This window comes from Juglans microcarpa x Juglans regia, chromosome 3D (genome assembly GCF_004785595.1).
Source record: "Juglans microcarpa x Juglans regia isolate MS1-56 chromosome 3D, Jm3101_v1.0, whole genome shotgun sequence".
NCBI classification, from domain to species: Eukaryota; Viridiplantae; Streptophyta; class Magnoliopsida; order Fagales; family Juglandaceae; genus Juglans; species Juglans microcarpa x Juglans regia.
This window is the reverse complement of record NC_054598.1, coordinates 2352773-2408572: the sequence shown is the minus strand read 5'-3', so window position 1 is coordinate 2408572 and position 55800 is coordinate 2352773. Positions and strand designations below refer to the sequence as shown.

Genomic DNA, 55800 nt, shown 5'->3' with positions numbered 1-55800 from the left:
AAAATATGATGATAAAAAAGATAATGAATAGTTTTACACAAAAGCAAAAGCATTTTACAGTTCTAAATTGTGTAAATGTGAGTATTATTTGTGACTATAATTTCTAAAAACAAATCCTCCATCTTACATAGCCTTATGCCCTGCAACGGTTACCGTATTCCGTCAAGTATTTATTATGTTTGTAGCTCCATTTTCAAAAAAGATAGCGTCGAAAGTGATACCATTTAAAGTAACATATTACTGTATGTGATGTTTATTGCATTGATAAATAAAGTAAAATATTAATAATTTTTTATATAAATTCATGGGGGAGATTTCAATATGAACGATATCAATGATGCATTTGATATTTACCTTATTAATAAAGAGATTTATAAATATATTTATTAGATTGTTCCTACTGATTCCTAAAACTAAAAATCTTCTGTAACTCTAATTTCAATAATAATAATAATATTATTAAATCTAAAGAAACTGAATATATGATCGTTTGGGACGCAATTGGGTATTGTAGATGATTTGAGTTGAGATAAAAATTAAAAATTTAAATAAAATATTATTATAAAATATTTTTTTAATATTATTATTATTTTAGAATTTAAAAAAATTAAAAAATTAATTTTATTTTGTATAAAAATTTAGATAAGATGAGATGTATTATGAAAAAAAAGACTTGTGTAGACTCTACTGTTTCAAAAAAAAAAACAGAAGAGTTGTCTACGGTTTCAACACTCAAAAAAAAAAAAAATAATGATAATAGTTGTATAAGGACGATTATAACTAGAGGTGAGTTTTTTATTTTTTTTATTTTTTTACTCTCTCTCTTAAGTGCAGCCGTTTGGCATATGAAGTTTGGGATGTTGATATACCAAACTTCTGTTCCCTATTTTCCAGCCTTTTGGTTATTAGCCCATTTCCATTCTTCCCTCAACCCCTAAATGCGTCTGAAAACACATTAGAATAATTGTTTGTAATTAAGTTTGTTTGAGAAAATAATTGTTTCCAGTTATTTTTAAACTACTTTATTACTATTTATAAACAATTTACTATTATTTATAATTATTTTATCATTATTCATAAATATCTAAAATACTGTTAACATTCAAACTAAATCCAGAACTTATTATATAACAAATGCGTTGTTAAGTTGACTGAAATTCCGGGAAAAAAAAATAAATAAAGTGTTAAAAGCAGTGAAACAACTGTCATTTTGTCCATATCCCAAAATAAAATAATGGCAACGATGCCTATTGCCTTCTCGTGTCCCTGAAATCACGCGAGATATAATTAGAACGCAACTTTTGTAAAAAGTTCAACACATCAACTCCAAAAGGTTTAAAAATAAATAAAATTATCGCATAAGCTTAAACAGTATGGGATTTAAATTTGACAAAAATAATCATAAAAAGAACAAAACTAACCGTTTATGTACAGAAGAGATAAGGGGCACCTCTTTTCCCGTTTTATTACTGGCGAACTAGCGCCAGTCAGAGTGACTCAGAGATAATTTTTTTTATTAATCATTATTTATTATGCTATAATCTATATTTTATAAAAAAATTATAAATATATAATATAAAAATAAATAATGATTGATGTATAAAATTATTCTGACTGAAAAAATCCCTAATAAGCCACGAGCTAGCGCCCACAAGAGATGGCTCTGAAAATCCCTAACGGGGTGGCTTATTTTTCAATTTATTTTAATTTATTATTATAATTTCTTAAATTTTAATATAAAATATAATAAATAATTTAATTTTTTTAAATTTTAAAATAATAATAATATTAAAAAATAATATTTTAATAATATTTTATTATCTCAACTTAATTCACTTTAACATTCAAATATAAGACGGAGACTCTTCCTCCCTTCCGTAATATTTTTCACGAAAATGATCGGAGTGACCAATTTTATAAATTCAGAATTAAAAAAAAAAATGAAAATCTAACAACTTGAGTACTGGCGAAAGCGAAAAAAAAAGAAAAAAAATCACTTTGAATGGGGTAACACGTGATTTCCTAGTGGGCGACAGTTTTTGGCAGTCTCGCTTTTCAAGAAATCGCTAAACGGATAGCAGCAGCCAGTTTCGGCCACCTGGAATTAGAAAAACAACTTTGAGAAGGACGGACCTGCCAGCTTCACCCCAACTGGCAGCAGCGTACAACGTTTCTGTATGATTCCTTCGATGTTTGTGTAAATTTCACCTAGAGATGGATGATGCCACTTCTATTTAGGATACAAGAAAGTTAATATTATAAATTGTATTCAATTCAAAGTATCGTTATTTATTATTTTTATTTTTATTATTCCCTCATAATTTTATGATATGATATAATTATTTATTATATTTTATTTATAAAACCATCATCTAATTATAAGATGATAAAAAATAGATAATCTAATACAACACCCGGAAGAAGACAGACACGGTCACTTTTCCTCAACTACTCCACTATTTAATAGCAGTTGACTATAACTACCGATGAAATATATGAAAATAAATATTAATTAGAACCCGTAACCCGTTTGTAGTGGTGAAAGACATGCTCTCCAGCTGCCATTAGTAACCGAAGAACATGATGACCGTTTGACCAAACCCAACTGCCGACAATTTACTTATTTTTATGGCCCAATCTTGAGTTGGGACGGGAGTTGGGGAGCGTTTGGATTCCCAATTGACAGGTAGGTTTGAATTACACCAACCTCGGCGCCTTTTACTCACCCCCAACATGCTCGGTCCATCTCTCTCTCCATGTTCTACGTCCCAACTTTTCTAATTTTTAAATTTTCTGGTTCTTGGTCCTTTCTCTGTTTAGCCCAGAATTAAACAATCTACTTTTTTTTTTTTTTTAAGCGTAATGTTATATATAGTTATAAAATATATAAAATTCATTCAGTTGTTTTGAAAAAGAATAAAATTTATAATTCAAAAATTATTATTTTTTAATATAGATCTTATATTTATCTATTTTTTTTAAATGATTGTGTGACGTTTACATATTCATGACTACAACTATTATTTATCTTTTTATAATCATGTATGTCCATTAATTTTGGACCTAAATGGTTGGGCCTATATTTCCCTGTTAGTTTGTCCATCTGTATTTAATGACTTTAACCCCGACCCGCCCACCACCGGAAGGGCTCTTCTTCTTCTTCAGACTTCATTCATGCCCAAAAGATTTTAAGGCTTTTTAGCTATAAGAGCCGTTGAGATAATATGAATTATAATGTAAAATATCGGCCCATGTAATATATTGGAAGTGCTCTTCAAGTATGAAAACATGGAGTACTTTACGTGGAAAATAGTTCCCTTTTTTATATCAAATGCTAATAGCGATGCAAAATTTGGGATTCAAATCATATTTACATATCGATTATATCAAAGATGTGATTTTCAATACGACAAATATAAATAACCATAATTTAGGAGCGGAGATGTTCAACATAGTCTTAACATAATTAATAAGGATTGAATTCTTTTACTTGTAAGATGGAGGGGTGGATGCAGCCCGTCCACCCTCCCCCACCGTTAGGCCTCTATTTGGAAATACCTCCTCATCCGACTTGTTTATATATGTATTATAAAAATTAAATTTATTTAATAAAACAACGTCGTTCTATTATAGGATTTGATATAATAAAAAGGAATTCAATGATTGTTTCTTCCCGAACACTATGAGGAAACAAAAGGCCTGAAAGTTTAACAATCTAGTGCAAGGGAAGATGACGGTAGAGCAGTATGCTCGGAAGTTTATAGAACCCGAGAAGTTTGCAATGCATTTAATTGCTACAGAAGAAATGTAGATCGAGCGATTTCAAGAGGGTCTACGATGAGAGATCAGTAGACAGGTCGCTTGTTTGTAAATTCTAACATTTTAGCAGCTAGTAGAGGTCGCTACGATTGCAGAGCGGGAGTTTATTGACCTTATTGCCGCTCCAATTGGCCAAAAGAGAAGAGGTTTTGGAGAAGGAAGTAGTTCCAGGTCTGCACCTAAGTTTATTACCAGGACTGGGGCCCGACCGCAAATGGCCACCGGGGTACGTATGGGAGGACGAGCTCCAGTATGTGGCAAATGCAATAGGTCACATGAAGGCGAGTGCCGTCTGTCTGGGATTCAATAGTTCAGATGCAGACAAATGGGACATCTTGCTCGCAATTGCCCTACCATGATCCAGGTGAATCAAGGCGGTTATCGCAGTGGTAGGACTACCCTAAGACCAATTGCCAGGTTAGGGTGTACATTGTGACCCCTGGTGAGGTTGATGATGAAGCTCCGAAAACCCAGGATGCTGGAGTAATCACATGTATAGATTTCTAATCCAATTATTTGAAATTACTATACCGTGTGATTTGATGTACAGATTTCATTAGTAGTTTAATCTCTTTAGGTAGAGTTCGACTGTATGAATTTTATGCTTGCACTTTATTTGATTCGGGAGCATCTTAGTCATTCATATCTACCATTTTTGCACGAATGTGTAACCTGGTCTTTAAACCTTTATCACAGTCTTTGGTAGTGAAATTACTAAATGGAGAGACTGTGTGGTATTCAAAGGTTACCCTAGGATGTCCTTTGATTATTAGTGGAATGACTCTTAAGGCAGATTTGATAATGTTTAAATTACTTGAGTTTGACATTATTTTAGGAATGGATTGGTTATATCAGCATTTTGCCAACATTAATTGTCGTAGTCGGATAGTTAGTTTCCAACTATCTGGAGAAGATTATTTAGAGTTTGCAGGAAGTAAGATAGAGGTGAAACCTGTAGTTGTATTTGCCATTCAAGCAAGCAGAAACTTAGCAAATGGAGCGAATGCCTTTTTAGTTCAAATGGTGTCTGCACTTTCAGAGAAGAAATCTATAGCAGATATTTCGATTGTGAAAGAGTTCTCTGATGTGTTTATGGATGATTTGCTCGGCTTGCCACCTGTTCGTGATCTAGAGTTCGCAATCGATCTAGAATCTGGTGCAGCACTTAGGGGTGGCAATATGTGACACGACTCGTTAACCCAACACGAACATGACACGATAAAAGCGGGTTAGAGTTTAGCTTTAACGGGTTAACCCGTTAAGACACGATAACTCAACGGGTTAATAACGGGTCAACCTGTTAAGAAAGTTAAAGTAACAATTATACACTTATACCTAAAAAATAAAATTTTTGGGATTTTAATTTCAATAGTTATATTGTTTGAATTGTACTTTTGAACTTTATATTTTTTATAGATATTGTGATTTTAACATTTATATAAAATTATGCTAAACTTAACTAGATCAATGGGTTAATTTTAGGTCTGTTCAATCCATTTACATAAACGAGTCAAAACAGGTTGACACGACACGACCCGTTATGTTAATGGATCGTATTAGCGTTTGAGATCTTGACACGATAAACTTAACAGGTCGGGTTAGGGTTGACCTATATAGTATAATATACATGTCTTGACATGACACGAACGCGACCCATTAATACGATTTGACACCCCTAGCGGCACTAGTTCATAAGGCTCCGTACCGAATGGCGCCAGCGGAGTTAAAAGAGCTGAAAAGTCAATTGCAGGAACTGGTAGATAAGGGATGTATTCAGCCTAGTTATTCACCCTGAGGAGCACCAATGCTATTTGTTAAAAAGAAGGATGGTACCCTTAGAATGTGTATAGATTACCGAGAGCTCAATAAGGTAACCATAAAAAATAAGTACCTCTACCTCGAATTGATGCTTTATTTGATCAACTCTAGGGCGCAACTACTTTTTCAAAGATTGACTTGAGGACGGGATATTATCAGTTGAGGATAAAGGATCATGATATACCCAAGACTACCTTTAGGTCTAGGTATGGTCATTATGAGTTTAAAGTGATGCCTTTTGGACTAGCCCATGCCCCTGCAACATTTATGGATATGATGAATAGAGTATTTATGGATTCTTTTGTGATAGTTTTTATTGATGACATATTGGTTTATTCTCGAGAACCGGAAGAGCACGCCAGTCACCTTCGATTGGTTATGGGAAAGTTGAGAGAACATCAACTTTATGCAAATTTGAATAAGTGTGAATTTGGTTGGAGGAAATTAAATTTCTTGGTCATGTCATGTCCTGAGATGGCGTAGCAGTTGATCCAAGTAAAGTCGAAGCTGTCTTGGCATGGTCATGTCCTTCAACGATGCACAAAATTTAGAATTTCTTGGGACTGACCGATTACTATCGCAGGTTTGTGGAAGGCTTTGCTCGATTATCTGGACCTCTCACTACTCTTACTAGGAAGAATGTTGAGTTTGTTTCATCTGAAAAATGCGAGAAAAGTTTTCAAGAGTTGAAAAAGAGGTTAACTACAAAACCTATTCTGGCGCTTCCTGAACCACACAAGCCATTTGTGGTCTTTAGTGATGCTTCCAAATTTGGTCTGGGATGTGTTCTTATGCAAGAGGGAAGAGTTGTGGCGTATGCATCTCACCAATTGAAAGATCATGAGAAGAATTATCTTACGCATGACTTAGAGTTAGCAGCTATGTTTTTCGCTCTTAAGATTTGGCGGTACTATTTATATGGGGAGACTTGTGAAATCTACACTGATCATAAGAGTTTTAAACATCTATTCTCGCAGAAAAATCTTAATATGAGACAGATGAGATAGTTAGAGTTAATCAGTGATTATCAATGTGCGATTAAGTATCATCCAGGAAAAACAAATCAGGTTGTGGATGCGCTAAGTCGGAAGTCTTATTCGGTTGATGAGGATGAGTCATCATCGTTAGACTCTCTCCTTTGTGGTATGAGGAGACTTCTTGCTAAGAGTTCGTAGCAGAAAGAGATGTTGACTTCAATACATGATATCCGAGTTCTTGATTTTGAGGAATTAAAGAATCTACAGGAAAATGACTATAAGTTGTTAAATATTAAATAAAGAGTCAAGAAGTCACAAGGACCCGCGCATTTCAATCTAAGCAAAGATGACATTCTTTTATTCCGAAATCATAGTGTGATTCCTACAGATTCAGAATTTAAAGAAATAATTTTGGCTGAGGCCCATGCAGCCCCTTATTCAGTTCATCCTGGAAGTATAAAGATGTACTGAGACTTGAAGAAAATTTTTTTGTGGGAAGGAATGAAGAGAGACATTGCCTTGTTTATTGCAAAATGTACAACTTGTCGGCAGGTTAAAGCTGAGCGTCAGAGGCCTGCTGGCTATCTTCAACCCCTCCCTATTCCCAAGTGGAAATGGGATGACATTGCAATGGATTTTGTAATAGGACTACCAAGGACGCCTAGTGGGAAGAATTCAATCTGGGTAATTATTGATCAGTTGACCAAGAGTGCCCATTTCTTACCTATTTCTAACACTGATGCATAGGAAATTTTGACTCGATTGTATGTCAAAGAAATTGTACGTCTTCATGGAATACCCTAGAGTATAGTGTCAGATAGGGACCCACGATTCATGTCTCATTTTTGGAAGAGTTTGCAGACAGCTTTGGGCATGAAGTTCAAATTTAGCAGTGCTTATCATCCTCAAACCGACGGCCAATTAGAACGCACTATTTAGACTCTTGAGGATATGTTGCAAGCTTGTGTTTTGGATTTTAAGGGAAGTTGGAAAAATCATCTGCCGCTTATAAAGTTTGCTTGTAATAGCAGCTTTCAAGCGTCTATTCAAATGGCCCCTTATGAAGCTCTTTATGGGAGGAAGTGCAGATCTACTTTGTTTTGGGATGAAGTTGGTGAAGGGAACATACTTAGATCAAAAATTGTTCAGGAGATGAGGAATTAGGTTCAAGTTATAAGAGACAGGATGGCAGCAGAGCAGAGTCGTCAGAAAAGCTATTCGGACATGAGGAGAAGAGATCTATTATTTGAGAAATGTGATTGGGTATACCTCAAAGTCTCTCCAATAGAAGGTGTTAAACGTTTTGGTAAGAAATGGAAACTTAGCCCGAGATATGTTGGCCCTTTTTAGATTCTAGAGAATGTTGGACCTGTTGCTTACCGTATTGCCTTGCCATAATATTTTGGAGAATTTCATTATTTTTTCCACGTGTCGTCACTAAAGAAGAGCTTTGGGCAACAAGAGCCACGTTTCATTGACCCAGAAAGCATTCAACTCCGGCCTGACCTCACTTATGAAGTTGTGCCGACTCAGATCATGGACAGAAAGGAGCAACAATTAAGATCCAAGACGATACATTTAGTTATGGTATCATGGAGAGATCTTTTGGCTCAGGATTTTTTGTAGGAGAGAGAGGCATACATGAGGAAGTTTTACTCTTACTTGTTTGGACAGTTTTGAATGTTGTTTTCTTTCTCAAGTTTGTGTTGAGTTTTGTAATGTGTCTTGTTTTGGAATCAATGAAGAAACTTGGCAATTTCGAGGACGAAATTTCTTTTAAGGGGGGAGGATGTGAGATCCATAATTTTCATGTGTTTTAATTCCCTATTATTGTGTTATTTTATTTATGATATTTTTAATTTATGTTGGTGTGTTTTTGTTTTGGACTTTTTAACTTGTAATGTTTTTTATGGGCTGTGTGTGAGTTGTGTGTGTGTTTTTAAATGGGTCGTGTGTTTTAAAATGGATTCAACCCGTGTGTGTTCTGATTTAACCCAGCCCGTGTTTTGATCCAACCCTTTTGCAAAAAGGGCCCAGCCCGTGCGTTTTACAAGTTGAACCTAGCCCCCTCTCTTATTTGAACGGTGTCGTTTTGATGGAAAGCTAGGGCTCCATCACTTTCTCTCTGGCGCCACACTGGACTTCTTCTTCCTTCTTCTTATTTTCTTCTCATTTCTTTTACTTTCTTCTTCTTCCTTCGAGTTTCTTCTTCTACGCAGCTGCTGCCGACACCATTCGGATCCTTAGTCACGCTTTTCACCCGCAAGCTTCCACCTCCTCATTTCCCTTTCTTCTTCGTGTCGTTAGGCATGAACACCGAAGCCTTGTTGTTGAGCTGCCACTCCTCACGGCCACCACCACCTTCCACCTCCTTCTTCCATGAGCAGCTCTGTGTCGACCGGTAGTGAGCTCTATGTTGTGCTGTCAGCCGTCCGTGCCACATTCTTCTTCTCCTCCACGACTTGCTTTGCCGTTTTTGTCTTCTCTACCCGAGTGACACACGGCCACCTTCACTTCCACCTCGAGCTTCATTGGGTGCCCCCTTGTCATTTGGCAACGCCATCCCTCTACTGCTGTCAACCCGCCACTTCACCACGCCTTCATGCTCCATCACACGTCTTTTCCATGGCTTGTGAACCGTCTTAGTTATCTGCTGCTGGAATCGCCATACTTGGCCTATAAATAGGGCATGGATTCTTCAAATAAAGTCTTCCGAGTTCTTCATCTTCCCTCTCTCGTATAAGCTTGTTGCATCTCTAATGGTTTAATGTTTTCTTCTGTGAATTTTGTTGGTGAATTCGTGAGTTTGTGTAGTATTTGCCGTGTCCTGTTTTGTCCATAGAAGTTGAGTTTCACTCGGTTTCTTGGAAAATTTTAGGCTTGTCATGAGTTGCCTGTTTCTTTTCACCTAGCCGAAAATTCTCTTGAGAGAAAACTCACCAAAACTGTTGTTGTTTTGCCCTTGAATTACTATTGCCGTCACTATGCCACCACCTTTGGCAACATCTCCTTTCGCACGATCTTTCAAAAAATTATCATCTTTTTGTATGTAATTTTTCAATGCAACCCATGAGTTTTAAATAGTATTGTTATAATTGTCATTTATGTGTAAATTGTTGATTTGTTAGAATTGGGCTTGGGCCGTTGAAGTCTTGGTAATAATTGCAGTTGATGTTGATGTTGAGCCTTGAGCCGGATTTGGAGGATGGGATTACGCGTGTTTCACTATATAATTGTAAATTGTTGAGGTTTTAAGTAAATGAGATATTTAATATGTCATCCAATAATTGTTGTCATACACATTTATCGTCTTAAATAAATTGTGCTATAAAATCACGTTGTCTGTTTTGAAAATTGAGACTAATTATGTGGGTGCGTGTGTATCACGACCCTAAACCGAGATGAGACATTATCTCGATGGAGCTCCTCTGGTCACTCGGGAGCGTAACAGACTGATGTGACATCCTCTGAGTTGTGGCAGGGCTACGATGGGAATGGACGATACGGTAATGCTCTCGTACCGATTCTGTAACCTTTTGGCTGGCGAGGTTAAATGATGTTTAGCTATGTATGCGCTAGGCGCAGAATTAGGCATCGCTCGTTACAAAATCTCATGCACGAACATTAAACATGATGTGACAATGAGAGCCAGGGCGTGCAGACGGTCCATAGGGGAGACCGTGGTGCATGCATAATAAAATAATGTTTATGATTGGGCCAAATGGGATTTTGGCATGAGTGATTAAAAGTGCATTTTTAGAAAAAATAATGTGGTTTTGTTTTCTGCATATTTGTCTGTATGGGGACGTGTGATTATATTAATGTGTTTTAAATCTCTTAGATGTTGTTTTAGTTAATTACTTGCTGAGATGTCATAATCTTATTGTGGTATTTTACCCTACAATTCCATCTTATGGTGCCGTAGAGTCTGATGCAGAGCCCGAGTATGAACCTGAGGGATTGGCTCCGCTAGAGGCTTGAGTTGCTGACATGTTGATCAGCGTTATGAGATTTGTTTCTCTTATGTTATTTATTGTTTTAAATTTATCTGTCAAATGACTGTATAAATCTTGTAATAATATTTTACTGTTTTTGAACAATTCTAGTACTTAATAAATAAAGACCTTTTATTTCTTTGCAGCAAATATTATTTTGTACATTTATTGCATATTGTACACATTCTGAGCACTGATCGTTGGGGTGCGTGATCCGTGTGGTCATTATCCCAGTGTCACGAACTCCACAAAAATAACACGTGGAGGTTGAGGGCGCTACAAATACAGTCATGGATCATGTAGCACTTCTTTTAAAAAATAGTGAAGTTTACTATTAAAAAAATTATATTTTTCATATGGATCTCATATTTATTCACTTTTCTCAAAATGAGTGCACAACACTTGTGCACTTCATGACTAAAAATATCATTTTTCATAAATACGTTAAAAAAATTATTTTTTTAATGATAGATCCTACTTTTTCCAAATGGAGAGTGAGTGACTTGCACTCACTAGGATTGTATCTAGCAATATTCGTTATGTATTTAACCTCAATTGTCGACATTTTTTTACCTCATAAAGAATATATTTTATGCACAACTATAAATATAATACAAAATACTCATCCATCTTCTAATTTTTTTCTTTAACCGAAAAAATAAAGAATTACGTGTTTTATTTTTCAAATTTTCTGTGATTATTATTGAATATAATAATAAATAAGTTAATATATGTTTAATTCTATTATATTTTTGTGCAATAAATTAAAAAAAAAAACTTAATTGTTACACAACTTAAAAATAAATACAGTTTTGAATTGGTTGGAATCGGTTTGAATTGATTTAAAATCAGCTAAAATCGATCTACTAAAGTGATTTGATTAAAAGAAATTATTAAAATCGATTTAGTGATCAATTGAATTTGAATCGCTTGAGTCGAATCAAACTATTTGTCAGAGGGTTGGGTAAGATGGTACACCAAACAGATTGTTTCAGCGACCAAATTTAGCACTGGTCCATATCTTTCTAAGAGCATTTCCATCCGGATGTGTAAAGCACTGTTATCCTTAAAATTTAGAGATCAAATTTAGGGAAAGTTGAAAATGAGCCTCCCAACCCATTCCCTAAAATAAGGATTTGTTTTAGGGGATCCACAGTCGTTCCCCATATTTGGGGAACCACTGTACATCCCAATCGACCGAATCCCAAATTTGTTGATGTTGGTCCCGCGTGTTCCTCTCTTCCTCTCGATTCACAGCAAAGACCAAAATCGCTCGCGCCTACCTTTGTTCACAGGTAAGGATTCCGTCTGTTCAGCTTTCAATTTGTTATCGCAAGCAACAGAGCGGCTCCCTCTCTGTCTCTGTCTCTCTTCATTGCATATTGATGTAGTTTTTCTTGTTTGGGTGAGAATTTTTAACAGGTTGATGAAACATTTTCTGAAACCCATTTCCCCATCTGGGTTTCGGTTTTTACACTCGTTTATGTTTGGGTCAACTGATTTCTGTTTTTACTCGTTGTTTCCATGGGATTTATTTTTTCTTATGATAATTTTTTGAAGTGTTCCTTTTGCGATTCTCTCCAGATCTGTCACTTCTAAACCCTCGATAGAGACGAGTCTTGCTCACTTGGTTGTGTTGGGTTTTAGTATTTTTTTCATGTGGAATACTCTGTGTGCAGCGTTCTCGTATAGTTGGACGAAGCTGAAATTTTTGGGTCAAAACATATTTTCTGTGCAACTGAGTGTTGATATCAAGATATGAGGTATTCATTTGTTGGTGTTTGGAACATTATTGATGTTGCGTCTTGAGAATTTTTCTTCTGAATGAAAAGTATTTTGATTCGGACTAAGAGGAAAATATGCAAAGCTTGATAAAGTACTTGAATGAAGAGTAACGTATGAAGAGCTTAACTTTTCTGCATTGGTAGATCTATATGTTGAGTTCATGATATAAAGCTTATTATGAGGACTTTTTGGATTTGAATGTGAAAAATAATAACGTGAGAACTTATTATCTTTTTCACAAGTGATTCAAGTCAACCAGTTTGGACTTGTTTGTACCCTGTGCTTGCTGGTTTGAGCTAATGTGGTCTCTTTAATTATTGTTCCCATTGACTGAGCTTTGTTGGTTTGACAAAGTTAATTTATGTTTTTATGCATTTTGCTTACTGCTTAGTATTGTTGCTTTTTCTTCTCTAACCCATCGGCTGTGAATTGGTCTGTGCTATTGGGACCTTTGCAGTATTTCGTACTGATGAATAATTATTACTTGTGGGGGAGGGAGGAGGCTGCATGTCTACTGTTAGGCTATGATAATGGTGTTTAGTGGGGTAATTCATAAGTGTTAGTGGGCCCCATTGACATGGCGGGGTAATCCCCACCCAAATGACCATTTTGCAGTTTGTAATATTTTTCACAAAAGGCACGTGGGGTTTGGGTTAGGTTTTGCAGCCATTTGATGTTGGGCTCCTATCTCACATATGATGTAAATTTTGTAAATCATTTTGAGCCACATTTAAAACACACAAGTGTTTAGGGAAGTAGATGAGAATGCTCTTATTTTCACATTTGCAAACTAATTTTGTTATTGGATTTGAGTTGTCTTAACCCCTCGATTGTGATGATGAGACAATCCGAACATGGTGATGGAACACTTTGGCACACACCTCCATGGCATGGTAACCCGGATGACCAATAAATAGTAGCAACCAGTTGTTGCAGACATGCATGGGAGGGTGCCAAGTGTGTCGTCATATGTTACCATAGGATTCCTGAGTCGGCTACAAAAATCACTTGCAAATGTAGTTCTTAATTTTCTAACATGTGTATCACATGTTTTATGTTTACAAATTTTTAGAAATAGACTCAGGAGAGCTTGGAAATATGTTCTTTACCAACCTCCTGACTCAGGAGCCTGAACTTGACCACATTTATATTGGTCAAGGTGAACAACATCCCGTGACTTTAGATGACTCTCCACCTCGCCCCAATTAGAGCCCCCCTCTCAAAGAAAATCAGCCAGGGGTGCAAACTTCATCCTCGAAGAAGACAAGTTACTTGTCTCCGCATGGCTGAATAGTATCATTGATGCCATCCAAGGAACGAACTAAAAATACGCTCAACTTTGGGAAAAAATTAGTCAATACTTCAATGATTATAAAGAAAGTACAAATGAGCGGAATGTTGGGTCCTTAATACATCGGTGGTCTGCCATTCAAAATGCGATGAATAAATTTTGTGCTAAACTCGCCCAAGTTGAAGGGCTAAATCAAAGTGGTATGACTGAGCAAGTCAAGGTATAAGCATCCACTTTATTATTATTTATATGCGTTATGTTTCCTTTATCTTTAATGGGTTGGTTAATTATTTGATTTTCATTTTGAATTAGAAGTTTGACAAAGCGAAGGTCATGTACCAATCGCTTGATAAAACGGCATTTCAATTCAAGCATTGTTGGCAGCTATTGAAAGACCAGCCGAAATGGAATTAGCGTTGCACAAAGGACGGGACAAAGCGAAAGTCAACGATGTCCCCTACATATTCGCGTACATCAGCAGTGGCAACTAATTCACCCATTGATTCAGTGGGTGGTATAGAGGGTGAGAATCTGGAAACTAATGATGTCATCAAATTGGATAGACCAATAGGGAGAAAAGCTGAGAAAGGAAAATGTAAGGCCCAAGGCAGGGTCTCAGAAGAGCTTGTGGAGCTCAGCAAGAAAAGGTATACTCTCTTAGAGTTGTCACATGCTTAGGAGAAAGAATTTTTCCGACTCAAGGCCGAGAAGATGGCATATGAACGAGAAATGGAGGAAAATAAAAGTAGACAAGAGGACGAGAGACTGAGGTTGGAGGCGGAGAAACTGGAAATCGCCCGGTTGGAAAAAAATGAGCGCATAATGTTGCTTGATGTGAGTACGTTAAATGAAGTTTAACAGATATATTTCCAGCAACTCCAATGAGAGATATTGGCGCGACGCAATGCATCCTCATATTGAAGCATTTATTTTTTTTGTATCTAAACATTTATTCAGTATTAAAGGTGATGTATATTATGAACCACTCGATTGTGGCACTTTTATGCGTTAATTGTATTATATAATTTGTACGTTTGCAAAGTTTTATTAAGAAGATAGAAAACGTGATCGTCGAATTTAAGTCATCCATGGATAGATGTTGCTTGATTATAACTAGACATTACAAATTCTTAAACTATTATAGATAATGAAAATATTACAATAACTTAAACTGCATTTTCTTGAACCAAACATGTTTTTTGGAATGGAAATTCTAGAAACTTGAAATACACCGTCGCTACTAATGATAAAATAGAGACTCCAACACAACATTCTCTTCTATTGTTAGGAATGGAATTGCCAGTGATGTTCAATTAAATATGCTTGTAGTTGATGATGTGCCGAGCTGTCTCTTATTTCATGATGGCGCTGAATGAAGTTCATAAACTCATTTGTTGGACTGCGTGACAATTCTGGAATATCATTATCAAGTTGATCGTACTCCATGATTAGACCCTGACTATCATCACGCTCATCCTCAATGATCATGTTATGTAGAATAACACATGTTTTCATTATATTTGTTAGGTCATTGACTTTGAATAATCGGGAAGGTCCACGAACGATTGCAAATCGTTGTTGAAGTACCCCGAATGCATGCTCGACATCTTTTCTTGCAGATTCTTGTGTTGTGGCGAAGTTTTTCTTCTTATTCCCTTAGGGTGATGGAATCGTCTTCACAAACGTTGGCCACTTGGGATAAATACTATTAGCAAGGTAGTACCCCATAGTGTAGTCGTTGCCATTGATTGTGTAATTGACTGGTGGAGCACGCCCTTGGGCAAGTTCCGTGAAAATAAAAGATCTCTCTAGCACATTAATATCGTTGTGTGTACTAGGCATACCAAAAAATGCATGCCATATCCAGAGATCATATGAAGCAACTGCTTCTAAAATAATAGTTGGTTCACCGATGTGGCCAGAGTACATACATTTCCAAGCGGCGGGACAATTTTTCCACTTTCAATGCATGCAATCAATGCTTCCCTGCATTCCTGGGAATCTCCATTGTTCACCAACCACAAGCAATCGAGCAATATCATTGGCATTTGGAGACTGCAAATATTCATCTGAAAAACAGTTACGATTGTCTTGCAAAATGTTTTAAGGCTCTCCATTGCTGTGCTTTCTCCGATACGTATGTATTCATTCATAAAATCTCCAGTAACCCCATAGGCCAGCATTCTAAGTGCTGCGGTTATCTTTTGCATAGAAGATAAACAGAGTCTTCCGGCATTTTCTCTTCTCTGGATGAAGTAAGGCTCGTAAGCCTCTACCTCATTTAAAATACGGAGTAATAGGGCACGATTCATCCGAAATCTTCTTCGATATAGATTGAAAGGATATACTAGATTTTCTGCAAAATAGTTGCGGAAAAAGCGCTCGTGCCTTTGAATATGATCACGCCGAATAAATTTACGACGTTGGCGATTTCCACGATATCTCGATGACTCTCCATCAGCCTCAACATTAATAAAAGCATCCAACTCATCATCAGATGACAAGTATGTAAGCAATTTGTGAAAGAAAGAACGAGCCATTTGATGATAGGAGTTGGAGACGAGACTTCGGTTCGATTGAGAATATGAATGCAAGCAGAATGCGTATTTATAGAGGAAAAAATTACCGCTGGAGAAAAGACAAAAAAAGTTACTGTTAGGAAAAAGACAAAAAAAGTTACTGTTGGAGAAGAGACAAAAAAAGTTACCATTGTATAAATGAAAAAACATGTGTACTAATCATGGCGAATTCAAAATGTTACCGTTGTACTATTTTGCAAAATATTTTATCATCAATACGCAGAAAATGCACATATTTAAAAAAATTATTATTTTTAATACCGATGTTGAATTGAAAAATAATATTGTATATGGAAAAAAAATCGTATAAGTATTTATAAAATGTGATTTTTGAAAATAAGAGAATAAGACAAAATAGTTAGTGGTTAAAAATAAAAATGGAAGTGAGAGAAAAAAGAAATAAAAAAAGAAAAGAAGAATATTATTTTAATAGAATAGAGAAATGATAGGGAATGAGATGTATAATATTTTTTGAAGATGAGTAAGATTTAGGATAAAATTATAGGGAGTGTCTTTTTTAGCTAAAATTTAGAGAAAATTTTAGGCATCCGGATGGGGATGCTCTAAGGCCTAGTTTGAATAGCAAAATCTTTTAAACTCATCTTATTTTAATATCCAAATATCATAAATATAAATAATTCTCAATTTCAAAATTTTCATATAATCATTACATAATCATGTCTTGTTAGATTACTCAAACTATCTCATATAATTTCATCTTATCTAATTATTATAATTTTTTCAAACTATCATACAAAATAAAATAATCAATTAAAAATTTTCAAATTTAAAATAAAAAATTATATTTTAATAATATTTTATTTAACTTTCATCTCATCTTATCTATGTAACAAAACGAGGTTAAATTTTTTTTAACTTTTTAAACAAAATAAAATAAAGAATTTAATTTTTTTAAATTTTAAAATAAAAATAATATTAAAAATTTATATTTTAATAATATTTTAATTTTAATATTTTTATTAAAATTTCTTATACTGATTTCCTAAAATTTCATTAAACATAATAATTTAAAATATTTTCACTATTATTTATGTATTAGGTTACTGTCCAAACTAACCCCGTTCCTAGGCTCCAATCTCCATCCGTAAACTCTAATACTGTGTCCCGCACGCGCTTTAAATCCTAGTAGGGGCACGATAGTACACTCCTCATCTTCAACGGCAATATCGAGAAGTCGGTTCCGCGATCCCGCAACAGCAACTGCCGGCCAACAAACAATTTAGCGAGAAACGACGTCGGCGGATGAGTTGTACAATGAATGTACCTGATGCCTGGTCCCTGAGCCGACCTACCACCATTTAAAAATGCGTCCAGGCAAACGAAGCCTGACCAGAGCTGTCGCATTCCCCCCCCTGGGCAGGGGGGTCCAGCACCAACTTCGGTTAGCAATTTGGATCTTTTCATCCGATCGAAACAGCGAACCAGGGCCGTGAGTGGGTGGTTGGTTCGGGTCTGGTTGACTTGTATCCGACTCGCTCGACTACCCGCAGTTCTGAAACTGAAATATGGGGAGCATTGACTGCACCTCTGCGTTATAGTAGTAATGGACGGCCTTTCTCCATTCTGCGAAAGGCGAATGCAATACATCATATACTAAATGCCAAAAAGAACAAAAGACAATTTCTCTACGCTCTACTAAAATTGCGTTTCAGCGGCTCAACCACCCCCATTGACCGCTTCGTATCGCATCCTTTTCACCTGATAGTCCGACTCCCTCTCTTTGTGCCAGGTTCTGTTTTCCCATTTTGACGATTAATTGCCTCTTTGAAGGAGATTAAGCGATTGAAATTGCAATTCTGAACCATTTTCTGGTTTCTATTCCAGTAGCTAAAGATGGGAAAGAAGCGTGTCATGGTGCCGGCCCAGGAGGTTGACTTATCCACCGTCAAGTACGAACCCGAAGCTATCCAAGGTCGCTTACAGGATCAAATTTCACGCGCAAACTTTGTTACTTGCAATCTTTGTGTGATAAATTTAAAAACTGTATTCTGATCCATATGATCAATTACTCTTCTTCTTCTTCTTCTTCTTCTTCTTCTTCTTTTTTTTTTTTTTTAATTTTATTATTATTATTATAAATTTGGTCTCAATGGCTTGCAGCACCGCATTTGACGGGGTTCATATTCAAATTTTTTGTGAGCATAATTGAAGCGCCGGTGATAGGCTCCCTACTCATATCCTACTTGAAGAAGAAGAATAAATTGGTCGAGGTATGTTCTTTTTTGGTTACTTCTGAACTTGAATTTATAATTGCAATTGGATTTCCAGCTATAGGAGACTGAATTGGCAATTTACAGTTGTTGCGGAATACCGTGATACCAGAGGCTCCCATGTTTAAACCTGAGTTTCCTCCTCAAGGTTTTTTCCCTCTCTTTTTTTGTGCAATATTAGTTCATTTTGTTTGGTTAAAGTTCTAACATATTTTGTGCGTCTATATATATATATTGTTATTGCTCTTCTGTGTTGTTCATCTGTTAATTTAAGTAATCGCTTTCTTTGCTAAAGAACGTTTTTTTTTTAGCACGAAATGATTCAATGAGTTTGATCTGAAATTAGAACCAGAACATGGCGTTGTCACCCTTCATGAGGACGGGAAACCAGAAGACCGAGTTGAATCGGCTTTGAAGTGTCTTCCAGATTACGATCTTCCTGGAAGCTGGAATGGGAATCAAGATCCACCATTCAAGTACTGGAAGATCCGTGATTATGCTTATGCTTATCGGTCAGGGCTTGCGACCCCATCTATAGTAAGTTTCTATTATTTGCTAGTAATCGCGTTCATTTTCACCTGGATTACAACAGGAAAGTTCCCATTTCGAAGTGTAGGTGGCAGAGCGCATCATCCCAATTATCGAGGAGTTCAGCAGTGAGAAGCCCCCGCAACCATTGTTGATTTCCTTTGATGCTGAGGAAGTCAGGAAGCAAGCTGCAGCGTCTACAAAAAGGTTTGAGGAAGGTAAGGCTGAGCTGTGATGGTGTTATTCAGGCATATGATGCTATTTGCAGGTTTAATAACTAAAACAAGTAATTCCACTCTAATGTAAAATTTTATCATGTATAATTGTGTTGACTGCAGTGGAAATATACCCCAGTTAATAATTATGGCATTTTTGGATGTCGTTAATGCAGGAAAGCCGTTATCTATATTGGATGGGATTTTCATGGCAATCAAGGATGATATAGATTGCTTTCCTCATCCATCTAAGAGTAGATGGCTATGGAGTTTTTTTTTTTTTTTGAAAAAATTATTGGGTCAGACTTTATTTGATGTATTAGCAAACTCACAGCATCATTTTGTTGTGACAGGCGGTAGTACATGGATGCATCAGGTTCGCTCTGTCAAAAAGGATGCTGTTTGTGTTTCAAGACTGCGTAGCTGTGGTGTGATCCTTTTAGGAAAAGCAAATATGCATGAGTTTGGCATGGGTACGACTGGAAATAACCCTAATTTTGGGTAAGTTTATTTCTTAGCAGCTGAAACAATGCAATTTCAATACCGATGTTGATGTTTGACATGAACAATATGTCTATGGCAAGGTGATATCCAACGAGTTTTAACTGACAGTTATCTGTGCAGTCAGACAAATTGATGGTGGATAGTGGACGTGTAAATATTGTACACAGTCATTGCCACTAAAAACTCTTTAATTTTACTTTGTGGACATTTGCAATAGCTGTCAAGATCTTCAGTTTTAGATCTAATAATGTACATAGATGAAGAAAACTTCACCTTTCCGTTATGTTGGTAGTTTCGGGGCACCTTGATAGGGGGCAAGGAAATGGGTCAGTGGGTTGGGTTTGGGTTGGATTTTTCTTCGGAGTAGTGTGCCAGACACTATGCTTGTAACTGGGCTGGGAAAATGCAAGCTGGAACCAATTCAACCTTGGCAGGGCTCGAACTTTGAACATAGTATAGTTAGTTATCCAGGTTGGTGTGTTTGTGAGCGTAGCTTGGATTTTAACTGTTTACCAGTGATGATTGGATCAACCTGAAACTTACTTAGGGTCTGCTTAATCCCAACTCTGACCTGTAAGTAGTTTAGTAATGTCCGGTTTCTAGCTGTTTGGTTATGCTAGGCCTTGAGAAAAAAACTTTTAGTCCAGCTAATATAATCCTATCTCTCAATGCACTGAGCATGTTAGTCTTTCCAGATAATTATTTTGCATAATTTTTCTCTTATATATATATATATATATATATTTTGCATAATTTTTCATTTGTAAAATATTTCCACATGGATGAACTGACAGACGTCAGCAACTTGAGGAATTGTTCAATGTTATAATTTGTTTCAGATAATGGAATCTCACTACTATCTTTTGTTTACTCTTTCTTTCATAACCTTTTATAAGTACATGCATACTTATATAAGGACTCTAACCTTTGGGTTTCTTGGATAAGATATTTAACTCTTGAGTTTTTAATTTCTTTGGGGAACAGTTCCTTGTTTTCTCCCTCCCAGTTTGGACAAAATTTATTTCCCTGATTTATGTATTTTGAAGTGCAGATACTTAAAAAAAAAAATGTATTTTTGAAGTGCAGAACAGCAAGAAATCCTCATGCACCTGAAAGGTATACTGGTGGATCTTCCTCAGGTCCTGCAGCAATTGTAGCTTCTGGACTATGCTCTGCTGCACTTGGAACAGATGGCGGAGGTTGTGCAAATAGAATATGTTGGCTGCACTGTGATTATCATTTCTTATTTGCTAATTTTTTATGCTTAATGTAACATTAAAAGGCAGGTTCAATCCGTATTCCTTCATCCCTCTGTGGTGTAGTGGGCTTCAAGACAACGTATGGACGGACGGATATGGAAGGGTAAGCCTTCCAGCTGTGGGATCGAGCATGATGATATATTGCTAGTATATCTGGGCCTTATGCTTTTACAAAATAGATACTGCTCACTACTTGAAAATGAAAACTATATTTTCCAGATTCTATTGTAGTGTCTGATATCTCTTTTATTTAATAGTAAATTTATTATTGGAGTTATCCTGTAGGTCAACCCCCTTGGAAAAAGTCACTGTGGTTCTTGTGTAAGGATGGTAGTTGTTATGATTACTATAATGATCCTCCTCCTCCAACCAAGGTAGCAAATATTGAGAACAATAGATAATTCGCAACCACTGATAAATGATTCCTTGAAAAGTTAAGGATTGGTAATCCTTTTTAGAAATCAAATGGATTCGATCTTAACTTCTACATACACGAGGAAGGTAATAAGAAAAAGGAAAGAAGAAACTCTCTGTGAGGTGAGTATAATTAAATGTGTGGTAAATTTTAATTTGCTTAATTCTTTTATGAATAAAATTTGTTTACTTATAAATAAAAAATAAAAAAAAAATAATGTACCCCGTGTGTAAGAGTATGAAATGGCTTAAGCTCCAATTAAAATATAGTTGGCTTCGGATCCAATGAGTCTGACTAATGCTTCTGCCTCAATCAGTGCAACCCTTGCAAATGGCCAATAGGAAGGGCTAGGAGTCCTCAGTTATTCACACTCTAAACGTTTACTTAATGGCATTAATGTACTGAAGATACTTTTTATGCTATAGGAAGAGATTTTTATTTTTATTATTTTTTTAAGGATGAATGATTAAAATCATTCTGTTTGGAACCTTTTCTTTGTAGATCATTATGTGATGCTGGGACTGTGGAGATTATTGGACCAATTGCGTCAACAGTGGAGGATGTCATGCTAGTGTAAGCATTTCATGCTTGCGATGATGTTGATCAGTACTCTGGCTTGTTATGAATTTCATCCTATTTTTGTTCCTTGCCTGGGTCTATTGCTGATGTATTATCAGTTACATTGGAAAACATCTAAGTTCTGCATCAATATTTCTCTCTCTATTGCATAACTCTTGAATCATTAAGACCTCCCAAATTGGAATGTCCATTTTTTAGGATATTATGGAATATTGACTTGACTTGAAGTGCATAATCCTTTTGCTCATAGTATCTATTATTTGCAACTATGTCTTGGATTCCCAGTTCTGTACATTACATCAGTGTTCGATGCACGCATGTTACAAAATATTGGCTTGTTTAAGTGAGCAGTTAGTAACCATTTGGTTGAGAACACTAGCTATGTTCCTTAATTTGATCTCATTGCACTATAATTTATCAGGTATGCAGCAATCTTGGGATCCTCTCTTGGAAATAGAAAGAGTTTACAACCGGTAACTTTAGTAAACCTTATTACCTATCAAAATAGCATACAAGTTTTTACTTGTCGAAAAACAAAAATGTACAAGTTCACCTTCTCCATTTATCTTTCTACTTTTTAAGGATTGAATCATTTGACTAGTATCTCATGGTTTGTCAATAAAAGAATATCCCCTATATTGCATGTTGTTGATCCTGTTTAGATATCCAACATTTGAAGGGAACATCATCTAATGCATTGTTTTTCACATAAAGCTCATAAGTTTCCAATATTTCCCTCCTTAATTTGAACTCAAATAAAGTCAAGGAAAAAATGGGTGTAGACTTCTTGAATGGAGGGCAAGTTGGGAAGGTTATTAAAATTGTGTCCATTGACTTTTCAAAGTGGGCAATGTCCCAAAATAGAATAGACCAAAATATGAGACAGGGAGTGCGTAGCAAAAACATAAAAAGAAGATGCATGCCCCATTGATTACAATAGATCCAGAAGTGAAATTCCTAATAGCTCTTACAGCTCATCATCATTCCAATGATGCATTTGCATTGACTGCCGATTTGTTTAATTTTTCTAGAATCAAGTTGTCAGTTACTTCACTGGTTCTCATTTATTTTCCCAATTCAGTTTGGATTATGGCTTAGTTGAGTTACGTGGTCCTTTTTAATTTCTTCCAATTGTTCAGGGCATTTAGTTGGAATAGTAATCATTTTTGAAAGTGGAATTAGTTATTTATATAGCTCGGTACAGACATGCCTATGATATCTTTGATAGCTTTTATTCCTCTAAACTGTTAATTATGATGCACCTTTGTTTAACTATCTGAACTGTGTATCACATTTAAATTTAACTATTTTACTTTATTTGTAGTCTGCACCTTGTTTGCCAATACTGTCAGCACACGACGGTTTAAATGCTTTGGAATCATTGCGAATTGGAAAGTATACAGCGGTAATCTCACATTGGTTTTCACCAAAGTGGATGAAATTTAACTGCTTTAGATATCACGACGTCATTGTAAGAGTATATAATTTTTCTGCTGCAGTGGTTCAATGATGTAAACTCGACTGATATTTCTGATAAGTGTGAAGATATTCTAGGTTTGCTGTGCAAAGCTCATGGTTGTAGAGTAAGTGCATTATGACTACTATGCACTTTATAACAATTTTACCATTCACCCTTTTGTTATTTAGTTTTGACATAAAATGGCTTTTTCTGTCCTTTGACATGCTAATAGTTTGCTCTGAAAATACATTTGAACTTGAGAATTGAAGTGCTTATTCAATCACACTGGTTAGATGCTTCATATTTCATGTATTATTTTTCAAGATGGTGGAGATTGTTATACCCGAGCTCCATGAGATGCGCAATGCTCATCTTGTTTCAATTGGATCTGAAATGCTGTGTTCCGTGAATCCTGATTGTGAGGATGGGTATGTTTCTTTGCCTTTGTCGAAGGAACATTAAATAGTAGGTTTATTGTGTGCTGAAACTGGAACAAAGACCTTTCTACAAATTATTGGATTTTTTCTGAGTGATTGCTATTATTATCCAAGGATGACATTATTTATAAAAAAGACAGAATTAATGGTGGCATTATATTAAATTGATATCTTCTCCTCCTTTTGTCATTCTGAAGGAAAGCTGCGAGAATGACATACGATACTCGTACTAGTTTGGCCCTTTTTCGATCATTTACTGCATCAGACTATGTTGCTGCCCAGTGTCTCAGGTGAGTCATAATAACGATCATTTACTGCATCACACTATGTATGCTGTTCATATAATTGATTCTTCATAATTTATATCGGAATTGTCTCATCCTTACAAGCTTCCTTAGTTTACATGGATTTTCAGGAAGGTCTATGATGTTTCATAAAAGAGGGATTGATTCTCCCTCTTAAGTAGATATGTGATCTTCAGGGTAGGAATCTAGCGAGATGAAAGGCTTATCGTCTATCTCCCACTTTGTATCTCTAATATTTACACACTGCTCCATAGATGTTCTTTTCCTTTCCTTGTTCCCTTTTCAAGGGATTTTTCATGAATTGTACTGGATGTGAAAGACTAGTAAATTAATGACTGATTTATTTCTAATCTTGTGCATGTTAAAAGCTACAGTACCGTGCTTTCTGAAATGATGCATTGAATTTTCCATCTCTGGGTGAAGCTAGATTAATACAAAATTACCAATGACAACTTGGAGAGCTCTTTGGAAAACCCAAAAGCGGGTCACGAGAATGGGCAGAGTGATCTTGTTTCCCACTTTTTGTTTGTTAAGACATGACAACCCTGTTTTTGATTGCTCATGAGTTTTCACGGTATAAAAGACCCAGATGTCTTTTCTGGATATATTTATCTACTATTTATGGTTGTTCATAACCTCTTAAAAGTATCCAGGTGCAGGGGCACCCTATTCCTACCATGATGTGTGGCACCTTGACCAGGCCTGATGGACCTCCAGAAAATAGTTCCTTTCATGCATTTTAGGTCTAGTTTTTCTTGTTCATTCTTCACACAATGAATGATATCATATCTTCAGAAAGCTCTCATTTTAGATTTCTTTCTAGATGCATGATACGGAGAACTGGGGGATGCTCATTATATGCTTATTGATCTTCTTTTCTTAGAGACCCTTGGGGAAATATCTGAGATTCTTCTTCGATATATCATGCCAACTTATGTCAGATGTTATAGATCTAATTTTACCCATCCTCTTTACACAATGGTTCACACCATCATTTTCAGAAAAATATGGTTTAAATGTCATGGACACAGAACTTAAAATATCTAACGCATTTTATCATCTATTACATCCTCATTTAAGACCGTATTATAATAAGTGAGATACTCAAATGCTCTTTGCTTGGTCTAATTTAGATATCTTATAGTTTTTTGCATATACTCTTCAGGCGAAGGATAATGTACCATCACATGGCAATATTCAAGAACGTTGATGTCATAGTGACCCCAACAACAGGGTATGTAAGCTTAACTGATCACTTTGATAATAAGTGCAGCTAACGGATCAGATCACGATATACATAATTAATCCAATTGGGGACTGAATTTGGATATGGACTACTACAGTCCATCACTGTGGTACTACAGTTCTTTTCTGGCTCTTTTTATAGAAGTATCGAATAAATATCTTTTTTTTTTTTTTTTCTCGGTCTTCGGTTTCCTGGTAATTATTGACTAAATGCCTGATCCAGTCTGATCACGATCCTCTTAGGCATATTTTTTACAAAGCTTATATTTAGGTTTATATTATGCACATTCTGAACGATCTCAATCTCTGCTTTGTCAGTTTCTGGGAGTTACTTTAGCCATTTGCTTCTAGCTAGAGTTTCAGTACATAGTCTTACTCTGCTTTTCAAAGAAAATACTAATTTTAATTGGGCACTTGTTTACTTCTAATTGATTATCATGTGTAACCTGCATATGATATTTTTCTTTGAGATATTGTAACTGGACTGATTTGCTTTCTTATGCAAAACAGCATGACAGCTCCCGTGATACCTCCTAGTGCGCTTCAACATGGGGAGACAGACATGCAGGTTACAGGCATGTTCATCAAAAGATTATTCTGTCATTTGAAAAGTATGAATTGAAAAAGTGATTTTTCATCCAAGATGATTTTTCAACCAAGATGATTGTTTCCAAATCTGCAACTGAAAAATACTCATTATATTCCATAACTTTAACCTGTCGTTAGAAGGCCTCAATGGGCCAAATATGTTTTAGAACTCCACAGAAGGCCCAAGAGACCTTGTTTATCCCACGAGACCAATTTACCCTTCTATCATTTCATCCCATGTAGCATGTTACTCCAGGTACGAGCATATGTACCTCTTAATGCCCTTAATCTGAAAATAGCACCTAAGCTACGTGGAGCAAGTGGGATGTAGTTATATCACTGCATGAGATTCTAAAACCTTGCAAAGCTTGAGATGGCTGATCAAATTCTAAAGCTACAATTGACCATATGAAATTGTAAATTAGGGCATGTCTCTTTTTTGTTATTTTAGATTGAATTATCTCCAATTTCTAAAATTCGAGATTGTTCGATGGGCATGTTCTGGTATTGTAGATTCGATTATCTCCAATTTGAAATTGCAAAATAGGCAAATGGCCAGTTTCCCTTTTCTCGTCAGAGATTCTCCATTTTATGTCTCTTCACGCTACATCTGTAGTACAACGTTGTTTCCTGGTACATCTGCTTTGTATGCATAGTTTTACACCTCTTACCATTTTTAAAGTCTCCTTCCTCTTGTTTTTCAGGTGATCTTATGCGGTTTATCATTGCAGCTAATCTTCTTGGACTTCCTGCCATTTCTGTGCCTGTGAGTGATGCATATCTTATTCTTAAATTCATATCTTTGTGTTGTATTGTTTACATACATATTCCCGGTAGTTCGCTTTCATTCTCGGTAAGTATGTGTAGACTTCTACCTACATCATCAATTATGAATATACATTTGTGCTTTTCTACAAATGTTGCAAGAATTCCCACCAATCATAATGCATTTGGAAGCAAGATCTGTAAAATTTTAATCCGAAGAGTAAGAAATATAAAAAGGAAAAAAAAAATGGAAATCCAATTGTTGATTTTTTTCTTGATTTTTCTGTTTCTTTTCTTAAGTAGAACATAAGGTGCTGGATAATTGGAGGAACAATCAATATTATGGTACTCTGAAACATATATGGATGTCTAATAATGTAAATAAACTGTAGCCCTACTTCCCAAGCTGGGTTGATGTTGAAATCTCAAATAACTGATTAGGTTGATCAGTTGATGGCATTTTGTTTCCCCTTCCATATCATATGCTAATTAGTAAGCAATTTATTATGCATACAATCCTAGTGGAAACTTCTTTCACATATTTTGACCTTGAGAAAGCACTCTTTAATCTTACCCTCACCTATCTCTGTAATATTTACTTCCTAAATTATGTTTAAAAGCACTTTCTGTTTGTTTTAGTGTTGACCTTTAAATTATTCTCATTGTTTTCAAAAAAAGAAAAGAGAATTTGAACCCTTCGTGAAAATTCAAACAATTGGTATTTGAGCTCAATTGTTCAAACCAGGCCTTAACACATAAAGCTAATTTCAAGGAGTTTGAAGTCAATCTTGTAACCTATTAAATTTTTTTTTTTTGGCACAGCTCCAAGGTGCTTGATAGCCCATTACATTCAATCACTATTCAAAGCAATGGCATATGAACACCAAAGGTGTTTTGTGACCACCTTTGGTGTTCACTCTTCTGTTGTCTTATTATCTTATTGTGGATCAATTTTATAACTTTCAGGTCGGTTTTGATAAACAAGGACTTCCAATAGGTTTGCAACTAATTGGCCGTCCATGGGGTGAAGCTTCCCTTTTGCGTGTGGCTTCTGCTATAGAGGTATCATCAGTTCTTATATATATATATATATATATATATATATATATATATATATATATATATATATATATTATTGAGTGAAAGAAAATTGATAATTTCTAGGGCATGCCTTGACCCACATCTTATGTCTTTTCAGGAACTGTGTGTAACGTCCAAGAAGAGGCCTGTGTCTTTTTATGACGTTCTGAGGACTAACTAAAGTGCTGCCTCTTGCTGTGCTCGTGATAGCCATTTGTTAAAACGCAATATGTCAGGATTCTATGCTAATTGGCCCACGTCCAACATCAGTTTCCTTGGTGAAATTGATCCGTTGTGACAATAAATATCCATCTTCTATTGGACAAGTTGCATGTAGACCTTTTCATCAACTTCCTAGAGGTTTGTATGTAATTGGCTTCAGAACGAGACCCGGTGCCATATATAGTTATTATGGAAACAGTTAAGAGACTGAATTGCGTTGAGAGTCAGGTTCTCTTGTTTGCCATGTTCATACCTAAGCCCCCAGGCCGCCCGGCTTAGGGATTTCAGAGCACAGTTGGAAGTTTCTTGTTGCCGTTGTTCCGCTCTCGGGTACTTAAATCCTTGTGGCAGCTGCAGGCTGCAGCACCAACAGACTAGCATAGCAGAGAAATCGATTTCATAACGACAACAAACAGTACGTCGCTCATGGTCTAACAAAAGGGTGGTGTAGGAAGGGTATGGTGATGGAACAGGCGTAGATTGGCTTGAGTTGCTCCGGATATCGATTCTATTACAGTGTCTCTTATCACCTAATTATCTAGTTCATCCAATTTTCATTCAAAAAGGAATCAATGTTCATCCCTTCGTTGATTAATCAGATTCAAACTCCACTATTTGAATATAAGTACTAAAGATACCAGCAGAACATGTTGGAATGTCTAGTACGAAACCAGAGCTTGGAAGAATGCTTTTTTTTTTTTTTTTTTGATCATATCATGGAACTTCTTGTTCTTCGCTCACCACTTAAAACTTGTGGCACTTCTTTTACTACGTAAATCCAGAATCTGGCTCTTCTTTCTCCAATTTCTTCTCGACCGCAACATCACTTGGGAGATCAAGCCCAGAAGGTATCTTTCCTGGATAATTAGTTGGCGAGTCATCTGAACCTGCCATACTGGCAAAAGAAGAGAAATCGTTACGAATCCTGAATGGGACAGTCTCTTGCGGTCGTGAAGAGTTCATGAGCTCACCTTCTATCAACAATGACCATAGAACGAAGCTCACAATTCGCAAAGCTGTAAGAACATGTTGCAAAAGTTATTTCTCATTCACAAATGAGTTAATAACTGATTCTGCATCATGAGCCTATTAATTTTTATTTGAAGTAGTTACCTTATAACTGATGCTCTTACCCAAAGAAAAAAATGCATATGACATACACATGTATACACACAAAGGAAAAGAAAATACATCGAATTTATCACATTACAGCTAAAGGATGAGAAAAATATAAATTTTACCGCACATGGAGGACATGCAAAGACACGCATTTGTACTCAGACATTAGCATTATGCAGTTTCTCAGGACAAAAGAGCATTAAGCTAGAGGAGAAAAAAGCCAGAGGAACGTTTATGGGGAAAAAGTAAAGGAAAAAACTCGTGTGGGGAATATTGTATCTTATGTACGCAGGAGAACATGGGGTAACACTCTAAAAGGAGCATCCATATCAACTGAGTTTATGTTTCATGTTTGAAGGGTGCGGTCATAGTATCTCTAAAATAAATAAAAGGCATCATAGGTACTTACTGTTTGCATATTTCTTTTTTCACCAAAGGGTGACAGTCATTTCCAAACAAAGTTAGCGTATGAAACAAGAATCCACTGTGGGTAACAATTGCTATCTCCTTCTCTTTCCTTGTCCACAACCTGAGAAAGAAATTCAAAGAAAAGCTTAGGTCCCACATACAATCATGTCAAAGTCATGTGTGTGTGTTCACGCGCACATGTGTGTGCGCGTGCTTATAGTGCTATAACAATACTCTTATGTGGTAAACTGTACAGCTAATCGGGAACCATTATATTGAGAAAATCAATCCAAAACTTGTGACTTTAGATACTTCTTGAGATCCATTGCCCCTTTAGATTCATACCCCACAAAAGTTAATAGGGAATCATGAAGAGCTCTCGAAAGGTATTTTGTTCTCGCAAAAAAAAAGATCTTGAAAGACCTGATAAGCTAAACAGTTTATATTAAACAATATAAGATTAAGGGGACGTTTGGATACAAAGATGGGACACAAAATTCTCAAAACTTCTCATAATTTCATTTTCAAACATCAAATAACTTTATTCTAAGGCCTCTACACCATACACCAACCACATGGCATAATTTGATATGGAAAATAAATTTTAAAATTTGAATCTTACAAATCAAATTATGCTATGTGGATGGTGTATGGTGTAGAGGCCTTAGATATTGCTCCCAAACATCACTCAAACACAAAACATTTTACATTTTCAAATCTTCAACTTTTTCATCTAATTATTATCTAAACATAAAAACCAATACAACTTTTCAAGAAAACAAAAAAATCAATACAAAATTTACAAACTTCAAAACAAAAATAATATTTAAAAATTATACTCCAACAATTTTTTTTTTATAAGTAAGAGATAAACTTTATTGATATGAATGATATAGGAATGTACCAAGTATACAGGAAGTATACAAAAGAACACCTAAATACATTCTAAGAGCGATGAACTAAAGACAAGAAATCATGAATATCATCCCCTTTTCTAGGATTGTACTCCAACAATTAATATTTTTATTCAATTTTTTCTCTCATTTTCCAAAATCCAATAAAACATCTTAACTCAAACCATTTCACTACTATTCATAGAATTATGAGATAGTCCAAGCGTCCAAACGAGCTCTAAAGCTAGCTTTACTCTTACTTATAAAAAAAGGATTAAGCTAACAATCCTAGAAAAGCTCGCGGTCAACTAAAATAAAGTTTGACCTCTAAAATGATAGCACATTTAACAAACAATTGCACAAGTTAAACTCGAAGATGATAGCACATTAAACAATCAATTGCAGTTTCCATGTAGTTGGTGGTTGAAGTATCAGTGAGGTACTGTTTGAATGTATTTAGAGCCTAAATGCATTGACCCAAATCCAGAGTTCTGATAGTGAACAAAGGTCATCATCACCAGTTCATAAACTTCAATCCCCTAGCTGCAACTTCTTCCTTTGTCTCTCTAATATCGGCCTTCCATAATACATCTTCGTCATTTTCTATCTGCATAGAAATCTGAAAGTTATTCATCAGGGAATCCAAGGAAAAAACGAACGTTCACTAGTAACTGTATTGCTGCCTCTAGATCTACTTTATCGAAGTACTTGCCAGAGAAAAATCAATTGCAGGGAAAAGGAACTGATAGTCACTGATGTTTCTCCTTTTATCACAAGGGTGAACTCCCTGCAACCAGAGATATACAGAACAAAAGTAGCTTTAGATATCATTCAACGAGGCAGTTGGGCATTGCCTGCTGCAAGGTCAAAGGCTCTTATCCATACAGAGTACACTTCCCCATAGTTCAGCGCACATATATTTATTAATAGGTCATATTTCAGCATACATATTATATGCTATCTAAATTTAGATTGTGAGTGCCCCGCCAGTGGCGGCTAGGTGGAAGCTAATTTGGTTCTCCAAATGTGAGCTTTAAAGCATGGCTGGTTATTCACAATAGGTTCACTACTGAAGATAGACTTCTTCAGTGGGGACATTCTAGTGTTGTACATTGGGTTTTTACCGGGACTATTGCATGCACGTATCGTCTTTTTATCAATGTGGTTTTCTAACAAAATTTGCAGCATGCTCGATGTCTCAAACAATGCATTTATCATTAAGAGCCATTGTAATAAGCTTTTGAGCAACTCATATGCCATGTGGCAGCTAGCTATTTGACCAGTTTCCTTTTTGCCCTGTGGTATGTTCTCTCTGTGCATTTGCATCTTGTACTGTCATGTTTAGTTTATATGCAGAAAAAAATGAATTCATCAGAAAAAAAGTACTAAGCTCATTAGAAGTAAGAAAAATATCTATGGTCTAATATATATGAAACATGTTCCTTGAATTGTCTCTGTAAAAAGTTGAATCGGACATTTCTGAAATTTGTGCTGCTCAAATTAGCAAAACCAAGCCAAATTATCAAGGCACAAATGGAACAGTTGACACTCTTGCCTACAGAAAGCATTTTTTTCCATGAGATACTGTCAAGATTTTATACTCGATAGATAAGAAGTATTTAAAAGTAGTCTTGTAGGCATGATCTTGGGTGGGTTTTACACTGCCAACAACTAAGTTACTCGGCCGTTAACAATCTGATTCACTCTCATCTGATGGAAGGCAAGTGTAATTGCAAGAAAGGAGAATGGAAATATTCACAAGACATACCAAATGTTCTCGACAATGCTCTACTGCTATGATTGGTGGGCAATTAAGACTTGAGATTGCAGCACGGCCACTATTTCCCGCATTCGCCACCATTAGAGGCAGTACATCTGCCCTATCTGCATAACCCTCACCACCAAATACTCCAACAGCAGTTTGTATAGTCCTATAATCAAGTGAACATGAGTAAAATGTTGACTTTTGCAACATAAATCATGAAATATGTCTTTTCAGGGAAAATAACAACTAAAGAACCAAATCCATTGTCGAAAAGAAGCATAACTAAATTAAGTTAAGTTTTTTCCTTAAACTTAATTCTGAATTTTGTATATACTCTCTCTACTGGAGCCTTTCTGCATAACCATTGCAAACATGACCATAGTCTTTCAATCCCATCAAACAAATAAACGCCATGGATATTTAAATTACTGTTCCAAATACAAGCATGTTCTAAACACTTGCCCTATCTCAATACATTCCTTTAGACAAAGACCCTGTTTTTTCCTCTTTTTGGATGGTAATTATTTCTCAGGAAATGGAGTGTGAATCAAACCCATGTTTGAATTTCCTTTCAGCTGATTATATAATCCCATCAGAACTGCAAATTTTGGTGAACAGTTTGGAGTGCAACTTCCACAATCAGAAAAAGAGAGTGAGAGTGAGAGTCAATATGAACGTTTGAACTTCAATTCAAGAAACAAAAACTTCTGCCTATCTTTCAGAAAATATTACTAGACATCAATTCAAACATCAAAACTGATTATGACTGAAAGAAAAAAACCACAGAAGGAAGAAGAACTACTTCTAGATTTAAACAGAAATGTGAAAAGATATCAATGAATGGCCATGAAGAGGATTACAATAAGCTGACATAAAAACCTTAGCAATGGGGATGTAATGACTAAATCAATCGTCTTGGATAACCCAGATGCATGAACATGCTTTCGCAAATTATCAACCTGCAACAACAGCAAAAAAAAAAAAAAAAAAACAAAAACTTAAGCAACATTTTTCAATGGGGTATGGCGATCTTTCCAGCAAGGGAAAAATTGTAGATAAAATTGTAATAATGACTTGCTTCATACCTGCTGCCAGCCTAGTGGAGTTAGGTGTGCATCAAAGTAGTCAGGAGACAAGTATGCTTTGTAATTCTTATCTCCGTCTACATTGTGGATTCCTTGTCCGTGCCTCACCTGGATGTATGGTTTTAAAAGACCACAAGGCCTTAAGTTGCGAACAAAAGCCAAGAAAGAAGGCAAACTTGAATGTCCTTCAGACAAATTTATAGCAGGTTTAGATCCATGATGGACATTGTACATAATTGAAAAGTAGATTTGGGTACCAACCAGATGGAGAGTTTTGCATCGGTGCAGTGGAAACAAACTTGGACCTGCACCACCATCCATGTCTGCAATTGAACACACTAGCTTTCAAGTCAGAAACAGGAAAAATACGAGTAAAAAATAATGGTAATTGCCTGAAAAACTTCAAGTAAAAAAAACGGATTTCAAGATAACATTCGATTAAAATCATATATCTGTAGTGTATGTGTTTGTGCAACATGATCCGGAGACGTAGCTCAAATAGCATTACAAGGTGACGTCATATGGCTCGTGGCGCCATAGCACAACACATGTTCCCCTAACGACAATATCTGATCAGACCAAACAATGTGCCGCAAAATTAAAGTGAGTTAGTTCAGTTAGTGAGTGCTGAAAGCATGTATGGTTCAAGTCCAATACGTTTCCAACTAGTAATTCCTTCTTCATTTTCTAAAATTTTCATTCCATACAATTAACAGCTTTTCTTTCATAAACATGCAGTTACCACTTACAACGTGATGGGAAACATATATAACTAGTAAGGTAAATTTATAATTGATAAAGAAATCGGCATTATTAAAACATGCATACCTGTCTTGTATTTTAGACAAGATAAGAACTTTATGGTCAGTTTAACAAGTCCTAAAGGAAATAAACAAAAACCAAAAAGAACCCCACAACTTCCATCAAATTGGAATATACAATATCAAACCTTGACAGATCAGACCACTATTTTCCTACGGGATTCATACATCAAGGAAACCAAACATCTGCTAAGCTAAATGGGAGTTTCAAAATTATCTCAGTCCTCCTCCTAAGTCACCACCTAAAACAACTTAAATACATAATTTTTTTAAGAAAGAAAAAAAGAAAGAAAGAACCATACGCACGAATTAAAAAAAAAAAAATCAATAAAAAACCCACATGTGAAGATATATGTTAGAGGGAGTGCCGTGGAAGGGAAGGTGTACCGGGGGAAGAGGAGAGGGAAAGAGCCGAGAGACGAGATCGAAGCGGGGATGATTGAGACGGAGTCGGAGAAGCGAGAGGAATGCAAGTGGTGGAAGAGAGATATCATATGGTAGAGAAATGCGACTGCGCGTACGTCTGCTATCATGTGTTTGGCAGTGAAATATTTGAGATATTATACGAATAATAGTGAAAAAGTAACGATAAAATATTAAAAATATTAGATAATAATTATTAAAAATAATAATAAAATAATAAATAATAGAAAAATATATAATAATTATTAAAAATAATAATAAAATAATAAATAATAAAAAAATATATGTGAATACCTAAATTAAGATGAATCTTACACTTAAATACTCAATTTTAAAATTATTAAATTTATTTAAATTTGAAATTTTTTTTACGTGAGATTCATAATTTTTTTTAATTTTTTATAAATATATCTAAATTTATTTTAACATTTAAATATATCTAAATTTATTTTAAGTAAATTTTATAAAACTTATTCATTCATCTTAACTCATTATTATTTATAAATAATTCAATTTAACTCAACTCAATTCAACTCATCTTAACTTAACTTAAAATATTAATATTAGGAGTTATTGATTTTAATAAATGGGCATGGACGGATGGGGTGGGTGGGTTCCTCTGCTGCTTTTCTCACAGCTTCTCCCGTCCACTCTGTCTTTTGTCTTAGGAAAATAGTGGTCTGATCAATCAAGGTTTGATGTTGTTTATTCCAATTTGATGGAAGTCGTGGGATTCTTCTTGTTTTCGTTTAAAATTAACTTAATTTATTTTTAAATAATTAATAAATCATATTATTTTATTACAATTAAACTTTAATATTATAAAATTATTTTTTATTATAATTGTAAAATAAAAAATAGTTATAAGATTATTCTTTTACTTTATTTATTTATTTTAGAACTTGTTAAAATGACCATAAAGTTCTTATCTTGTGTCTAATATATGACAGGAACGCATGTTTGAAAAATGCTGATTTATTTATTAATTATAAATTTACCTTACTTTAGGACGTGTACGTGCCAAGGTAGTCCGTTGAAGATTCCGTTTACTTGAGAATAGCATTATTGTTCTTCAAATTGTTTGCCTGTGAAAAAAATTGTGGGCACGGAGACATATCTTCAGTAATTTGCACAAACCTTTGGAAATCGGGGCAACGTGCGTGTATACACAATATACGGACTCCTCGATCTAGAGAAGGCGGTCTGTATCTTCGGGGGCCATAGGCGATGCACCAGAATGCCTCCTAAGCTCCTCTCGCCCGTCTTCCCATGCCTAATCTTCCTCACTCTCCTCCTTCTTTCCCTCTATTCCTCTCTCCTCTCTCACCCCCACCCGCTGTCCCACCTCCAAACCGACCTCTTTGCAACCTCTTCAAAGGCCACTGGGTCCTCGATCCCACCAGCAAACCCCTCTACGACCACACGTGCCCATTCCACCGAAACGCCTGGAACTGTCTCAAAAACCAAAGAGAAAACATGGGTCTCATCAATTCCTGGAAATGGGTACCCGAATCATGTGCTCTGCCTCGGATTGATCCAGCTCGCTTTCTGGGTCTGATGAGGAACAAGAATATTGGGTTTATTGGGGACTCACTGAACGAAAACTTCCTGGTGTCCTTCTTGTGTGTGCTTAGAGTGGCTGACATGGGTGCCAGAAAGTGGAAGAAGAAAGGGGCTTGGAAAGGTGCTTTTTTTCCCAAGTTCAATGTCACGGTGGGGTATCATCGGGCCGTTTTGCTAGCAAAATACCAGTAAGTTTTAGTTTATTCTTTTATTAGATAATGTTTGTGGGATTTTCTTTGTTTATAAAATTCTGTTGTAAGTGTTTACATTGTGCCACAACATTCAGTTTTTGTCTAATGTGATGGCTGTTATGGGTCAGTAATAGGTGAAACAAAGTATCGTGCTAGTGTCATTGATATCGTGGTAGTGAAATTAACACTTGTGGATTCATAAAGAGAGTTTTGATGCAGCTAAAGAGACCCGATAGATTTAGCAAGTATCACTAACATCGACATGAATTGCAATGAATGATCATATATGGCATGTATGAGCGAATGTATTATGATAAACGAAAAAAAAATGATCCATTTAACCAGTGTAATCATTATGTTGATGGCTTGGTTTTAGAAATGGAAGTTCACAAGAATTCGTTTGATAACCATGATAAATGGTATGCTTTCCTGTTTTACAATTATTTCCAAATGAATCGTGGTGTGATTGTAATAAATGATAAAGTGGGAATTTTGGTAAAATGACTATATTTTTGTGGAGTTCCCGAAGAAATGCTGGATGCAACAAGAAGTTAATGACATGCTGGAGTAATGTCCATATATTTCTTCCAAATAATCAAATATATAATTTCCTGGACGTGATGAGATCAAGGTGAAAATTGCATATTGGGTCATCCAATTTTGCTTACTACTTTTTCTTTCCCATTTCAATTGTAAAGTTTAGGCTTAAAGTAAACTTTACCCAGTGTTACTTTGGATGCATGCTTGGTTAGATGTGGAGTTTTTTCTGGATTAGTTGAATTTGCTGCTAAAGTGTTTTCCGTGGAAAGCTTTGTGTGATTGTAATGATAACAATCTGATAGTTTAGACGGTTTGAACATAAAGCTGCTGATTGGCCTCTGGTGCTATTAAGCTATGCTCAGGGTCGTGAAAGGGTAGATAGTCACAGAAATTTATGGTTAAAGTAGAAATGCAAGTTTTAGTGGATGCCAATTATGCAATCTCATCCAATAATATGTTATACTTTTTTGGAGTGCTTCTGATAATTAGCATTTTCTTAACTACATTTTATGCCTGTGATTGATATAATGACCCAACTGACAGCTGCATGTTTGTGGTGTCACTCATTGTGATCAGTGAATATACCTATTGGTCGATTCTTACGAATTGTATATACCTGAGATAGTAATAATAATAAAAAAAAAGTGATTGGATAGTAATTCTTCTTCTTTTCGCATATCTGGCTCAGTTGGGTTCTCAGTGGATTTGACAGGATTTGATGATTCCTCTAAACCGAAACTTGATTAAAATCTTGCTAAGTATCTCAGCTGAAGTTGCGTTTTCATCTTTATGAATTTTGGAAATGGCAACCTTACTTGCTCGTAACTGATTAAACAAAGGTGGCAGCCAAAACAGTCAACAGTTGATGATCAGGATGGACTGAAAGGAATATATCGAGTTGACGTTGATATTCCTGCAGATGATTGGGTCAACATCAGTGACTTCTATCATGTCCTTGTTTACAATACTGGCCATTGGTAAATCCCTTTTATATTTGCTAATTCAAAGAATAGGTTGATCAATGTATTATTTCCTTTTCTTTTTATTTTTAATGAATTCTATGGAGTCATCAGCATTGATATACTTGTATTTTCTAGTTGTAATCACTGCAAAAATACAGGTATATGAGACCGATCGGCCCTCTTAATTAGGATTTAATTAGCTTTCCTTTTTCTTTTTGGGAGAAGATAGGAAGTATGTAATGATACTCATGTACTTGTCTGTTTTAGCTGCATCATATTCATTCTTTTCATGGACATGTTTTTAATAGATTCTGAGTCAAACCACTCGGGCGCTTTTAAACATCACTACCCATACCATTTATTCGTATAGCTATGAAAATAAAGGCATGATGCATTTTCATACCATAAGTATTAATATCCTGCATCCCTATTAATTTAATTCTTCTTACATGTTTACTTGAGGCGTTTACGCAATAAATGAGAAGACTAGATAACTTTTGTAGAAGAACGATGTTAATTGGCAGACCTGGCCGATTGAAATAGTTATATGTTTTGATATGGGCATAAGTAGGAGCATAGTATATAGAATTGCTTCTAGAGGAGGAAGACAATTTAATTCAGAAAAAGATGTGTAAAAAATTGGCACAAATCAGAAACCTTTTAAGGTTGTAAGATACACTTTTCTGCATTCCGTTGAGTTTAAAAAAAAAAAAAAAAAAAAGCCTTTCAGTTGGCACCTCAATAGATGATCTCAACATTCTGGTCTCTCACACATTCATGGCTATCTGAGTATGCTTTCTCACTTGGTCTTGAACAGGTGGGGTTATGATAAATTCCCGAAAGAGAGACCACTTGTCTTTTATCGTGGGGGACAGCCAATATTTCCTCCCATTGAGATGTTGGATGGATTTAAAGTTGTTCTGGAGAATATGGTCTCTTACATACAAAAGCAAGTTCCCAGCAGGACACTCAAATTCTGGCGTTTGCAATCACCAAGGCATTTTTTTGGTGGTGAGTGGAATCAAAATGGTAGCTGCGTGTTCAGTGAGCCACTCCAGGAATTCCAGGTATGAATCGATGAGGACCATCTGCACTTTCGTGCCTCCTTATCATGGTTTTAGGTATTTTTTCAGAGCACCCATCTAAGTCCTGATAGATGTTAAAATCATGTACAAACATTATGATTTCTGTCATGTTTTTTATTGATGTATACTGGGATATTACCCATATCCTTCCCCCACTTTTCTGCTCAAATTTGGTGCTGATACCTGGACAGCTTGACTTGTGGTTTGATCCCAGGAACAAGGGTGTGAACAAAGAAGCGAGACAGCTGAACCATCTGATTGAAGATGCTTTGCAAGGCACGGGGATTCGACTGCTTGATCTGACTCATTTGAGTGAGTTCAGAGCAGATGCCCATCCTGCAATTTGGTTGGGAAAGAAGGATGCAGTGGCAATATGGGGTCAGGACTGCATGCACTGGTGCTTACCTGGTGTTCCTGACACATGGGTTGATGTCTTGTCAGAACTGATCCGTGGCAGTTTGGAGACAGGGTAATAAAAGTCAGAGTTGTATCCCCTTTAAACTTCAAACTGCAAAACGTTTCACAACTCCACGAGAAGACATTGTGTTCTTCTTCCTTGCATGCAGTCACTAAGATCCAACAAGGTGGATCGGGGTACAAACGAGCACCCAAAGGCTATCTTACGCGAGATTTGGATGTCATTGAGACTTCTTGCCGGAAAAATGCCTGTTGCTCCCTTTGTTGTGCCAGTCCAGATGTCCAATTGTACGAACATGAGTACATACTTAAAAGTTTATATGGATTTGTTTCTCTTTTTCCTTTTTTTTTTTTAATTTTCTTTTGGCAAGGTCTTTCTTATCGTGGAAAAAGTAGAGGCTCAAGATGTTAAACATTCGGATGGATGATTTCTTTATCTATTGATTTTTTTGCCATTTGTGTTTCCTGTCAGAAATGTAAGCCCTCTGTATACATTTTTTGCCCTAGGCCTCTGCATATCTGTTGAATGTTGTTTTTGTCCCCTTCTCAGCCCTTTTTTTTTTATTTTTATTTTTATTTTTTTACCATGGGTGTTCGGGCCAGTTTGTGCACACCTCGACTAATCCCAGAGGCATTGAAGTTAACGACCAGATAAACTTTTAGTGGCTTTAAGGGGACTCGAACTGGTGATCATTGAAGAGCAAACTCAAAACTGGACCAGCTGGGTTATTCTACACTTTAAGACTGGAAAAATGATAAACATATATATCACTTTTCACAATATTTTTCACAATAATATTTTAAAAAAGAAGGTTATTTTTGTAAACTAACTTGTAAAGTAACATCATTTTACTAAACTATCTTTATTTTATATGTATTGTAAAATATATTGTGTGAGTATCATTAGTCTTAAACAGACCATGTTGTTGTGTACAAAATATCAGCATTGCACTGAACTGCACTGAGAGTGTTGAAACATCCAAAAGGTAACGTACTGTTTGATGGGAGAGGGGCGTATCTGAATACAATAAATATTTTATCTCATCTCATAATTATAACTTTTATAAATTTTTATATAAAATATAATAAATAATTTAATATTTTTACATTTTTAAATAATAATAATATTAAAAAATAATATTTCAATAATAATTTATTTAATTTTTAACTTTACTATCAAAACCCAATCAACTTGCATATTGAACTTTATTGGACTGGAATCGGAAGCCTGGTACCAATGCAATGCACCGTAGATTAGAGTCTTAGAGATTAGAGAGGCCGGCTCCTCCAACCTGTGTTCTTTGCTCGGCAGGTCATTTTCGTAAATCTGATGAACAAACGGGATAAATATCCCGTTAGAACGACGACAACCGACCAAACCCTACTCTGGACACAATCGAACTCGAACATCGCTCTCCTGGTTCACTGTTTCGATATCGAAACCTTTGTCTCTCCAAAAATTGAAGTCAATCCATCTCAAGCAAAGATTCAAATGGCTTCAAGAATTCCTTTCTTTTCATTTACAATCACCCCTCAACCCCGAAAATTGCATCCTTGTCCTTTCTCCTCGACAACCCTTTGGAGCAACAAACCCAGAACACAAATCCCATGCATCAACAAGATCGGTGATTTAGACCTTGCATCAGGTTTGGCTTCAGAGGCGGCAAAGAGAAATGCCCATTTGGTGCAAAGAGAGGAGGCCATGAAGAAGAGCAAAGAGCTCCTGTTCACAGATCTGTGCCAGTACCTTGCTTTGAAAGGAGATGAAGTCAGGAAGAAGTGGAGAAAGATGGACGAAGAGGACAAATGGGTTTTGGTTAAAGGGTTTATTTCAGAGTGGAGTGAGAGTTTCCATCCCTTGTCTGCAAGGTCTGTGAAGGAGATGGTTGAGGAATATTTGCAGGAAGAGAGCCCATCAGCAAAACCTTCGCCTTCATCGTTATTTCCTGGATTGAGGAGGATGATGGGTTTTTCCCAAAACAAGTGAAGAAAGGGGAGAAAAGCAGAGAATTTGCATGTGGGTGGAATTCACAATCTCAATTTCAAATTCGTGACTTGTCTTGGATGTTTAAGGATCGCAATCTTGCAGGTTTATTTATTTCAAACAGAACTTAGTTGAATAGAACAACTTTTTGCTTGTTGTATATGACGTTAATGCTCTCTCTTCACAGAATCTCGGTGTATATAACATTGTTTTTCTTAGGATCTTTTCATTATTTCTTATGACAGAAAATTTGTTTTAAAATATGATTCCTTTATTCGCTCATGCGATAAAATATAACATTCGTGTTTGAATACCACTGCCACTACCAGGTTTGATAACCGAAACATCTTCACTATCCTGTTCATACCAACATTTGCATAAAATACTTATCATTTTCCTCGTTCTACGCCGAAACAACACGAGTTCAACGGTAGATATCGTCGCTACTAAGGTTCAAATTAGTTGGCTTCCGTTAATGGTTTTTTTCATACGGATTAGACGGGACGGACATATTAGATTTTTTTTCATTCGATGTATCAGGATTCAGGATCCTAATTTTTTTTTTAAAAAAATGCTTCGGATTGGATCAGATTATGAGAAAACCAATCGCACCTGCAACCATTTTTAATGCTCTTTCTTAAACGAAGTTTCTCCCCCGTATTCACGTAACCCCAAATCGGTCTTTAGCAGTGGGCAAGCGATGCAGCGTTGCAACGAAGTAGGTCCGACCCGGTTTGACAACCATGCTTCAGACTGCGAGATGTTTATCTTATGCCAAACCTTCGACGATGCTGACAACGTGCCTTCAGTACAGATAGTATCATCATCAAAAGATCAGGCAGTATCCTCTCTGTTCTTGTATTTTTAAAGGGAATGGAAGAGTCAGTGGATAACATCCAAGTCTAAATCAGAGGCAATAACACATAAGGCTACGGAAGAGTTGCATATGAAAAGATATATATTTGGTGGGGAGAGGAGACAATGCTACTTACTTCCAAGTGTTTATTTGTACCACATTGAATCCCAAGGGAAATTGAGTCTGTTGAAATTAAGCAGGGGAGCTGAGGAAGAGAATAAAGAAGGAAACGAAGCAGGGGAGATCAAGGCAAGCTCAATCCTGAAATTTGATGCCAGTCTTTCCTAATGACATCAGTCCAACGGAAAAACAACGAGATCAGTGGTGCAAGATCACCATCTTACTATCATGTACAAACAACTAGTCTAGTTATTATTTTACCAACCGGTCTTTCAAAAAAAAAAAAAAGAATCTTGAAAGAATATCTATACACAAAATACCAAAGCACAGGTTGAATGCAGCCATTGCGTCTGCAGTAACCTACCACACCAATTTTTTTTTTCTTTTTGAATTGTTTCTAATCATGAATAACAGAAAAACTAGAATTAAAAGAGGAATTAGTCCCACAAGTCGGGGGATAATCTACCAAATCATTGCCGCTGCACGACCTTTGCTTTTATTTTGGGGGCGGGGGAGAGAGAGATTTCGCAAACTCACTTCAGAAATACAGTTGCCTCCACTGTCCAACTGAAATCTCTGCTGGGCAATACGGACATTTAAACGACCGTGTTCCACTTTTTGACAGCTTCATGATTGATTGCTTACAAAGAACATGTGAACATGGCATCAGCATTGGCGGATTCTCTTCACTACCTTGATCCCTACTCACAGGACAGACGAAGATTGAATGAAATTGAAATTCTTTTCCCAATTCAACTGGCACTGGCAGCTGTTTCATTGCCTGCCACTCCTGCTTCTTTGCAGACATGACACTTACCAGCTTTAGAAGAGTAGGCAGCCCTTCAATACCAGCCGATATTGCCACACCCAATGGACTCCCATATGAATGCCCTAAGAGGCTGCAAAATTCCCTGGTCAGCTCTTCAGTCAAGTTCTCCCAATGGGTTGGAGATGTGATCTCAGGATACGGGGCGCTTCCAATCCTTCCTGCCCACAGAAGGCAACACATAAGCTTCTGGAACTCCTTCTTGTGAAGGGAATAAAATGGAGCAAGGTAAGTTCTGGCATATGTGACTGCATCAGCTCTGGTTCCTTTCTGCAAAACATCCAAAAACTGCAGCTGATGAAGTTTAAGCTCGATCTTTGAACCATTCTGCTTGAGCTTCTCCCGGTTGGTAGAGGCCCATTTCAGTGCAGGCTCAAGGTTGCGAAGTCTTGCAGCCTCAAGTATCTGATGCATATCCAAGAATTGAGATTTTAATACAGTCGCCTCTGGTTCTCCAGCCTCGTTTAATATGCTATCTCCAAGATCAAACAAGCCTTCCTGGTAAAAATGGCTCGCAAGAATCTGATTCACAATGTGGAGGTCAAAGTCTACATTTCTATATGCCTTAGATATGTCAGGATTGAAGAATCTTTCAAGTAGCTTCTGGTACTTGCTAAGGTTTAGGTTTAGTTCCTTCTGTGGTCCTTCTAACTGGTGGAGTGGGTCAATTGCATTGAGCTCGAGTACAAGATCTGTAAGGATGGACTTCTGATCAAAAGGGGAGGTGGGGTCATCAGCTGACTGGATCTTTTCTAAAGCTTGTTCAATTTCCCGGCCAACTTGGTCAATAACTTCTTGGGATTTAGAAGAAGATAATTTTTGCTTCTTATTAACACGGTCAAATGTATCCTTGATGGTGGTTAGCTCCATCTTTCAATTCAACCAACAAGCTCCTGCAAGAAAGTGCTGGCAAGTTTTCATGGTCGGAAACTACAACATTAAGCTATGCAAATTGATTTTTCTTGAAAAAGGCAAATTGATTTTTCTTGAAAAAGTCTGGAGTTATTACCTAGGTTTAACAACACAACGCCCCCCCCCCCCCCCCCAATAAAAGACAAAAGAAAAGGAAGACATAGGAGGGCATGTCAACTAGATAGAATTCCTACATCCAGACTGGCCATATGACTGTTACCACGAATCTAACTGTGTGACCGCTCTTTACCAGTTAGGATGGGAGGAGTAAACGAACATATGCAAATGCCGACCATAAGATTGAGCAGAACCAAAGTCTGAAACTTCTGGATCTGACTTCTTTCCTCAAATTTCTGGTAAACTTCCTTCTTTCCCTAGCTAAATTAAGTATACAAGGGAGCTCTTTATAATAGAGAATTTTCATATAAAGAGTTCCTCTTCTTTTTTCTCTTTTAAAAATTTTGTTGGGAGAAATGGGTTTGTGGTTCAAATAATCATCAAAGACTCACTGACAAGTAAAGTTATTGAAATATTAGTACCATTAAGAGTTCTAGACACTCAAAATCTTATGTCGGCCCCATCACCTTGGGAATAAGAGATATGTATACCGTGCCACAAGTTGTTATTAAATAAAACATTGCTATGTGAACATTTGACAAACTGTTTTCTCAGAGGTCAATGGCCACCCCGATATAGAAGAAAATCTTTTTTTGATAAGAAGTTCCCATTCGAGCACATTCAAAGTTCCAAATACTCCTGGATAGACTCTCACCACCACTTGTGACATTGATTTGGAACGAATTCTGGCCCTTGAAAAGATGCTAAAGTGATGGCATTTAAGGACTAGAATTTTCCATGGGGCAAGGAGTTAGACACAGTTAACACCTATGGTGTACCCAATAAGCTAGATCAATCCTACAAAATATTTATAGAAGATAAAGAATATAAAGATGCAGTAGAGGCCTAAATCTAGAATCAACAATACCCAGAACTAATTGGGTAATAACCTACTAATCTAGTCTCAATATTTAAAATAACAGAATATTCCCCAAAATAAGCACATATTTACAATTAAACGTTACAAAACAAAATCCTGCATGTTTAATATGCATTGACAGCCACGACTCTTTTCACCCACCACCAAACATAGATACAAACAACGAAAAACCCAATGAATTCAAAAGGCAAAGTAAAAATCCATCAGAGACAACATTAATTTCAACAATGCAAATTTTGCCTTAGATTTTTTTGTTTGTTTGTTTGATAAGTATACCTTGTATAGAATATACAAGCTACTAAAATAAATGGAAATTACTATTAATATTTATAACCTCTACCTTCTCTCTAGTCTTTGCTGACGGTAAAAGGATTTCCTGGTGGGGATGGAACTAATATTAACTCGAAATTTTAGTCTTTTCAATACCACAACAACAGTGACTAAAGAATCACAATAGTCTTCTTTCCATTTCCTCCGTTTTCTCAGCAACCAGACGGAGAGCAAAGAGAAAAGGGAAGAAATGACACTGCAGAGCCTATACAAAATAAAATAAAGCAAACACAAACTAATCATTTTTAAACGTCGCCCACGCAATCCTGAACCAATCACAGTATCTGCTTGGTTAACGAGAGCATTTAGGAAAAGAAAAGAAACAAAAAAGAAAGAAACCTTGGAATTATTGCATGAAAGACGAATATTACTGAAAACAGTATCAAGACTGAATTCTTCGTGTCTACTAATTTTTCTCAGGAACCAAAAGGAAAGTAAAATCTTAATAAACGAAATGAAAATAAATTCCGAAGTACTTAAATTGAATAAGATTTAAAAAGGTAATAAGAGATCTCACACAAAACACAAGCTCCAAGCTCGAGCGGTAGCTGGCTGAGAATGGGAGCGAGGGAGAGAGGGGGAGGGGGAGGGGAGGTGTGTGTGATACGGCGGCTGGGAGAAGAACATAAGAACTGAAGTGAAATGTAGTTTGGAGATAACCCTAAGTGGAAGGGACTGTCGGGATGCAAAAAAGGGGTGATCTAAATCATGGGCCGTGAGTAGGGAAGGCTGGATCATCAAATGAAGAAATAAAATGGGCCGTGGGCTGTCTGAAGGCCCAACATCTATCTTGTTTTTATTTCAGTTAATCTAGTGTTGTAAGGGCCATGAGCCCATTTAAAGTAAGGACTTCTTAGTAAATTACTATTCCAGTATATTAACCTGTACGTGGGGTAGTGGGGGGGATCAAAAAGAAAAAGAATATTATTCTGTTAGACTCTGGAGGTGCCTTCCCTCGAAGAAGGCGTGGCACTGTTCATCTTCTGTTCCATTCTCTTGAGGAAAATACAGTTATCCATATTCATTAATATCAACCTTTTCCATTTAATTCTAAACTATTACAGTGTGTGGTGCAGAATGCAAGCGTGCGATTTTGCGGAAGAAATCTTGGTAGTTGGAGGGGCACACGTGTAGATATGCCCGTGGCCAGACTAACCTTCACAAATAAGTTAATACCTTCTGTATCCTACATTCCGTATCTATCCATTATATGCAGCGTGTCATAAGATGGGATTTAGGTATTGAATTTAAGGATGGCAATATGCGACATGATCCATAAATTTAATATGAATATGATATGAAATTAATGGGTTTGGGTTTGATATTAACCGATTTAGGTAAAAATGAGTTCACCTATTAAGACACGATTTATTAACGGATCAACCATTTTAACATGAAATCAACATGTTTGACCCGTTTAGATTTTATTTGAAAATTAAAATTTTATTATTGTTAAGTTGTAATATTGATATTTTTTAGTATACTTATATTTGTATTATTAGTATTATAATTTTAGATCTATGCTCATATTTGTTATTGTACGGTTTATAATATTGATTTTATTATATGTTAAAATTTAAAAAATATATATATATATATTTTTTAAGATATTGTTGCTACTAATAAATATAGATTTTAACTTTTATGTGAAATTTTATTAATCAAGTTAAATGAGTTATATGTATTAGTTTAACCTATTTACATGAAACATGTTTAAATGAGTCGTGTTGTGTTAATTTATTTCTAATTAATTATTAAACAGGTTAAAACAGGTGACACGACACGACCTATTATTTATATGGGTTGGGTTAAGGTTTGAAAGTTTGACACATTTAGTTTAACGGATTGGGTTCGGATTGACCTATATAATCGAATTTTATGATTTGACATGACACAAATACGATCCAAAAACATGATTTCCCACCCTTAGTTGAATGTGTAGCGTCATTGCTAAACGTGGCGGGCATAGTCTCCGATCATACCGAAGTATTATGTTTGAATGAATACGTAGATTCATAAATCATAAAATATATATATATATATATATATATATATATATATATATATTACAAATTCACTCTACTTGATATGATATATGCATTATATTGTAAAATATGTAAATAAATTAACATAATTTTATATGATACGTCGATCTATTTTATAATAAAAATAATTTTACAATCTGATGTGTAAGAGGGTTTTCTCTCCTATCGGCTTGTATAACAAGTCCACGAGGAACTATTGAGAAAGTAAGTCAGAGAGTCCGGTCAAACCCAGCCAAGCTCAAATACCCTCATTTAAAAAGAGTTAATGGGCCTCTGCAAAGTACTCGGCCCATGAACAAAACTCACCCACAAAGCAACTTAAGCATTAGGAAAGCAAACAATAGGGGCAGATGTGACTCGTTGCCCTGACACCCTACCCTCGGGAACCTGCACAAACAGGTAGACGGAAAATATGGAAAACTCTTGATCTCCTGACAACAGGCATGGAGGGGTTTAATAGGGAATGTCCGCAAGGTAAAGTGAGTTAGGAACCCATGCCACATTAATGACCCCACTTCCCGGACTCTACGCCGCATTAATGATGTCGCCTCATAAGCCACGTCGTATTAAATGATTCTGACTAAGTGAACAGTTGAAAGGACATGGGCTCCTTAAAGTCAGGTACAAGCTATCCCCACTTAGAAACCTAGTATAAAAGCCAACCCCCATGTACGAAAAACTTTATCTGATTCCTAAAAAACTCACGCCCAAACTACTAAGAAAATATACTGACTTTAGCATCAGAGACTCCCCGGCCTTCACCAAGGCCCCCCACTCTCCGTGTTTTCTTAAGAGTGTAGATGAAAGACTCAAGACTCGAGTTGCTGGAACCTGGCCCAAAGACATACGAAACACAATGTATCACATTAAGTCATATCAGTTTGTGGGTTTATTTTTGTGAGATATTTTTGTGATTAAAATATTTCTCTATTTAATATAATAACTTAAGTCATACCAACATATAAAATTATTTTTATAAAATCTTTTTATAGACCAAATAATTATCTTTTTACTCTCTATTCCATCTTATTATTCCATTTCAACTTACAATTTTTGTTCAACTCTTACTCCATGGGACACTGGAAACACCTTTACTTGAAAATATTTGAATTTAAAAAAAAATTATATTTAAAACCAATGTAGAGTGTACCCTCTACATCATTTCATCAACAATATGGCAGAGTTTAACTTACAATAAAATCCACTCTTGTAAATTGAATTTTATCATGCCAACGGCACATCCTCCAAACTTGCTTACAAGTGAAACGACTCTTGAAATTAATGTTACTAATTCGTGCTTTACTTCACAGTAAAGAAACATCCAAATCGTCACTTTTTAGGCCTTGGGAAAAGAACACAAAACAGAATGGCGATCAAAACGGTTTTCTCAGGAGTCTCAGGATTCTTGGCTGTCATAAGAAGCTATCTTTTGAATTATCTTTGAATTATCACCCAAGTAAATTCATAATCTGTGCGAATCCTGATATAGTAATGACAGTCGTTTTAAAATACTTGTTTTCACCACCAGGACTCAGCATGAAGAACAGATGCAACACACTTGCCATTGGAAAATCTATTCAAAGTAACCAAAGATCCCAATCAAAGGCACAAGTTAATCACATCATCTTTGAGCACTGGATCTAAGCAACTGAAATAACAGGATTGGAAGGAAAGGGCACAAGAATTTAACAAAGAAAGATAAAAAAATTGGCATTTCAAAATTTGAAATAATCAGTGAATTAATTACAAAGAATTCGTTGTAATCAGCTATCAGGACAAATATCTGATAGCCGGACCAAGTTCTATCTTCATATTTGTTTCCTAGTATGCCGAGTATCTATCAGTACCAAGCACAGACGAAATTTCGAAAGGTGAGGTACAGAATCCATAACCAGAAAAGCCTCCAAAGTGACCGCCTATTTCTATCTGAATGTACAGCAACAACATGTGGAGGAAGTACCCTCCTGAGTCCTATAGAATGGTTTGATCGGAGTAAGAGAAAACTGTTACAAAATGCTTACATACTTTTCCGTCCCATCTTGGCTTCAAACTTCTGTTCTAAAATAGACTTATCTGTCTCGAGATCAAACATTCTATTAAGAGCCCGCATGTTCTCGAGAATCTCACTCAAACTATGGGCATCGTCACATCTCAGGTTCTCCATTGGACCATGAAGAATCTTTTTTACTATAGACATACTAAGGTCGTGAATGGCTGCTTTTTTCTTGTCAGACATATCATCACCAATCCTTGATAAACACTTGTTCAGCTCAGCATCCCTGATCCTTTCAAAATAGCCTTTTAACTTCTTGATGGTAGGAACAGTCTCAAGGGAATCTTTCCAAGCTTCGAATTTGTTCGATTCCTCCTGTATAATTGTCTGAGCCTCCATGGCTTTTCGGAGTCTATCCTCCTTGTTAGCTACCACAACTTCATTGAGGTCATCCACATTGTAAACGACTGCAGTCTCAAGATCTGAGACACATGGTTCCACATTCCTGGGAACAGAGATATCGATGAAAAGCCGCCTTCCAACTTCTGATCGCACATTGGGGAGCATCTCTACATGCTCTTTCAAGAATAATGGGGTTTCTGATGCAGTGCTGGTAAAAACCACATCAGCTTCAGCAGCACATGCTAACATTTCTGTCATGGGTTTGTAGATTATTTCAACATCCTCGAGCTCTTCCCGTATGGCAGCAACTCTTTCTTCAGTTCTGTTCAGAACAACCATGTTTCTGCACCCTTTTGCAACCAAGTGTCTGATCACAAGTTTCCCCATCTTCCCAGCTCCAATCACCAGCACTCGAACAGCAGCATAAGATGAATCCGGAAGCTTCATTAAGGCAAGTTCCACAGCAGCAGAACTGACAGAAACAGACCCCGAGGCAATGTTTGTCTCACTTCTAACCCGCTTCCCAACAGTGATTGCATGCTTGAACATTCCACTGATTTTCCTATCAAAGCCAGCAACTCCTTGTCCAACTTTAACAACTTGTTTTACCTGAGCAAGGATTTGACCTTCCCCTAGAACAAGAGAGTCAAGCCCAGCGGCTACTTCAAACAGATGCTGGGTGGCATCTTTATTATACAACACAAATAGGTGCTTACAAAGCTCTGAAACAGGAATCCCACTTATCTGCAGCAACCAAAATATTTATTATTTACAAATTACCGGCTAAGTATGGAAAGAATTTGGAGCACTGTTTTTATAAATGTCATGAAGCACAGATGCTAATGGTTAGTCTTGTATTTTTCATATGTTCACCGAAAAAATCATAGAAAAAAGGCAAAACAGAGTCATACAGTGGCAGCAACCAAATGAATATAACTAAGACTGTTGGAAACGGTTAAGTTTCTATCCAAGGAGACTCATTAATTTGGCTCATGGAAAAGCTATTTGCAAGAGACAAAGCGGTAGCACTAATGATGAGTTACATCATGTGAAGTGCAACTCTATCTCACTTGTTTTCATTCGATTTATTTATTTATTTTTTGTTTTTCCCCGCGGGGGGGGGGGGGGGGGGGGGGGGGGGGGGGGGGGGGGGGGGGGGGGGGGCTGGATGCTTCTTTCCTACATGGAAATGAAAATGATTTATCAAAATGAAGCTAAAAAATACCTTTGACATCCATTCAGTCACTTCTTTAACCCCACGATGCTGAGACAGAGCCACAACATATATTTCCATTCGGTTACAAGTACTAAGAACAGCAGCTTCTTCTATATGGTTCATAGCACAGAGCTCGCTAATGCCTTGAGGCCACTGTGCTTCTGGGATGGCTAGTTTTTCACGTATCTCCACTGGCGCAGTGTGAACATTAAGCCCTATGACAACAATGCTGCTTCTTTCCTTGGTATATCCTAGCAGAAAAAGCAGGAATAGTTCAAATTAGCTACCTAATTAAATTACAATGAGGATTTGTTAATGGGCATTAGAACTAAAAGGCACATTTCTCTTCAATTCCTTTCAAGGGAACAACTATCTACAGATTTTGGAAGCAGCAGAGTACAAAATGTAACGCCAGCACCACCCATGACCCATGTGACTTTCACAGAAGCACAGTGGCCTCAATCAGAGCAATCAGAGCAGGCGGCAGCACACCAAACCAGTACTGGGGAAATTTACGGTTCTTTCTTCCACAAAATCACAGCATGGACTGGCGAAATAAAATGTAACCAACTACAGATCCAAGATTGGGTGTGGTTATAATTTATGAAAATAGCGAATCGCACGGGTCAAATAAGAGTTGGATACAAATGTGACTTTCAGATTAGAAACCGTTAAAATTCTCAACGTTGAATGCTGAATCGAAAATCCAAAAATATCACTTGTTTTTTCATATATATATAAGTAAAACCTTTATTAGAAGAATTTGGCCAAACCAATTAACAATAATTTGCATACATGAGTTTTTGTGCGTGTGGAATCAGAACAAAAACCCAACTTAAGCATAAAAGAAGGAGATTAGATTATCTAAAACGAGGCTCACTGTTAGCAGGAGACGACTTGAGCAGCTCGAGAGGTGAAGCACTCAGCGCCCTCGAATCGATCCTCTCTTCCGGGAACAAAACCTGGCACCTAGGGTTCAGACATGGTTTCCACGTGGAAAACAAAGGACTGCTGCTCTTAAAGGTCTTGGACAATTTTGAAACCTGATGAGAATAAGAAGACGTGGAAGAAAATGTCGTGGCAGTGGCCGTGATGCGGTTTGCATTCAGAGATGGAAGAGGAGAGGTCGCGAAGCCAAAAGGAGCGACCGCCATTGGAAAATGCGAAGGGTGAGAGAGCTCCGAAATGCAGTGATTTTGAGAGACGCTGCATATATAATATGAAGAATATACGTGTGTTTTTAGAGAGAGAGAGAGAGGTTGACCGAAAAGTTCAAAAAGTTGGGGTAGGAATCTGGTTATCGGTTTGGTGCGAATGATTTGACCAAAGCCAGAACGTGAAAATTATGAGACGCGTTCTTTCCATACGCCTCCCCATCCATTCCCACCGGCCCCCATCTTTTCTTTTTCCTTTTTCATTTTTTTGAATAATTCTTCGTTGTTTTTGTTAGACCATAACTTCCGTATCAAAATTTTTCTGGTCAGATGAGAGTGTCAACTTTTCTAAAAATTCAAAACAAAAACAAAAAGGGATGCATTTTTTAAAATTATAAATGAGAAGAGGCTTCAAAACAAGAAAAATGATAAACAGATAATAATAAAGAAAAGAAAATCTATTCTTTATCTTAATTTTTATTATTTTTTTATTATTTTATAATATAATATTAGATGATAGATTTATAAATAGAATAAAAGAATAATAAAAATTAAGATGATGAGTAATAATATTATTTATAACAGAAATTATGACTTTATTTTATTTCAAAAACAGTAATTATTTATTTTGACGAATGAATTCTCAATATGTAATCTTTAGTAGTAAAATTCAATGAAATTGACATAAAGATAGCTGTTGAATGGACAAGTGTCATAAATTTTTTAAAAAAAATAAGTAAATATGTGATTTATATAAAAAATATATTTTGATAATAAATTATATTATTTTTTAAGACGATTGTATAATACTTATATTTTTTAAAATTATATATAATATTACTCTTATAATATCATAAATGTTGTATTTGTAAGGTCCAGATTTGTACACGTACTTTTAACTTTTAAGGTGGTCAGAAAAATAGAAAATAGCGTCGCACATTATCTTGGATTCTGGAAGCCTCCTAACTGAACCGGAACTGGAAGTCCACTGTCCACTTCTCCGAGTCTCAAATGGGCTTTCAAATTCCGAGAACATTACCCCTCTCTTCCTCCAAAACCATAATCCTCGATCCCACGACCAAACCCACTCACTCAAAGCTCCTCTTTCAACCAAAGATTGCACCAACCTCTCTTTTTGGGACCCATTTCAGACCCTTTACTCCAAAACCCATAATTACCGTTCCCATTTCTGCAATTGGGTTTGGCGGATCGTTTCACTGGAGTAAGCGTAGCTTTCGTGGTGGTGTTGTAGCCATGGCTGCAACTGGGTCGGTCCAGAAGTCGGAGGAGGAGTGGCGAGCCATCCTCTCGCCCGAGCAGTTTCGGATTCTGAGGCAAAAGGGCACAGAGTAAGTATGATTCTCATGTGTTTAAAATATTTTTGCGTAGAATAGGGACTTAGCAATTTGATTGAATGTTGATCAATTGTGGGGTTTTGTTCGATTGCTATGTATTGTTTTAATATCGCAGACTTTGGAGATTGAGGCTGGAAATTGTTTGTGATGACAAGAAAGTCTTTAAGAATTGAAAATAAAATAATTTTATGATGTGAACCTCACCAAGATAGAACCCTTCCCATCCGCCATCGAGAAGTAAACTAGTTACATAACCCCAACTGCTGCAACCATGAATCAGTAATCCAAGGAACTGTTAGTGTGAAATCGAGCCCGACCTTTTGGTGTTGGTGACTGTTGTTGTAGTGGTTTGAACATGCATATGGATCTTTTGTTCTTGTCCCTTTTAGGTTTGACGTGCCTGCTTGTTTGGTGCTCATTCCTTTTGTTGGATTCAAGATACCAAATTGGGAAAGTATATCGGAAGATAAGTTTTCTGGCTTCGGTACTTCTTCTCATGAAAGAAACTGCAACTTCGATGCATCCATTTCATGAACCATGCAATTGTTGTTATTCTTCTTTAGTAGGCATGGTTACTTGAAGTTTTGGCTTGAGAACCATATCCACCGACATTTTCTAGGCTGTGGATGATGATTTCTCATCCCACGTGTAACCACTTAGCATTTGGTTGATGCTTGTGGCGAATGCCTCTGACAAAATGCATGATTGATGTTGAGCTGTATACACCACAATGCACTGTGTCGGAACTTTACACCCATGACAGGTCTTAGAAAATGTAGACATTTAAGCCTCTGACTACTTGTTAGAAGTGTATCCACAAGATGTTGGCTTGTTACATTTTGTAGTAGATATAAAGAAAGAGAAAAGGGTGTGGGAAAGGAGAAATGAACCTAAGAATTAGCTTAAATGACTGTTTATGCATATTGGGCCCCTTGGACGATAAGTTCTGGTTCAGGAACAAAAGCCTGGGCAAATTGTAATTTCAAGAAATAATAGAAGAAGAAAGAGAAGAGCAAGGCTTATTTAGGAGGTAGTCCATATGTTTTAAATTGGTTAAGACATCTCAATTCTCTTCTGATTACTCAAAGTAATTCAATTGATGTAATGGAACAAGAATCTAGAATCCAACTTGTTTTGGGAAGTGGCAATTGCCTCGAACTTGGTAACAAATTTTGGTCACAAACAGAATATGCATCCCATATTAGTTTGTTACGGATATGTATTTTTGTTTAAAAATTAAAAGAGCTTTCTATACAGTTTGACATCGTTGGGAGCTATACAGGTATCCAGGCACAGGAGAATACGACAAGTTCTTTGCAGAGGGAGTTTATCTCTGTGCAGGATGTAGAACGCCTCTCTATAGGTCTACAACCAAATTCAACTCTGGTTGTGGTTGGCCAGCTTTCTATGAAGGTCTCCCAGGAGCCATAAATCGCAATGTAGCATCTGTCCTCCTGCGTTTACATTTTTTATCCCTTTTCTTTCATGTTCATCTAAATTACTTCATATTTTTGCGCTATTTCTTAATGAGATCTTAACATAATCAGCCGGACCCGGATGGGATGAGGGTTGAAATCACATGTGCAGCTTGTGGTGGGCATCTTGGCCATGTATTTAAAGGAGAGGGTTTTCAGACACCCACGGATGAGCGCCATTGTGTCAATAGTGTTTCACTCAAATTCACTCCAGCAAATTCTGATCCTTCCAACTGAAGTCTGTTGTAATGCCATTTCCATTCACCCGTAGATTCTGCATTTAAGTTTATCTTCATGTGGCGTTTACCCAAATAAAAGGCAGATGCTGTCACTTTTGAGTTAAATGTTTGCGTTTCCTTTGTTCTTATGTTTGAGGTGCCTTGTATTTATTTAAATAGAATTATGGAAAGAGTATTGTCATCATCCATATCAAATTTTGTCATTCCCGGTCACAAGGACGGACATGACACGTTTTAAGTGCTGTTATTTGTGACCATTTAAATGGGAATGACAAAATCTAAGATGAAAAACATTTCTCTTATGGAAATCTCTGTTCATATGTTATTTGTTTTCGAAGATTTTTCGTGTTTTAGCTGAATTAATAGAGAAGGGTTGATGTGATTTGATGAGCACATAAATGATACAGCACAGGAGGAGCTTCAATTTCTCAACCATAGTGCCAGATGCAACAAGGAAGCTGTTCTCTTGAATTTTGGAGAAAACTAGTATGGAATCTGCTGTCCCGTATCGTACATCTTCTTTTTTGT

At 36.4% G+C, this 55800-nt stretch overlaps 7 protein-coding genes and 1 pseudogene across 24 annotated transcripts; 4 read left to right on the top strand and 4 right to left on the bottom strand.

Moving 5' to 3' along the window:
- Positions 1 to 14969: 14969 nt before the first annotated feature.
- On the bottom strand, positions 14970 to 16225 carry LOC121254164 (annotated as a pseudogene).
- Positions 16226 to 17472: 1247 nt separating this feature from the next.
- LOC121255386 (fatty acid amide hydrolase) lies at positions 17473 to 28390 on the top strand. 4 transcript variants are annotated; one of them, XM_041155683.1, is made up of 21 exons: positions 17477 to 18014; positions 18110 to 18197; positions 18386 to 18495; positions 18583 to 18643; positions 18842 to 19032; positions 19112 to 19241; positions 19415 to 19492; positions 19592 to 19739; positions 20829 to 20941; positions 21029 to 21104; positions 21918 to 21989; positions 22417 to 22468; positions 23320 to 23400; positions 23495 to 23578; positions 23779 to 23882; positions 24089 to 24181; positions 25341 to 25430; positions 25952 to 26016; positions 26734 to 26795; positions 27761 to 27856; positions 27993 to 28390. In XM_041155683.1, exons 2-21 carry the CDS (start codon positions 18119 to 18121, stop codon positions 28053 to 28055), a joined length of 1848 nt encoding a protein of 615 aa, XP_041011617.1. In that variant the 5' UTR covers positions 17477 to 18014; positions 18110 to 18118; the 3' UTR covers positions 28056 to 28390. The 4 variants fall into 4 exon arrangements, with proteins under 4 accessions (XP_041011618.1, XP_041011616.1, XP_041011617.1 ...); XM_041155685.1 differs by having other exon boundaries at positions 17482 to 18014; positions 25362 to 25430; XM_041155684.1 differs by having other exon boundaries at positions 17473 to 18197; positions 18848 to 19032.
- A 297-nt stretch (positions 28391 to 28687) lies between these two features.
- On the bottom strand, positions 28688 to 34721 carry LOC121255443 (phosphoglycerate mutase-like protein 1). 11 transcript variants are annotated; one of them, XM_041155772.1, is made up of 11 exons: positions 34575 to 34655; positions 33875 to 33935; positions 33628 to 33689; positions 33367 to 33551; positions 33161 to 33240; positions 32285 to 32447; positions 31229 to 31303; positions 31035 to 31123; positions 29625 to 29744; positions 29068 to 29112; positions 28688 to 28991 (listed from the first exon to the last, which is right to left on the bottom strand). In XM_041155772.1, exons 3-11 carry the CDS (start codon positions 33644 to 33646, stop codon positions 28865 to 28867), a joined length of 903 nt encoding a protein of 300 aa, XP_041011706.1. In that variant the 5' UTR covers positions 33647 to 33689; positions 33875 to 33935; positions 34575 to 34655; the 3' UTR covers positions 28688 to 28864. The 11 variants fall into 11 exon arrangements, with proteins under 11 accessions (XP_041011706.1, XP_041011710.1, XP_041011703.1 ...); XM_041155776.1 differs by lacking the exon at positions 33875 to 33935 and having other exon boundaries at positions 33367 to 33474; positions 34575 to 34721; XM_041155769.1 differs by lacking the exon at positions 33875 to 33935 and having other exon boundaries at positions 33628 to 33704; positions 34575 to 34715.
- A 1057-nt stretch (positions 34722 to 35778) lies between these two features.
- On the top strand, positions 35779 to 39823 carry LOC121255490 (protein trichome birefringence-like 12). Its single transcript, XM_041155849.1, is given in 5 exon segments — positions 35779 to 35920; positions 35923 to 36361; positions 37744 to 37881; positions 38684 to 38933; positions 39143 to 39823. Coding segments are annotated over 5 exon segments (1182 nt in total). The 5' UTR covers positions 35779 to 35847; the 3' UTR covers positions 39425 to 39823.
- Positions 39824 to 40733: 910 nt separating this feature from the next.
- LOC121255496 lies at positions 40734 to 41507 on the top strand. The gene has a single exon (XM_041155856.1). The coding sequence runs from the start codon at positions 40861 to 40863 to the stop codon at positions 41353 to 41355; it is 495 nt and encodes a 164-aa protein (XP_041011790.1). The 5' UTR covers positions 40734 to 40860; the 3' UTR covers positions 41356 to 41507.
- A 1052-nt stretch (positions 41508 to 42559) lies between these two features.
- On the bottom strand, positions 42560 to 46005 carry LOC121255433 (protein RMD5 homolog). 5 transcript variants are annotated; one of them, XM_041155748.1, is made up of 2 exons: positions 45911 to 46005; positions 42560 to 44060 (listed from the first exon to the last, which is right to left on the bottom strand). In XM_041155748.1, the coding sequence occupies exon 2, from the start codon at positions 44022 to 44024 to the stop codon at positions 42867 to 42869; it is 1158 nt and encodes a 385-aa protein (XP_041011682.1). In that variant the 5' UTR covers positions 44025 to 44060; positions 45911 to 46005; the 3' UTR covers positions 42560 to 42866. The 5 variants fall into 5 exon arrangements, with proteins under 5 accessions (XP_041011682.1, XP_041011681.1, XP_041011685.1 ...); XM_041155747.1 differs by having other exon boundaries at positions 42560 to 44047; positions 45911 to 45998; XM_041155751.1 differs by lacking the exon at positions 45911 to 46005 and adding an exon at positions 45404 to 45891 and having other exon boundaries at positions 42560 to 44047.
- A 3117-nt stretch (positions 46006 to 49122) lies between these two features.
- LOC121255396 (glutamyl-tRNA reductase 2, chloroplastic-like) lies at positions 49123 to 52368 on the bottom strand. The gene is made up of 3 exons (XM_041155694.1): positions 51930 to 52368; positions 51059 to 51300; positions 49123 to 50577 (listed from the first exon to the last, which is right to left on the bottom strand). Exons 1-3 carry the CDS (start codon positions 52201 to 52203, stop codon positions 49456 to 49458), a joined length of 1638 nt encoding a protein of 545 aa, XP_041011628.1. The 5' UTR covers positions 52204 to 52368; the 3' UTR covers positions 49123 to 49455.
- A 755-nt stretch (positions 52369 to 53123) lies between these two features.
- Positions 53124 to 55580, top strand: LOC121255494 (peptide methionine sulfoxide reductase B5-like). The gene is made up of 3 exons (XM_041155855.1): positions 53124 to 53552; positions 54841 to 54997; positions 55106 to 55580. Exons 1-3 carry the CDS (start codon positions 53215 to 53217, stop codon positions 55268 to 55270), a joined length of 660 nt encoding a protein of 219 aa, XP_041011789.1. The 5' UTR covers positions 53124 to 53214; the 3' UTR covers positions 55271 to 55580.
- The last annotated feature ends 220 nt before the right edge of the window (positions 55581 to 55800 follow it).

Coding starts and splice junctions, on each gene's coding strand:
- LOC121255494 (XM_041155855.1), top strand. CDS start 53,215: ATGGGCTTTCAAATTCCGAGAACATTACCCCTCTCTTCCTCCAAAACC. Junction 53,553..54,840: donor CTGAGGCAAAAGGGCACAGA/GTAAGTATGATT, acceptor GGAGCTATACAG/GTATCCAGGCACAGGAGAAT. Junction 54,998..55,105: donor CAGGAGCCATAAATCGCAAT/GTAGCATCTGTC, acceptor TAACATAATCAG/CCGGACCCGGATGGGATGAG.
- LOC121255433 (XM_041155748.1), bottom strand. CDS start 44,024: ATGGAGCTAACCACCATCAAGGATACATTTGACCGTGTTAATAAGAAG.
- LOC121255496 (XM_041155856.1), top strand. CDS start 40,861: ATGGCTTCAAGAATTCCTTTCTTTTCATTTACAATCACCCCTCAACCC.
- LOC121255443 (XM_041155769.1), bottom strand. CDS start 34,681: ATGATATCTCTCTTCCACCACTTGCATTCCTCTCGCTTCTCCGACTCC. Junction 31,124..31,228: donor CTGCAATTGATTTTTCTCTG/GCAAGTACTTCG, acceptor ATTTCTATGCAG/ATAGAAAATGACGAAGATGT. Junction 29,113..29,624: donor AAAAAAGAAATATGCAAACA/GTAAGTACCTAT, acceptor ATGTTCTTACAG/CTTTGCGAATTGTGAGCTTC.
- LOC121255396 (XM_041155694.1), bottom strand. CDS start 52,203: ATGGCGGTCGCTCCTTTTGGCTTCGCGACCTCTCCTCTTCCATCTCTG. Junction 51,301..51,929: donor CAAGTCGTCTCCTGCTAACA/GTGAGCCTCGTT, acceptor TTTTTCTGCTAG/GATATACCAAGGAAAGAAGC. Junction 50,578..51,058: donor TGACTGAATGGATGTCAAAG/GTATTTTTTAGC, acceptor TGGTTGCTGCAG/ATAAGTGGGATTCCTGTTTC.
- LOC121255386 (XM_041155682.1), top strand. CDS start 18,119: ATGGGAAAGAAGCGTGTCATGGTGCCGGCCCAGGAGGTTGACTTATCC. Junction 18,496..18,582: donor AGAAGAATAAATTGGTCGAG/GTATGTTCTTTT, acceptor GGCAATTTACAG/TTGTTGCGGAATACCGTGAT. Junction 20,942..21,028: donor ACTTGGAACAGATGGCGGAG/GTTGTGCAAATA, acceptor ATTAAAAGGCAG/GTTCAATCCGTATTCCTTCA.